We start from the raw sequence: 60,948 nt of genomic DNA, 5'->3' as shown, positions 1-60,948 counted from the left end.
TGGGCTGGGCATCACGTGTAATAAACATAGGAGAAATGTCGGCGCAATCAGCACAAACGATTGGGTATGCTATAGGCCTAGGTTTGGACATTGATGGAGGGGCTGGGTGATGAGCTAGGCTACAATTGCTGGACAAGGCCGCTGGACAATTTACATAGTAGCCTACCCTACAAACGTTTATTTAAATGGCACAAATCAGCGGCTATTTTGAGGAGATTTGGACACTGATGATGGGCTGAATGACGTCACACATGTAACAAAGCGTGTTAACTTAAAAAACATAGCTGCACAAATGTTATTTTTAACGACACAAATCAGCACAAACATAGCACAAACGATTGAGACCATTTTGGTGAGTTTTGGACATTGATGGGGCTGGTGACCTCACGCGAGTAATAAATAAACCATAATAACTTAGAAAACATAGCACAAATGTTTATTTTAACGGCACAAATCAGCACAAACGATTGAGACCATTTTGGAAAGATTTCGACATTGATGGGGGGCTGAATGACGTCACACGTGTAACAAATAACGTGGAATATCTTAAAAAACATAGTAGCACAAATGTTACTTTTAACGGCACAAATGAGCACAAACGTAGCACAAACGATTGAGACTATTTTGGGGAAATTTGGACAAGTATGGGGGGCTGAGTGACGTCACTGGCCAGAAAAATGTAAAGTTTAATTACTTAAAACCCTTAACAGCACAAACGATCATTTTTACGGCACAAACCGGCACAAACGAATAGCAGTGTTTTTAATCATTTTTGAGTAACATGGGGGGCCAGCTTCACGGAGGTGTGTTCCAACCAACCCCGACTATGTGCCAACCAACCCCGTGCATGGGGCAGGTTGGCACACGTGCACAACACCACTTTAATCATATATAACTCAAAACAAGGGATAATTTGTTGACATTGAATGTATACATTTTGTAGCTGAGATCCCAAGCTTTCAGTTAATCACAATTTGACAATTTCAACGCATTGTAAGACGGAGAAATATAGCCTATAGCCGAGAGTGAAAAGTGTTCCAACCAGCCCCGGTCTCCCCTATACACACTCGCTAACACCTCTCTTGTAACACGTAGGCCTATTCATCTTTACCAGGGGTGTAGGGGTAAAATAAGAGGTGGGTAAACTATAAATTCTGTGATCATGGTAAGGTGGACTGCGCCATGCGGTAGGCTATCAGATTTTTAAAAACTTAAGGCATTCAGAACATGTTTGATGATGGTGGAGGAAATCGTCCAATGTTTGAAATACCAGTGCTATTAAATGGTTCCTAGAGATGAGTGTAGGCTACATAGGCCTATTGTATTTGTGAATGTGGATAATAGGCTACAGTGTTATTTGTAAAAGTTGCATTTGGTGAATAGGTGCGTGAAGCTGACCTCAAGCTCTTCAGTCAGTCATCAACAATCGTGTACCTAAACTTTTTTGAGAGGTGGGTAAACTCTATTTCTGAAATTTCAGAGATGGATTAATAGGCTAGCCTACTTAGCTTCCACTACAGCCCTGATCTTTTCCATAGGCTACAGCAGGAACTCAAGAAGCCGCGTGCAATTAACGAGGCAAAGATCATTAGGAACTTCTCTAATTTGAAAAAAGAAAATCTAAAAATTTCATTTTCAGTTCTGCTCCGCAGTGAAATCTTTGGCCTGTGGTGACTTCGAACCTTTTGCCTTAGTTTGTCACATTCCATTTAAATACCGGAAAACTAACAGGGACGATTTCACGCCCGTTACATGCCGCATGCAGAATGCAGATCTGACCGAACGTGATGCATGGACCAGTGCTGGCTGGCATGTTGCAAAAAGTGCAACATGCCCATGCATCACGTTCAGCCAGATCTGCGCAGCGCTGCACGAAGTCGAATGAGCTTATTTTCTTTCGTGTCCACCTACAAATCCCGCCTCTTTCCGATATAGGCTAGTAGGCATGTCCTTCAGCTATGCACTCTTACTATTGGTGAAGTGGCCCAAACTGGAATTCACCAGGGGTTGTTCTGCACAACATACCGTTAGCGGGGTTTTGGCGAACATCTTAGTCTATGCTTTCTTCAAGTACTCAGTCCTCCGAGATTTCACCAACAAACTGGCTTGTTAGAAAAATTGAACCTTACGACATGGAGATGGAAGAGAAAAATGGCGATTCCAAATATGGTTAGTTATCATATCCCTCTTTCTTTACAAATGTTATCAGAATGACAACAAATTGGAAACAATGACTAGTGCAAGCTAATAATAAAATGGGTGTGGACAGCATGTAGGCTATCATATAGGTAGGCTAATAGTCTTTTGCTTTTCAGCATTCAGACTCACCATAATAACACATATTTTCTAAATGTAGGCTAGGCATTGGTTGACTGTGCTTGCGACGTTTGTTGAAGAACAGCCTTCGAATCGAACGGACTGGGTGTAGCCCAGTTTCGATTTGAACGAAAAATTGCAAAATAAGGAGACCGTTTCCTGATGCTGAAAATCAACACGGGTAGATTCCCTAGCAGCATTGGTCAAAAGGCATTCGTCGGTCTGACTAAGACAGTAGTAAAAGTAGTCAGCGCCGTTTTGTTATCCTGGTTTCTTAAATGTGACATCATCGAGCAATTCACTCTTCATTTGGTGATTTAATGAATTTATTAGGCTTATGATAATAATACAGATGGGATGTTGTTTTAAGAAACAAACTGGAAACTAAACTCTCTTTCTCTTTCTGTCTCTCTCTCTCTCTCTCTCTCTCTCTCTCTCTCTCTCTCTCTCACACACACACACACACACACACTCACTCACTCACTCTCACACACAGTCTGAGAGTCTGCCTGTCTCTCTTTAATCTCCCCCAACACTGGCTGGCAACTGACTGTATGTTTGCATGGGTGTGTGGGGGGTTGTTTTACTGTTTGATTAGACCATGCTGTACTGTTGTTTTACTGTTGATTAGACCATGCGTTGAAATGCTTAGTTTACTAGAAACATGACAAGTCTGCCTGTGTCATCTCTGTAATAAAAGCATAGCACACTAGCTCAGCCCTTAACATTTATGTTCAGTCAATAGATTCAACGTTTATTTCTTAAATCCTGAATTTCTATGTCCGGTTTCCATGTGAACTACCTATCTTGTGAGATCCTCAACAAACCATCCCTCTTTTCTCTGGAGGGTCATAAAATCCTACAGCCTTTTACTAACCCTCGCCTTTTGACTCCTGGACAGTTGTTAACTGTTAAAAGAACAGTCCAATGTTGCCTGCACCAGTCGTCCTGAGTTGTCTAAACTTCTTAGGAAGGTCTGGCTACTAGTAAACCCCCACCACCCACCCGACAGATCTGGCAAGGCTGTGAGCTGAGAGCCAGGCAGGCAACAGCCTGTCAACAGACCATTCCCCACTTTCAGAGATGTGGGCTGCCAGGGAGCAGAGCTAATGTCCAGTCTCATTGTCTGAGCTGGACACTCAGCTGGCCACAAATAACCTATTGTAATTCAGCCTTGGGCTATGCACTGGTAGGCGAGAAGTATCAGATCTGACCGATCACTCAAGTAAATGTGAGGTGCACACAGCCAGTGGAAGTGAAGCAGTTTAGTCTCTCTTTCTGAATTTGCAAATTCTGAAGGCAAATTCACTATGCTTTTCCTATGTTTTTTTTATACAGTAACCATGGTTTTACTATGGTAAATCATGGTGATGATAATTGCTATGCTCCATGGTTTATCCATAGCACTTCTTAGTAACTGTGGTACTACTATGGTTTAAACTTCTCTTATGAAAATTCACTATGGTTTGCTCTGTTTTTTTATACAGGAACCATGGTTTTATGATCACTAACCATAGTTTATCCATAGCACTTCATAGTAGTTGTGGTACTACTATTGTTTTAACATCCGTTATGAAAATTAAACATGGTTTTACAATGGTAAATAACCATGGTTAAGTGCCTTGCTGAATGGTGGAAGCCAGGAATGCACTCTATGCACAACTCCATTTTGGATTTGCGTGTACTGGCATATCAACTTCCTGTTTACAGTAATACATTGGCAGATATGGCTCTTTTCTATTGTCATTGTCTTCAACACCTCGTCTCACGGTAATGTAGGCCGACTTTGTAAAAATGTTGTGTGCCACTCCCTTATGGGAAAAGGGTTTAAACTGTTCTTAACCTTAATCAAGCAACTGATTAAGTTAACTTTAGATTTACTTAACTGTTTTTGAATAACTTAAGCTATGTTGTTCAACTAGCAATAGCCTACTACCGGTATATTAAAACTGACAGGCCAGTAATCTGTCATTTTTTGTTAACAAGAAGTTGACAGGCCAGTAGGAAGCGAATCCAAAATGGAGTCGTGCATGGAGCCCATTGAACCCACAACTTTTCAGGCTACTGCATGCTAGCCCAGCTCCTTAGCCACTACGTTACCGCTGCCTCACCACGCCTCACTACACCTCACTACTACTACACAGGTTGATGACCAAAGTGCCGTAGTGAAACCATGATAAAACCATAGGCATGAACCGTTATTCCCCTGGTTAACCATAAAAACCATGCTTAAAGTAGCACTGAGGGTCCTCCTACAGTTGCAACAAACATAACTCCACCCACAGCAGTCTGTAGAAAAAGAGATCTGAATTCCTGTAGCATAGCAGCTCTTTTCCATTTCGATTTTGGAGGCCGGGGGGGTGCAGGCAATGTTCCTACCCGAACAGCATCTTCCTATGGCTTCCTAAAGGGTGACAGAAGATAATTCCTATATCTTCCTATAGGGTGAACGGCACTTAGAGCAGAAGTGCCGTTCACCCTATTGAGAGTTTATGTGCCATCAAAATGATTTTGGTAAAAAAAAAACTCTTTAGGGGGCCTTTAAAGAACCATGGTTAATTTTCGGGCAAAAACCCCCCATGTTTTTTCTCAGGTTTATCACCAACTGTAACTGTAGTGAACCATGATAGTCATACCATACCATATAATCACCAGTCATACCATAACCATATAGTTTCCATGGTTGTAAAACAAACATGGTTAACCATAACAACCGAATATATCCATGCTTACTGTATTTACCATAGTAAAACCATGGTTAATTTTTGGAAGCGTGTGAAGTGAAGTTTTGGCATGTGGAATATGAAGAATACATTTTGGATTTTATTATTTTGTTTCAGTGTAACACTATATAATGAATTGAAAAGTGAAAACAGTAGGCCATAAGGTAATGGTTTACAGCCAAGTTACCTGTTACATTTCTGTCCCCAGCTGAATATGATGAGTTCCACATGGAGGTGGTACTCTATAATATAGGCAGTGCTTTGTTAAATTGTGTAGTGTGCCTTAGTCTTAGATATTAGCTGCTTTCAGACCTACGTGTAAGTCTGCATGTTCTGCGGATGTCAAGCGGTTGGGTCTTATATCTATAACAACATAACTGGCCATTTGGAATTCCGAACTTAGCCGGCTGATACACTACTCCTAGTATTTCCAACGGACATTATGTAAATGAGCTCATAATAGTGTCTGATATAGCGAAGGACATGCAGAGGTTCTGTTCATGTGCGTGTTCAACCTGTTTAGTCACACGGAGGTTCTGTTCATGTGCGTGTTCAACCTGTTTAGTCACATGGAGGATGTTATGACCAGGGGGAGTGAAAGTGAAAGTAACGCAGAAACTCCACACAAGATCAACAACCTGTGAGGGGACCATTAGGGACGTCTGCAGAGGGATGCTGGTGGAGGTGTTGTTTTGTCTCACTTTGGCTGGTCTCAGGTGGACTGTCCCCCAGAGAACACTCTGTGACGCTCAGTGAAGTCTGAGATGAACGAGGGCAGAGAGGGGATGACGGGTTAGAGTAGGCAAATGTGTTCGTGAAGAGACAAAGGCAGGAAATAGGGCAGATAGAAGCAGTGTCGGTATTCAAGGAGGACAAAACATGGCAAAAGACGCGCCCTATGGAGAGAAAGGTAGGATTCTTCTTCAAAATGCAAAATGAGTTTTGTTCTCATGAGTTATGATATTCAAATCAAGTCGGGCCACGTCTGACTACAGTGACAGTGTCAGACTTAAGCTAACATACAATTCCATACCATTTAAGGTTAAGAGGAAAATGTACTATGGTAAAAAAATATCTTATTTCTCACTTGTGCTGTTATTTATGGCCTTGTGACGTATAAAAGAAGATCTAAAAGTGCCTCCTTCCTGTGTGAATAGACACGGTAGAAAGGTTTGGAGATGTTGACACAGGAAATGAGATGACGAAGTCCATTTCCGCTCTAAAATGTATCACTCAGTTCAGTATTCTATAAAGAACAAACTACAGAATCAATTAAAAATTAACTGTTACTTTTAAATATAAACTTGGCTTTTTTAATCATCACTGGTCTGCTAAGCAAATGGTGTCTGACCTTGTAACTGCATAGAGCTGGATGAACGTCCAATAAGCTTAGGCAGCGATACTGATTGTTAGGCTGCAATATGGTGGGTTGCTAGGCATGTCTGTCTTGGCAGGAGAAAATGAATGGTATGCCAAAAGCTCTCACGATGTGAAAGCATAAACACCCGTGCTCATATTCTCACAAACAAACACACCCACATACACAGGACAAGACCATGTAAACAATGTTCATCATTTTGTTTCCATAGGGGATCCACGGAAGTTTGACCCCACTTTTAAAGGCCCTATTCATAACAGGTACTGAAGAGACTTTTCTGTATTGCGTGTGTTACTCATATTACTGTATACCATGTGTAGCCTATCCAACCATTTTGCTGTCTTCTGCATTCTTCTGTATATTTTTAACAAACAATGAACTTTTCCTCCTTGACAGGGGTTGCACAGACATCTTGTGCTGCATCCTTTTCATCTTGGCCATTGTGGGCTACTTTGGCGTGGGAATTCTGGGTAAGGTTTCACTCTGATGTCTACATGTAAATGAGACATTTAATCAGTGGCCAAGATGGACAAAAGGCCATGACGAATTATACTGTATGTGTGAGTGCTTTTCTTACACTGTCCTGTAGAGGGCCAGATTACAAGCACACTGCACATACTTACGTCTCTCTCTCTCTCCTTGTAGCTTGGTCGAGGGGTGACCCTCGTAAAGTCATATACCCCACCGACAGCACAGGGCAGTTCTGTGGGCAGGCAGGGACTGACCTGGAGTAAGTTCACTCTTCATGCCCTCCATGTATGCAGTATATGTCATATTGCCTTTGATTCTTTTTTTTTTATATATATATATATTCAAGCTCTCACATATTTCTCTCACAAAGAAACTCTTACTCTTTTGCTTCTGGACTGTTGCAGTGTGTAATGCGTGTGCCTGAAGAGACTTCTGCGCTGTTGCAGTGCGTAATGTGTGTGCTTGAATAGACTGGTGAGGACCCTCTTCTGACATGTCTCTCTGTGTTGCTCCTGCAGGAAGAAGCCTTTTCTTTTCTACTTTAACATCCTGAAGTGTGCCAGCCCACTGACGCTCCTGGAGTTCCAGTGCCCTACCCCACAGGTCAGCTCCCACCACACACTGACCACTAACTCCCACTCTGCCATGCATTTCCCCCAATGCACAAAGAGGGTTCCACAGGGAATAAAAACACTTTTGTGTGCCAATCTAAATGAAAGTAGTCCTATTAAAGTCAGTTTGAATTGAGTTAGTGTTTAGAGAAAAAGAGCACTGTTATGTTTGTTTGCCATTGCTAAACTAATGTTTGTTGTCAACAAACAATTTAGTCATTCTAAAATATCCTTTTCTTAACTGGCTTTAGTGTGTATACAGTGTGACACTATGTATTTGTACCCTGAAATAAAAATGAAGTTCTTTGTATTTGGACAGATTTGTGTGGAATCATGTCCGAATAAGTTCCTGACGCTGGCGAATGCACGTCTTAAACCTGGCGACATGGCCTATTACACAAAGTTCTGCAAGAATACAGAGTTGTCCATGCTGGTTTGTATTTTGAAATGATATTCCCTTCTCACTGAGCTGTACTATCCTTTTAATGTTACAGTTTTTCTCGATTGTTTACACACATTTTCTGAAAAAATGCCTCATACTCTCAGAACTTTACACACAAATCAAAAAACACACACACAATGGGCAAAACCCCTCAATTCTCCTGCAAAATGAAACTGTACATTCAAAACAATGTTATTTCTTCTCAAATGACACACACAAACCATCAAATGAATAGACATAGAAACCAGTTGAACTCTGACGTGCTCAATGTAAAACACTATGATGAATGGAAAACAGTGTGGCAGTGTGTTCCTTGTGAAAACAAGATATTTGATATTTTCTTCATGAAAATTGTGCCAAATGTAGAGAATTGTGTGTAGTGTTGTGAAAAAAGTGTGTTTTAGAAGTGCAATTTGAGTGTAAAGCAGGAAGCGGCTTGTAGTTTAGCAGAATTGGTTCAGGGGGTTGGTGCATGAGCTACATGTTGTGGTCATTGTGTCTCAAGTACCAGTTTTTTATGTGTAAACAATCGAAAAAATTAATAATATATTATTGTAATATTCAAGGACAGAATCTCAACGTAACTCACTAGATGTTATCCTTCTTGTTTTCAGAGTGTCACAGAGATTCTGAGGGATCGCCTCTGTCCTGGGATGATCTTTCCAAGTAAAAACTGTACGTTTACGTGTGCATTTTCTTGAGCACTTAACAAGTGTGACATGTTCATTCAAACAATGTGCCTTTAGTGTCTTCTGCATTTATATAGCAAGCATGGTAGATTATGTGTGTAACATATTTGTGGAGATTGAAATACTTTGGATGACAAATTGATCGCCCTGCTTCAGTCTCTCGCCGCTGCCTGCCAGACCTGGGGACGAAGACGGGAGGAGTCGTCGTCATCGGTGAGAATACAACCAGCTACATGGATGAGAACGATGTGACCCACAATGCTAATGATCTCTTGGATGCTACAAAGTAAGTGTTGCTCCCAAGTCCCAGTATTACCTTAGGATTGTCTACCAAGCCAGTTTGTGCCAGTCAGTCTCCATCATGTCACAGAACCTGTCCAGCCCACTGCTGAGTTATGGTTCAGGCATTGAACTACCAAATTCACTTTATCCATATTACAGTAAAGCAAAATTGTGTTTTGCAGGAAGTCAAACATTGCTACGGAAGCACGACAGGTCTTCATGAGGGTCTTTGAAGACTACACTCAGTCCTGGCACTGGATCCTGATGTAAGCATTTTTTTTTATGCATACCCCAAACGAGAGAATAGAGTTCTGAAGCCATGACGTGGCGTTGCCAAGGTAGCAATTTCACAGGATCTAAACAAAGCAATTTAACCTTAGTGGTGACTTTCTTAAAAATCTGTTAAAACAATTTACGTTTCTATTGTATTTTTTACACTGTAGGAATCACATACTATTGCATACATACATTTAATCTTACTATGTGGCGTTGTATTGCTTATATTGCTGTAGATATTACTCATAATGTTGAGCCCTTTTCCTGGCAGCGGTCTCGTTATCGCGATGGTCGTCAGTCTGATCTTCATCGTGCTGCTGCGCTTTCTGGCAGGCATCATGGTCTGGGTCATGATGGCCATGGTCATCGTCGTCATTTTTTACGGTAAACTGAAGTCCACATCAAACATATCAGAAAGAGAGAGAGTATTGTAACTGTGTTCAAGTGCAAGACAATGTGGACAACGTAAACATCCAAGCATGGGCGGTGGTAGTGTGGTTAAGGTGAGCTGAGCTAGCATGCAGTAGCCTGAAAAAAAGTTGTGGGTTCAATTCCCGGTTTCCAGCGTTGTGCCCTTGACCAATGCAAATTGCTCTGGCGAAAATGTGGTCCCTTGTAATAGAATTGACCTATGTACTGTAAGTCACTTTGGATGACTGCTAAATGAATAAATGTGCATGTCAATGCATCACAAATGACCTTCCCATCCTTCTCCCAGGGATTATCCATTGCTACCTGGAATACGCTGCTCTAAAAGGAACTCCTGGTGCTGATGTCACCATCCGCGACCTCGGCCTGCAGACAGACTTCTCTGTGTATCTGCATCTCCGGCAGACCTGGCTAGCATTCAGTGAGCACTTTACTTTCTTATAGTATAATACTTATACTACTTAATATCTCCGGCAGACCTGGCTAGCATTCAGTGAGCACTTTACTTTCTTATAGTATAATACTTATACTACTTAATATCTCCGGCAGACCTGGCTAGCATTCAGTGAGCACTTTACTCTCGCTTGCTTACTTAAAGATAGTACATCCAATTTTGTCTGGTTCTTAACATTTCAACCAATATAATACTTGTTGGTTGCATTTTTCCATTCAACCCAATCTCATTTCCCTATGATAATAATAATAATAATAATTCTTTCTCTCTCTCTCCCTCTCTCCGTCTCCTTCCTCATGTCTCAGTGATCATCCTGGCCATCGTGGAGCTGGTCATCATCATCCTCCTCATCTTCCTCAGGAAGAGAATTCTCATCGCCATCGCTCTCATTAAGGAAGCAAGCAGGTGAGCACTGAATGCAAAACTACATGGAAACTGCCGTTCCATTCATTTCAGCGTGTCTCTCACAGATGGGTCACTCATTACCTCCTGCCCCCTTTCCTCCAGGGCCGTCGGTCATGTGATGTCCTCGCTGGTCTACCCTCTGTTGACCTTCTTCCTGCTGTCCCTGGTGATCGCGTACTGGGCGGTCACTGCTGTGTATCCTTTTCAGCCTGTCCTCCCATACTGTTGGGGTATGAGTCTAAGGGGGTTTTCCCACTGACTGCTCATTTGCACTTTATTCAGGAACAAGGAAATAAATAAGGGCTCTGAAGCGTTCTGTTCTGGTCGCGGTCACTTGTGGCAAAACTCCTTGACACACTCCTTCAGCTTCTTGTCCACCTCCAACGAGGCCGTGTATAAGGTGTTCAACACCAGTGAGTGTTCGCACTCTCTGGAGCGTTGTGACCCAAAGGTAAGCCCCCCCCCCAAACCCCACTCCCTTCAGCCGCTTGCATGGAGCATTTTTGAAGACCACGCCACTCAGCATTTTCTATTTTGACATTTTATTCAGAATAAAATAACACAGAGGCTGCATTGCCGTGCCACAATGTAATGCCACATGTAATGATACTGTGATTTGTGTATTTTTGAGTTAATAATTGATTTTATTCTGTCTGTGACATTTGTTTTGTTTTCTATTTGGAGTTAATTATTGGTTATGGAAATTGGTTGGCATTTTTTTGTTGCTACCTTTTTTTGCTTCTCTTCCTGGCTGGATAAAGTTGGGTAATTCAGTATCTTATCCAGTGCGGTTCTCCTGTTTTGCATCACTGCATATTCACAGATGGTAGATCAGCAGTTGTGATGTTATTTGTGATGACCCACAACCCCAACTATTGTATTGTTTTTACACAGTTGTATAAAGTGAGTAGAGTAAGCAAGTCCGTAGAGTAAGCAAGTCCGCACATCTGTATTGATCCTGAAAGTCTTAGTAGTAAACTCTAATTAGTGTAATTGCTTGTGTGGCTCAAGTCAGGTATTTAAGGTCTAGTCAACATTTGCTTGTCTTGTTTGGGTGAAGTCCTCTCTGTGTCTCCTTTCTGATTACTCCACCTGACCCTGAAAAAGCTCCGATTTCTGCCGGACTAACATGTTTACATGCATTTAAAAAGTTTGGATTTGGTCAGACTAACACAATAACTAAACACACATACTGAGTGTCTCCTTTCTGGTGTCTCCACCCGACCCTTTCCAGACCTTCAAGGACTCCAACATCACAGATGTGTGTCGAGATGCTGAGTGCCAGTTTGCCTTCTACGGCGGAGAGACCCTCTACCACAAGTACCTGATCGTGTTCCAGTTCTACAACCTCTTCCTCTTCTTCTGGTGTGCCAACTTTGTGACGGCGCTGGGGCAGGTGACCCTAGCAGGGGCGTTCGCTTCGTACTACTGGGCCTTTAAGAAGCCAGAGGACATCCCTGCCTTCCCCATATGCGCCTCACTGGGAAGGGCTCTCAGGTACCAACTCTCATACCGTACTGTGTGTGTGTGTGTTTGTGTGTGTGTTTGTGCGTGCATGTGTGTGTGATTGTGTGTATGTGTGTGTGTGTGTGTGTGCGTGTGTGATTGTGTCTGTTTGTGCCTGAGTGCATGTGTGTGTGTGTGTGTGTGCGTGTGTGTGCGTGTGTGTGCGTGTGTGTTTGTGCCTGAGTGCATGTGTGTGTGTGTGTGTGTGTGTGTGCGTGTATATGCATCACGGATGTGTTATGAGAGCAGAGCGTGTGTGTGTGTGTGTGTGTGTGTGTGTGTGCGTCGTTATGCATCGTATGCTGTACAGATGTGTTATGAGAGCAGAGCAACTTCAGAGAAGAGAGAAGGGAATGGTTTAGAGGAAATCATGAGCCCAACCCAAAACTGTGGCGGCTAGCTTTACAACAAGCATGGTGCTCCGGGAGTCAGGTTCACACAGCTCCGTGTCCAACTAGCTACCGTGTGGACGTGTCGCTGTTTGTTGGACTGTGAAGGCAATCTTTTTGTCTCAGTCATTGTAAGAGAAATGGGGTTTGGCCACTCAGAACAAAAGAGAAGAGTCATCAATGAAACATTAGCAGAGATCATATGGACATGAATAATTCACGCTATGGCCAGCACCACCAGCATCACAGCTGGTAAAGGGTGTGGTCAGAAAAAGAGCCAGGAAAACTGACCTGAGACCTGACACTCACGACAGTTACACTGTACGCCCCCCCCCCCCCCCGTGCAGGTACCACACAGGCTCTCTGGCGTTCGGCTCCCTCATTCTGGCCATCGTGCAGGTCATCAGGGTCATCCTGGAGTATCTGGACCAGAAACTGAAAGGTCAGGGGGCCATGGATGGGCCGAGAGGGTTTCTGTGACACATGCATGAAGTTCAGCTCAATATACTAATAAAATATACAGTATATATACCATTGTTAATTGCATTAGACAAAAATATTAGCCACAGTAACTGTGAATGTGAATCAGTATATCGAGTGACTAGGGGTTAATTTTTTATCATTATTTCTAAATACTCATCTTATTTCTATAACTCTCCCCAATAGGAGCTCAAAATAGGTTTGCCAAATTCCTGCTGAGCTGTATGAAGTGCTGCTTCTGGTGCCTGGAGAAGTTCATCAAGTTCCTGAACAGAAATGCCTACATCATGGTAAGTGGAACACCCTTGACTGTGCACATTTGGAGAACAGCTGAGTTCTTTGCTGAGTCCTTGCTGAGTTCTAGTTTTAGACAGGCGTCGCCTCCTCCCTCTATGTTCTGGTGCTTTACAAACGGAACTATTGTAGTGCTGTCCTCAGAGAACATGCCGTGCGTGCATGACATTTGGAAGGAATGGTCAGTGTTTCTCATCAGGCATTTGGTCCACATGGTTGCAGTTGTTGTTTTTTTCTCCACTAGGTGGCAATATATGGCAAGAACTTCTGCACAGCAGCAAAGGATGCTTTCTTCCTTCTAATGAGGAACATTGTCAGGTGAATTATGGTATTATTGAATTATAGTGAATTATGAATTATAAGTTCTCTCAATTTTTAGTTATCATGCAGGTTTATAGAGCTACTGCTGTAAAGAATGCACCCATAACTAAAAGATGAATCTGCCTTTTTCCCTTGCAGAGTGGCAGTGCTTGATAAGGTTACAGATTTCCTCCTCTTCTTGGGCAAGCTGCTCATTGTTGGAATTGTGGGTAAGTGGCACATGTATTGAATAAAATGAATAACAAATGACACATATAATCCAGGTGGATTAATCTGATTAATCTGCATATTGGACCATGTAAGGTGCTTGCTGTCATGTAACGCATTGCTCTGTTTCCTGTCCTTTGTATCCAGGCATCTGCTCATTCTTCTTTTTCTCTGGGAGAATTAAGGGCATCGAGGATGCAGCCCCCAACCTCAACTATTACTGGGTCCCAATCATGGTAAGGCTTTTAGAGTCGAGCTGGTTTGATGGCTAGATTGGCCTAAATGTTTCTTGAATTCCCATTGCAAGGAAAACCAGAAACCTTCATCACATTCATCAGATAGTTCATCCCAAAAGTCCAAAATGTATTTGGCTCTTACAAGCTGATGTGATTTTCCAACAGTGTTGTGTAATGATATTTTTATGTTGTTGTTGTGTTTGTTATTGTAGACCATAGTATTCGGCTCCTATCTGATTGCCCACGGCTTCTTCAGTGTGTATGCCATGTGTGTGGACACACTATTCCTGTGCTTCTGTAAGTAATGCACTCGCATTTGTCTGTCTGGGTGCTTGACCTGTTATTAGTCATATGAGACAGTATCATATGAAAAACATACACAGAATATCTTAGACAGCTAAAAGTAATAAAGAGAAGTGAAACATATTTAGCGTAGCAAGCTAGCAGTTGTTCTGGCATTGATGCGTTTCACTTGAGAGCCCAAAATGAGGGCACTGTGACTTTGTCCCACTGCAGTGCTTAGTCTGTCCCCTAACAGCCCGGTTGCTGTGTCTCTGACTCTGCTTTCTTTCTCTCCCTTTCTGTTTCCTTCACTCCTTACCTCCTTTGTTATAATTATCCCTCCATTGTCCTGTTCCCTCAATGTTTTTTCTACTAACCTGATCCCTAACTCATTCACACACCCCAATGCATGCGTGCACCCGCTTCCAATGGCGGCGATCGAAAACGCTTCATCAGGCGAGGACTTGGAGCGAAACGACGGCTCCACGGAACGGCCGTATTTCATGTCTCCCGAACTCCACGAGATTCTGTCTAAGACCAAACCGGACGAGCCGGACGAGGGCTCGGCGGCGGCGGCGCCGATGGAGGAGGAGGAGACCCCGCTGCAGCAGGTGGAGCAGGACGGGGAGGTGCAGGTGAAGCAGGAGGCCACCGTGAGGACGGCGCACGAGGAGGAGGAGCAGCAGCCGCTCACCCAGGAGGAGGCGCCGGCCGAGGAGACCACGCCGCCGCCACAGACGCTGTCGTCGGAGCCCGAGACGCAGACCGCCGTGCCGCAGGCCGCCCCTCTGCAGAACGGGATTCTGGACGCAGAGTCCGAGGAGAACAAGGAGCCGGAGACGGCGCCTCAAGCGGCGGTGGCGGCGGCGGCCGTGGAGGAGGAGGAGGAGGAGCAGGGTGAAGAAGAGAAGCCCAAGGAAAATGGCCCGCAAGAAATGGACACCCCACTTACGCCTCAGGAATGAATTCAGAATTGGTCGTGAGTCATTGACTTTAAAGGGATATGACACTATCAGGCGCGTTGGGAAAAGTCTGGATATATCTTATAGAAATGGCTTGCTGTCGTATGCTGTTTGTGTAGACTGGTATTTACTGTATCAGCCAAATGTGAAAAGATGTCCAGCTATCAACACTTCTTGTATGGGTAAGGTAAAAACGCCATAAGCTTGCCACTCTGAGTAGCTGTAGGACCAGAATAGCATTGTCTTCTAGTCTAGTCTGGTTTCTGGGAATTGCGGAATTGAGCTTGTTCCTATGTTAAGTACACTATTAGGTATATGACAGTATGCAGCCTTGTTACAATCTCGTGACTCTAAAACTGTGGCATTTGGGGAGGCATGATGACGAGCCTTTTTAAATAAAAGAACAGACCCGAAAACCACATGCTAAGTTATAGAACAGTTGGTACAAAACCAACTTGTATTGTTTGTTAACATTTTGTGTGTGTGTGTGTGCACTCGTACACATGTGAGAGTGTTTTATGTGAAGGATGTACATTTTTACTTCTGGTGCTGGATCTGTGCCTACTCTCTGTGAAAGGATGATTGATGTCTTAATTGTGTTCTAGAGTGCACTAATCTAATGACGCTACGTTTACAAAAGGTACAAAAAAAAAAGGCATAATCCAGTTCTCCTGTGTTTACACTGAAACCAGCTGACGCCAAATGGTGTAGTCCTTTTGTATGAAATTGTGGTATATACACTAACAAAGCCTGTTGGTTTGTATATATAAATGTATGGATTAAGTATTGTGCTTATTGTTGCTCCAATCAAGTAATGATCTGAAGAAAACACTACCTTTTTGCCTTGGGATCATAGATGGCGTTGACCACTTAAAATTGGACACTAGTCTGCCTTTATCTGTCTCTTTCTACCTCTGTCTTTTTTGCTCTTTATTGCATGTTAGTCACATGGTCTATTAGTGCTCTATTAAAACGCATCTTTCTTCTACTGTAACATACTCTCTCTGGCTTTCCTTTATACACATAACTCTCCTATGGCCTTCTCGTTCTGTTGTCTGTAGCTAATGTGTAAATGCAGATTGCGTTTTGAGATTAGATCTAGACTATGCTGTACCTTCGCCAAATGTAATATCAAAGGTAAGTTCTGCGGGAGCAGTGAGAATCAGTAGGTCTGTCTATATTTGTGTGTGTGTGTGTGTGAGTGAGTGAGATTCCGTATGAATACAGTACGCTGGGAAGAAGTTTGTGTCTTATTTGGTGTGTGTTATATTCCCAGTGGAGGACCTGGAGCGCAACGATGGCACTGCAGAGAGGCCTTACTTCATGTCGGAGAAACTGCTCGGGACTTTGCAGAAGAAGAATGAGAAGGCCAAATAGACATTAGCCATTGACTTCACTCAGGGATTGATCAATTACAATTCCTCCTTCATCCTTGCACTGATTTCACATTTCAGATCATTTGTTATATCTCTGACCACAGTGTGACCCTGACACACACTATACCACTCCTACCATGCAGAAAGCTATACTGTAGAAATGTATATTTCATAGCTTAACTGTTGGCATGCTTTCCAATTCTGCACATATGCATGCAATTCTGGGGCTATGTGAATATCGTTTCGTTCAATATTGCTTTTTGTCACTTTTTAATTTTTGAGGTAACATCTTTTTAAATTTCAACACAATTGATCTGTTTTTTTACGCTTGCTCATGCAGTATTGTCATAGTATTGTTTATTTGTATTAGACTATTCCGTTATATGTAAGCCATGTTCCAATTTACAACAAAGAGATTACATGTTCAGCGTATTGTATATATGATGCAAGTGTGTGTGTGAAAGTGTACATTGTTGGGAAATAGGTATATACATGCTAGTGCAATGTATCCACTGTTTTCATAAAGTGTTTGTTGAATTGTCAGGAAATGTTCTGTTCTTATCTGGGCCCAGTTGTCCATGAACCAGACCAAATAGTGATACCCCCCAAGGTGGTTGTTACACCAACAGAAGTAAAAAACAATGTCTGATCAAATGAGTAGCCATCTAATTTTTTTTTAGCAGAAAACCTGTTTTTTTTTTTATTCACATTTAAACAAATGGAATCTTCATGATTTCAACATTTTGTCATGCCTCCTTTGCTGCTCTCTCTCTTTCTCTCTCTGTGTGTATATATATATATATACTGTGTATATATATAATCACTCTTTTTCTTTTTCTGTCAGTTTTTCCTGTCTTGCGACATTCCAGTCCCACATTAAAACATTAAAAACATCACAAAATCAGCATTCTACCTGAGAAACATCTCAAAACTATGATCCTCGCTATCAGACTCAGTAACCGAAATCCTTATCCATCCTCAAGTTAAAGTCCAAGTTGGGGCATCTGGTCAAAACTGCACTGAAGATTGTAGGTCATCCAGACCAGGGCTACATGCAGGCACTCTATGACAAGTAAGTCCTCAGGGAGGCACTGAAAATTGTAGAAGACCCCACACACATCCTGTACGAGGAGTTTGCCCTCCTACCCTCAGGTAGTACTTTAGAGTACTAAACTGCAGATTAAATAAATACAAAAACTCCTTTATTCCAACTGACATAAAGATGCTCAATGATAGATGGCTACCTATATGTTATCTCAGCTCTGACTGAGTTGTCTTTTGTGGTGTGGGGCTGTATGTGTAACTGTTGTTTTTGTAATTGCCTTATGCATGAGGTGTGTATGTCTGTGATGCAGTTATCGTGAAGCCCAAGACAAATTTCCTCTTGGGGACAAAGTATACTTTACTTTACTCATTCACTGCTTCATCTCTACCTGTCTGGACTACTGCAATGCCATACTCACAGGTCTCACCTCCACTCCTCGTAGAGTTCAGCTGATACGGCCCTGTGCCATTAAGGGAAAACATTAAACAGCACAAACCTTTTCTTTTCCAAAGGTCTATAGCTTCTATGATAGAACATGAATTAAGACATGTCCCATTTTCCTACACACTTGGATGCATTGCTGCATGACCTGTAGCCTACAATATGACATGACTTAATAGGGTATGGATATAAAAGCTGAAGAAATACACTCCTCGATGTCAAATTACTTGTTTAATGACAAAGATGAAGAAGCCCTGCAGCAATACACAAAATAGCAACATAAGCTACAATCAGTAATTCCTACATGCACATGTCTAACATAAATATCAGTAGGAACTTAACCAACCTTGACAGCAACAAAACAGTAATAAAGAATGACAGTGGACTTACATGAATTATGTTCACAGCTTAATATTCAACCTCTGTAACAGGAACGTCTGTAATGCTGGCAACAACAATATGGCCGACTCTTAACTGAGCTGGTAAGGTAAGCTGTCTTAATGAGATACTACCCCCTAGTGGCCAGTGGTAAACTCTGCATCCCCCCCAGTCCGGAAAGCTATGAATGGGTATAGGTTAACGGACTCAGTCCTGTATCCAATGGCCCGACTCGGGTTCGTAGCGTTTGGGCGGCTTCCTTGTGCGGCTCGGCTGTGCAAGTCGGGGCAGCGACGGCAACGATGCATCCGTGGTGACGCCTGTAGGAACAGGGTGAGCTTGGTCCCTGAGATCAGTGGTTGACCCATCAGATGGCGCCGGCGGGGAGGCGTTCAAAGCCGTGTCATGGGGCCCATCTGCTGCTCGTGGGATGATTCCCTGGGGCATCACTGGCTCCAGGTGGACAGGCGGGGGCTGGTGTGCCAAGGTCGTGGGAGGTGGGGTATGGTCGTATGGGGTAGCCGGCGTGTAGCCGCGAAGGAATCGTCGGTTACGCAAAGTCAAGCGTCCCGACCCTTCAACCTTAATCCGATACTGATCATGACCTAGCGACTCCACTACCACCCCGGACCTCTCCCACTTGTGTGGACTTGGGCCCTGCTGATTCTGGAGGAATACCTTCTCACCAAGTGCCAATGGGCGGAGTGGTCTTGAGTGAGTCCTCAAAGACTCAGTGGTGCGGGATATCCGGGTCCGAAGGGCATCCTCCTTCGCCGCCCATGCTTGGCGCCAGAGCGGCCGGATGTGAGGGTTTGAGAATTTTTCTAGTCTGTTGACGAACAGAAACGAATCTCGAAGGGGACGGCCGAATATAATCTGTGCCGGTGAGAGGTTGCAGTCGGAGTCAGGTGTGTTGCGCAACTGTAACATGGCACGCAAAAAGCGGTCATGATCAAGACTGCCAGTTGGTCCAGTGTTGGACATCAGAAGGCGCTTAGCAGTCTTCACTGCAACTTCCGCTCTCCCATTCGATTGTGGGAAACCGACAGAGGACACGCGATGACTGACGTGCCATAGGCGGAGGAAGTCCACAGTATGGCTAGCTTTGAACTCTGGACCACCGTCGCTTGAAAGCTCCTCTGGCACGCCAAAGGTGGCGAAGAACGTGCGGAGGTGGCGAACCAAGCCAGCTGAGCCCCCTAGATCGGAGCCTGCTGTGGAGCTTAGGACCTCCACCCAGCCCGAGAGTCGATCCCCGATAACTAGGTAGTGGCGGCCTCCGTAATCAAAGAAGTCAGCAGACACCGCCTCGAATGGGGTGGACGGTGGTGAGGATGGTAGGGGGGTGTGGCTGCCTGTGATGGAGCATTGCGGTTACATTCTGAACATCCGTACCTGGTGGCTCGGATGTCCTTCGACATTCCTGGCCAGTACACTATGGCACGGGCCCGCTGCTCCATCGCAGAGGTTCCTTGGTGGGCGGCATGGAGGTGCCGAAGGATTCTGTCACGAAGGGACGGCGGAACTACGACACGATCACGATACAGGAGCACGCCATCTAGTCCATAGATGGACTCACAGACTGGAGACAGACTCGCCAGGACAGGGTCATTGACGTCCACCCTACCCTCGTGCTCGATCAGGTACAGAAGGTGGCCAAGGCATGTCGTGCGAGAAGGGACCATGATATGGCTCCAAGTTCTTGTGCATTGTTACGGATGGACGCCATAAGTGCTGATTCTACAGCGTCAGGTATGCTTGGCGATCCCAGTGAGAGGCCGTTTGCAGAGCCCGAGATGGAGGGGTGTCTTGAAGTAGCATCAGCGGCATGGTTGCTAACGCCAGGCAGGTACACAATGTCAAAGCGCCAGGGGAGGGTACGCTGCTTGAGTCTGAACAGGCGTGAGTTTGTAATCTCATCTAGCGTCCGGTCACCAAAGATCTTGACAAGGGGTTTATGGTCAGTGACCACGACGAGGTTGTCACATCCTTGTGTGAAATAGCGCGTTTGCTCCAGGCCCCAGGCCACTGCCAGGGCCTCTCCTTCGACGGCCGCGTAGCGTTGCTCCGCCGAGGATAGGAACCGTGAACCGGCGAGGGTGATCCTCCATCCTCCAGAGCAGCAGTCCGGTATGCCTGAAGTGCAGCTACAATGTTGCTGGAGCAGGAAGTAGCCAATACCACGCCTGGACCAGTCAGGGCGGAGGCAGGTGCGCTTCCGCATATCGTAGATCTCCACGCCCTCACGGATGGCTCTGATTATGGCTTGCTTGGACGTTTGGAAGGCTTCCTCCAGTTCAGAGGACCATGAAAATTTGCAGCGTGGGCTGAGGAATGGCTTGAATGGCGCCATAGTGTCACGCAACTGGGCATAGTTCGCCACCTGGTTGACAAGGCCGAACCAGCTTCTGATATCTGTCGTGGAGTCTGGGGTGGGGAAGTCTCGGATGGCGTCCAAGTACTTCGGGAGAGGTTCTATGGTAATGTCCGACACCCTGAACCCAGCAAAATCTACGCTCCTTTCCGCAAATTGAAACTTATCTGGGTTTAACACAAGCCTGACCGGCCGACATGTGTCAGGAAGTCGATGGTCCTCCACCAGTGTTGTGCCAGGTCGGTGTCATAGTGGATAGTGTCATCCACACAACGTTCTTTGCGCTCAAAGTCTGAGAGGACAGCGTCGAAACGGCGGTTGTAGCCGTCCCCGGATGATAGGAAGCCCTGTGGCGCACTGGTATAGCGCCAGCGGCCAAAGGGCGTGATAAAATGGTAAGATGACGATCCGAATCACGCAGGGGCACACTATGGTAGCCGTTCCAGGCGTCTGTGACGGTTTTCCAGGTGTCCTTCGGGATGCGACGTGCGAGGTGGAATGGGGACTCAGTGGCGAAGGTTTCACGTTGGCAGAACTTGTTGAGAGGAGATAGGTCAACGGTCCTGCGGGGGGAGCCGTCGTGCTTCCGAGTGACCACCATGCGATGGCACCATGTCACTGGTTCACCGTATGGCACACGTTCAATGACTCCAAGGGCCTCGTCCCGAAGGAGGTCATCGTGGACCCTTTGCTGCCAATGCAGAGGCACAACGGCCGCAGTGTGGCATGCTCTTGGCGTGGCAGCTGGGTCCACGTGCATTTCAATGGGTGGCCCCTCCATGCAAGGCAAAGCTCGATGAGGGCAAGTGTTGAATGTAGATGAGGCATATCTCTCGAGCAGCCAATCTTTCATCCGACCGTTGTTCTCCGGTGTGCAGGGGAACGGTAATGCCTGAGGCCGTGGTGGAGGGACTGTACGATGGGGGCATGAGCACTGAGTGTCATGGGGATTAGTTTGGTCTTTGCAGCCACCATTGGTGGACCTCATTGAATTCACAGACAAAGGCTTGTCCGGTGTGTCTCGGGTGCCAGGGCCATGCCCACTGGGCCCTCCTCCACTGTTACTTGATGGGAAGTCCTTAGGTAGGAGGCCGAGGTCAAGCAATGACTCATAGGAGAGGTACATCGCCCGAACTGAGCTGCTCACGTACACCATTGAGCGGCAGGACGCCACACCTATGTCGCTGGGTGCTGTCGAGAGCTTAGCGAAGAAAGCTCCCTCAATGGCTATGGGGGAACGATTGGCGGCCGACAGGCTGAGATTGACGGGACGCAGGTCGGCACGTGAGAATCCGCAGGCGAGGAACTCCTCCAGAGACCACAGGTCAGATTGTGCGCCAGTGTCTGCAACAGCGGATATGGTCACCTCATTGTCCGAGCCTTGGTTGCTGATGCTGTCCCTAGGCCCGACTGACCTGTCAACCGAGATGGTGATTAAGACTCGGGGGTGAAACACTGGGGATACCTGACATTCTGACAAAAGCAATAAACGATGTAATTGCAGTCGTTGAAAACAAGGAAATGGCCCGCAATGCTTTTCCTTCATCCACTCTGTCAGCTATGTCATCATTCCAGCGCCTAAAGAAAAACCCGCAGACGAGCCCCGCCCCGACCCCAGCCCCTGCCCCAGCGGACAGGGCTAAACAAGCCTCATGCCCGGACAGTAAAAGCACCTTTAAGGTCTTCACAGAGGGTTCTCGCGGATGGAATACCAAGCCTCACCAGATTTGCATCGATTGCTACAGGGCCCGCCGACAGAAGCACCACATTTTCTCCAGGGGTGAATGGAGGCGGGCCAAGCTAAAAGACCACCCCCCGCCCGCCTCCATTCACCCCTGGAGAAAATGTGGTGCTCAAGCCTGATGGGTGTGGGATTATTGACAGTGCTGTGTGTAATCTGAGCGTGGCGACGGCCCCCGCAGCGTCGGCCAAGGCGTGCTCTGAATTGAACCACTGAAATCTGGGAGATCGGCTCTGACTCCAGGGCAGCCTGCTGACTGTTGATTAATGGCTGTCGCCGCCGCTTCTGTCATATAAAATACACTCCTCGATGTCAAATTACTTGTTTAATGACAAAGATGAAGAAGCCCTGCAGCAATACACAAAATAGGAACATAAGCTACAATCAGTAATTCCTACATGCACATGTCTAACATAAATATCAGTAGGAACTTAACCAACCTTGACAGCAACAAAACAGTAATAAAGAATGACAGTGGACTTACATGAATTATGTTCACAGCTTAATATTCAACCTCTGTAACAGGAACGTCTGTAATGCTGGCAACAACAATATGGCCGACTCTTAACTGAGCTGGTAAGGTAAGCTGTCTTAATGAGATACTACCCCCTAGTGGCCAGTGGTAAACTCTGCAAAAGCCATGGTAAATACCACTTTGCAGAGGTTATCATATGATAATATGCCGGGATATTTTTGTCTGGGCCTATGGACTACAACCACTGAGCAGTTGGCCTACTGAAGCCTTACCAGAGAGTCATGTTCTAGGTTACTAGATTATGTGGTACTGACTGAACAAAAGAAATGCCAGGGCTGATGTTGAGGGGTGGGGTGGTGAGAGGTTCAGTGATCTCCCAGCCTGGCAAACATCATACTCTTTCAAGAGTATTCTGTCTGTCTGTGGTAAATGTTTTTATACATGGCTTTTGTATAAAATGTCTTTATACTCTGGCTTTTTCATTTAGGCTAAGTCTTGCCTAAGCATATGTTACAGCCAATTCAAAGTGGCAATTATAGTTAAGGTATTGAAGAGACACAATGAAAAAATTAAGCTAGGCCTAAGCATAACCTAAGTCAGGGGTCCCCAACCTTTTATCTACCATGGACCGGTTTGATTCCCATTTTTTTTTCACGGACCGGTGGGGGGGTTCCATGTTCCGTGTTGTGCATGAATTACTTAAAAAAAACTAGCTCCAGTTATGTATGAACAGTGAAGGTAACGAACTCTTAAAAATGTGAAAAACGTGAACTTGAAGAAGTGAAAATTGAAAATTGTGAACCCCGGACAGCAAAAGAGTGTCAAATCGATGTTAATTGTTGGTCAGATTGATCAGTTTCCGTCAGACGCCCAAAATTCAACATCGATGGCATGAGTGGTGGTTGGTCTCTCAAAGTAGAGCGTCGAAAGTGTTCTATCTTGGAAGGGTTAATTATTATGGTAAAGATGGGCTAAAAGACTGTAGACTGACGGAAATCTACAAAACATCAAGTCATATTCATGCACAAGCCAACTAATATGTAACTATACGATAGGCTACTGGAAGACATTAAAGATAATTAGTTAATGTAGCTATAATGTTCCAAAATGTACCAGCAATGTAGTATAGCCTACAGGAATAAAATATTTCCAGCAACAGCCCTATTTTTTTTTTATGTTGTTTCAGTTGTCCTACAGTGATTAACGTCTACTATAGGTAATTTCTTTACACATAGGCAAATTCAGTAACTGTTTGGTGCTGTCAGTTTTGTATAGTTTGTATTGTATAGTTTAAATGTAGCCTATTGAATAATTTGAAATACTTTGAATTCAAGCAGAAACTCTTCTTTAATAATTGCTTGTATAGCCTATACGCAGTGTTTCCCAAAGTCTGGGTCGCGACCCACGGGTGGGTCGCAGGATAATGTTTTTGGGTCGCCAGCCCACAATTTATGTTGTGTTATAGGTCTAACTGATACCATTTGTCATTTGATACCAGGAAAGTTAACAGTTTTCTATTAGGATGTAGTTTGTTAACTACCACAGTTACGGTTTTGTCATAAAAGCTCATGAAACTGGCGCATGAAACTGGGGACGCATCGCAGAGGGGGAGCCAGAGCATGGATATCTACCTCTCAAAATGAAACCGTTCTGTGGGGCGCCTGCCATGACCTGTACCTCGCAGTTGCAAACTGCAAGGGACATTAATCCGCCTATTTGCACGAACATTAACAGATACCAGTTTCTCAACTTTACCGATTAAAATCTAGTGACCGTGCTGTCAACTAAGCAGACATCCATAGACCGGATAAGGATATTCAATTTGCATGTAGATAGTTTCGATTGTAGATGCAATCTTTAAAGTTAATAGCAACCTCCTCACATTCTTATTTCTGATTTAAAATGCACAACAGTGCATTATATTAGGCTACAATTTAAATAGACATTTTAAACACTAGGCTATTTCTCTCGTTTTCTACCTCGCGAACTCCAAAGTAAAGGCGCATTCTTCCGGTTATTGCCCAAAAGCCTCTTGTTCTGATATAGCGACTATATAATATAATACAACAATACAATATAACGACTTGAGTTATTTGCTGTTTACATCGGAATTGACGTCCACAGTGTTATGGACCCATTTGTCTGCAACGCAACGTAGCCTACAACATTTTTTTTAGAAATACAGAAACAGCTTTACTATGCTGACGAATGCGAAACATGCGAGAATTTCCCCAAACTCTCGGATGCGCATTAAAACGTATCTTTTCAGTAGTCATTTCCAACTTTTCACGCTGATGGTGCTCAAAATGCAACACTACCGTGTTCAAAGCAGGATCTATCTATTTAGATCCTAGCAATGTATGGTTGGGGGAGGCATAGAAAAGTTGGAGAACCTGTGGCCTAAAACAATGTTGGTGGTTGCAGGGTAGATTTGAAGTGAAATGGGTCGCGATGGTCTGTCATTTTTAAAAAGTGGGTCGCCAGAAAAAAAGTTTGGGAAACACTGGCCTATAGGCTACTTGAATATGGAGATCATGTACTCCATGGCTACCTCTGATCAGACAGAGTGATATAGCCAATGAGGCCTATCACTTTCAGTGCTCCATGACAGTTGAAAATACATGCATATTTAAGGGTAATGCAAAGATTTTGTATTAGGTGTGCCCGACCGATTTGAGGGCCGCTTTGGCCAAATAGCCTATGCCAGGGCCGATTTTTGGTCCCAGTCCGCCCCTGCTTTTAGCGCAGCCACGTTCACCGATGTGGTTGCTTTACGTACTAGTTTTTTGTCCTTGCTCGCGTTTCTTACGCTCAAAGAACTCAAGGGGTTTAAGTGTAGGATGCTTGGACTCTAGATGTCGAATTAGCTTTGATCACTGCTTCGTTTGACAACTTATCGCCAAATACCACACATAAAGGACTTGGTGCATGCGAGTCACCGGTCTCTGCAAAATTTTAAATATGACTCGTCATATTTCGTATTGAATGACCCCTTCTTTTTCTTTGAGGTATCTGGCTCACCATCGTCAGTGGGTATTATTGCGAATGTGACATTATTGCGAATTAAATTGAGTTTATTCAGTTTGCATGCATTTTTTTTAAACTCTTGTCGTAGGCTACGGCCCGGTTAGGAATGTCCCGCCGGGTACCCGGTGGTTGGGGACCGCTGCTCTAAATGATCTCACATAGCTACTTCCACACTAAACAAGTAAGAACAAAAGAAATCTGATATAAAAATGTGTAGTAAAATGGTGTGCTCTACACATGTTTCGAATAAGTAAATACTGTGGAACTTGAGTTGCGCTCCCGGTGTAGCCCTAAATCCCCATGACGCGTCGCCTTCCACTGAACCAGCGAACCACACAGAGCATGCTCAGATATCTTTGCATCGGTTGCTAGGTAACACACAATTATTATGTGTGAACAGCAAACACTCCAGTAGACGTGCTACACAGACGTTAGCAATTTGCTAAATTAACATTAACTTTGTAAAGTCTTTCGTTTGGCTTATATCTACGTTGTGCTTTAAGATTTTTATCGAAAATGCCAGGTTCTTATGATGCTATTAAACTTCCAATCCACGACCAAATCGCTGAACTCCAGAGGAAAATTCAACTGCTTGGTAAGTTAGACTCTAGCTGCTAGTTCTATGTCATGTGCACCTGTCGTTCTATGTGCTGGCAAACATTAGCCAAGGCGTTTTACTAATTTCACAGAAATATTACATATTATGTTATAACTGTATGTTATCATTAGTTGAATGTTAGTTAGCTCTATCTGACTTTCAAGTTTTGCAAACATTTGCAGTTAAATTGCCTCTCCACGTTGAATAAGATGACGTTAACATTATCACAGGCCTGTGCTGTACTTTGGCTGATGTTTTCGTATTGCCAGCAGTCTAAATAGCTCAAATTAATGCAGTTATGTTAGGCCATATTTGGTCTTCTTAGCTATTGTTGAAAGAAGGTGACTTGCCTTTTAATTTGTAATTAATACAAGTAAATAAACTGATAGATAGAGGATTTGTCATACAGTAGGTTTATTTTTGGAACAGCTGGAAATTGTTTTGTCTCTTTCTTCCTGCAGAGGGAGACAGAAGTGCATACTATGAAAGTTCTCAGTCCTCCATCAGAAAGAACAAGGAAACCGTTCTCCAGTTAAGGCAGGACAACAAAAGGCTTCACAGGAAACTTGCAGAAGCCCTTGCAGTATGTTGGTCAATGGCACTCCTTCAGCACTCAATGTTCAACAAAAACACATAACTTAGGCCGAACGTTTTAAAAAGTGTGACCGTTCTGATTACGCACCTGGCTGTTTCCCCCAGGGAGATGAGCAAGTAATAAAAGAAGCTTTCCAAACCCGAGGAACGGAGAGAGCTGCCTACCGCAATATGTCTGGGAAGGTAATCTGTAGATTTTTGTTTTTTTAACAGTGAAATTGCTCTTAAAATGCTACTGTAGCGATTTTAAAAGAGAACCATGAATTCCGCAATGTTCCCCATAAATATACTGCATTTGATGGATATACTGTATATTTGTGTTGACTGACAGGAGGCACTCAAAGTTCTGGACCAGAAAGTGTGTGATAAGATGAAGAAGCTGAATGCGTTGAAACACACCACACAAACGCAGCTCAAGCGCCTGGAGGACCTGCGTCTGCAGTACCAGAGCCTGAAGCCAGAGAACAAGCGCTCGCAGAGTGGAGCGCAGAGCAAAAAAGAGGAAGAGGAGAAGGTAGCATGTGGTCTTGCTCACCTACTCCCAGGCTATGACCTCTCCCTCTCTCTCTCTCTCCTCTCTCTCTCTCTCTGTCTCCCTCACTGTCACACACATACACATGCCATGAAACGCAGAGAGAAAATCAGCTGCATAATACATGTGTATGCGCAAATCCCTTATCTTGCTGGTTGACGCAAACTTGTTTACTCTCATATTGTAAAATAGTTATTCTTCAGACCAGTGACTAACACCACACGTCGACTTCCATTATACACATTTACCTGAAGGGCTGTTTTATGTGTTATTTTTGTGCTAGAAACTGTCATTGACATGTAACCCTCGTCCAACAGAATGAAGGGGATTCCGTTGAGATACATCCCCAAAAGGTTATCTTTTATCTTTTCTGCAATGCTCACCACCTATCATTAGCTAGCTAGCCTCCTGTTGCATGTAGAAGTTTCATTAGATGATTGCATGATGTCCCTTGTGTGTGTGTGTGGATGGATTGGTGGGGGAGGTCATGAGAGTGTGGATGTGTGTATGCATTCATGCTCATTTGTGTTGTCCAGAACTTGCGGATGCTTGAGAACCGTCTGGAGAAAGCCCAGCTGAAGTGTCAGGAAGCTGAATATATCATGCGGGGCTACCTGAAACTCAAAACCCATCTGCAGGTAATTTGACATGGGCTGCTCAGGCAGATGAATGCACTGCAGGGCAAAACGAGACTAGAAGCTGAGCCTATTGGTGATGCTATCCCATCCTACATGGAGACAGTATAGACTGTAATTGTATTGGCTAAACATTTTGTGAAATGATTTGTTTCTTTATTGTAATGATTTAAGTCACAGAGTAAGTGCACTGTGAAATAAGTTGAAACACATATGAAATCTCCTTTTTATGGGCAAAGGGTAGGTTGCCATGAAATGTCTCTATTTTAGGTAACAGGTCATTGTTTATGTAAAAAAACAAGGACATTTTTTTACAACAGAATGCATGTTTTGTGTGATCTACTGGCATGCTTCATTAGTAATGAATATGTGCCCCCCATTCCTGGATCTCCCATTCTCTCTTCAGGAGGAGAGTCTGACCTTCCAGTCCCAGCTGGACGGTCTGGAGGCCGAGATCAGGAGACAGAAGCAGGAGCTGCAGGATCTGCAGGTCATGAACAACGATGCAGTCCTGTCCAAGGAGACCGCTAAGGTAGGTCACCTGCAGCATCTCATTTAATGTTGGCTTGAGCAAACATCCGTAGCAAACAGAGGAAATTGAGTCCGATCATTATCGAACAATGGACAAAAAGAAGAATGGTGACAAACTAAACTGGCTCACTTGATTGTGGAGCCAAGGTCTTAGGTTGACGTGTGGTCCCCGCCTAATGTGCACGTGTGTGTGTGTGCGTGTGTGTGTTCTCCAGGAGGAGCTGCAGCGTCAGGAGGAGCAGGTGTATCGGGAGCGCAGGGAGAGGGAGCGCATCCTGTCCTTCTTCAAGAAACAGGCGGAGGAGCGCAGGGCCCAGGCCGAGCGAGTGGAGAGGAGGGTGAGGCAGCACTCTGGACACCAACACCACTAACGCAGCGCTACTGAACATCACCCGCACTGCCTCAGTCACACCTTACTTTAGAGATGCCGAAGGCCAGTGTTTCTCAAAGTGTGGTCCAGGGACCACTGGTGGTCCGCAAGCTATCCCAAATGGTCCGCGAGCAGACGTGGTAAAATATAATAGATGAGTTGTTTACAATATTGAACCAACTTGTATATAAATCCAATTTTTAAGGTGGTTCAGTGAGTAGGCCTATTGTGTAATACTGAAGTAGGTCTACTGTTTTTTTTTTAGCTAGGTTGTCCATGATTTTTTAAAAATGATTATTGGTTAAGTGGTCCTTGGTCTGAAAAAGTTTGAGAAACACTGCCATAGGCTATTGGGAAACCGCCTCTGCTACAGATATGATATATGTTGATGCTGCCTCTGCCACTGATATGTTGCTGAAAATGTGACCTCACCTTTAACCTTTCACCTCTCAGGCCCAGCGCACAGCCATGCAGCCAGACGAGCTGAGCAGTGAGGCCCAGCGCAGCACTACGGGGATCGGGGAGGAGGAGCGCGCCATCTCCACGTTCGAGGAGGCTTTCCGCCGCATCAGAGAGGCCACCGGGGTCACCGACACTCGGGTGAGGACTCTCCTCAAGTGGACTAAGTTGATCATGTCACACGTCAGATGTCAGTGTGTGTGAGACAGTGTTGAAACTGTGTGTGTGTGTGTGTGTGTGTGTGTGTGTGTGTGTGTGTGTGTGTGTGTGTGTGTGCAGGAGGTGGTGGAAAGGTTCATCACCCAGGGAGACACCCAGAGGCACCTGCAGGATCTGAAGGAGGAGAATGAGAGTGTGCTGCTGCAGCTCAAGCAGCAGAGGGACCAGCTCCAGAAGCACTTCCAGGACACCAAGTACTCTGGAGAGGCCAAGCTGTCCAGGTCAGGGCTCACACTCAAACAACAACACAAAAGTGTTGGGTCCATATGTAACAGAGGTCGTAATTCGTCCGCCGCTCACGGCCCTCGAACCCGCCACCTCGACACACACCGGCATGGGAGTCGAACGCTCTAACCTCTGAGATAAAAGCCCAGGCTTCCAACTCAGCGGTTAGAAGCGTTCTTAAGGTTAGGGCTGTGAGGATTTACACGGGCAACTAGCACGCTAGCTCAGTTCGCCTCCGTTACACATAGAGGTCGTGTCCATAGACCGTATAAACAAGTGTCTGGAATCAAAGGTTTTTACAGGGTTCCAGCAGCCCTGATTGAGCTCCAGTTAGTTTCACTGGGTCAGGGCTTTCCACATTCAAAATACCTCCTCAAGCCACCAGTGTAGTCTGTAGCTTTAGGGTATCTGGAAAGACATGAAGACAGCACAGTGAGTCCAGATAGTGAGACATGAATGCTGAATAGAATGACATGTACAGACAGAGAGAAGATTTGCAGGGATTTTGTTGTTTATTTGTCACTGCTGTATAGGCTGATGAGAGCTGGCTGGTCCCTGCTGATGTGTTCTGTGTTCTATGTTCTCCCCCTGGCAGTGAGCAGCAGCTGCTGGAGGAGTGTCAGCGCCACCTAGAGGAAGAGGAGCAGCGGCGCGACGTGGCCAAAGAACACCTGGATTGGCTCAACCGCACCCTCAACACGGTGCACGCTGGTGTGGAGCACCTCAGTGACAAGCTGCAGCACATCCACCTGGTACCGCACACACCCCCCGTACCTCCTCTCTACACCCATTCCGACTAGCAGGCGTAGCGTACCAGTGAAAACAGTGATAGTCTATCACTGTCACAGTAATAATAAGCTGTTTTCACCTTAAACACACATTTTTGGATTGTTTAAATCTAAAACTGATAGAGTTGGTGACTCTCACCATCAGAGTTCAACATACGCTATCCATACCTATCTAAGTCTGCCTGCATGACTGGAAGATATGTTTTTTTAAGCATCCAGTTCAAACATACAACCCACAAAACATCCCCTGCTTATTGTGAAGGTCTATATGGTCGTTCTCTTACTCTAGCGTTTTTCAAATCATCCATCAGATGATTCAGTAGCTGATTTAGTAGCTTAGCTGATTCTTTAGCTGATTTAGTAGCGTAGCTGATTTAGTAGCTGATTTAGTAGCTGATTCAGTAGCATAGCTGATTCAGTAGCTGATTCAGTAGCTGATTTAGTAGCATAGCTGATTCAGTAGCTGATTCAGTAGCTGATTTAGTAGCATAGCTGATTCAGTAGCTGATTTAGTAGCTGATTCATTAGCTGATTCAGTAGCTGATTCAGTAGCTGGTTTAGTAGCTGATTCATTAGCTGATTCAGTAGCTGATTCAGTAGCTGATTCATTAGCTGATTCAGTAGCTGATTCAGTAGCTGATTCAGTAGCTGGCTTAGTAGCTGATTCAGTATCTGATTCAGTAGCTGATTCAGTAGCTGATTCATTATCTGATTCAGTAGCTGATTCAGTAGATGATTTAGTAGCATAGCTGATTCAGTAGCTGATTTAGTAGCTGGTTTAGTAGCTGATTCATTAGCTGATTCAGTAGCTGATTCAGTAGCTGATTCAGTAGCTGATTTAGTAGCTGGTTTAGTAGCTGATTCATTAGCTGATTCAGTAGCTGATTCATTAGCTGATTCAGTAGCTGATTCATTAGCTGATTCAGTAGCTGATTCAGTAGCTGATTCAGTGGTATCTAATAGCTCCCTGTGGCCACGTGTCCCTTGTGCTCATGCTCTGCGCTGCTGCTGTAGGCGGAGGGCGAGCGGCCGCTACTGGACTCCAGCTCAGAGGACTACGTGCTGGAGCTGCTGACCCAGGCAGAGCAGAAGCTGCAGCTGCTACAGGAGGAGCTGCAGGGCAAAGACCTGGCGACCCTCACCAAAGAGATGGAGGAGGAAGACGTACGTGTGTGTGTGTGTGCATGTACATGTGAATGTACATGTTTGTGTGTGTGTGTGTACATGCGTGTATGTGCATTTGTGTGTGTACTGTATGTGTGTGTGTGTGCCTGCATGCCTGCATGTGTACGTGCATGCGTGTGCGTGTGTGTACAATTTGCATTATCGGTACAGGTCTGGGCTATGTTTCAACTAAGCAGGATACAGATAGCTTTAGAACTTTCACTGGGCTTGTTTCTGCATGTGGGTCACACCATGAATGCCTCATTAGCGCCCTGTATCATAATGAGCTGCCTTTAGTGGCAGACTGCAGACTGACATGTGAATGTGCAGGTCTCATTGTTGAGGAACTGCTCAGCTTTCTCAGATCTTAAAAACGTCAGTGACCTTGGCAAGGATGTCTCAAACATCTCAGAGAACTGGAACCAGTTTAATCTAGTCTTGATCCTTTGTGTCTCTTCTGTAATCCAACGTTATACTGGTTTCTACAAGTTTTGAGTTGTACTGTATTGTACATCTTACCTGCAGTTTCAGTTTGTTTTAGTTTCAGTTTAATTTGTGTGCAAAGCAGGCTAATCAGGTATTATGTTCAGATTATCAGACCAACAAGGTGTGGGCATTTAGGTCTTTTATAGACATCAACAAAGGTTCCTGATGTGATAGCAAATGTTATTGTTTTCATTGTGAGCAGAAGGCTGTTCCACCTTGTGTATTTATTCCAAAATATCTTTGTCAGTATTTGTCAGTATCTTTGCCAATGTATTTTTCATTTGCATATGTGCTGTATGAAATCATAAGAGACTGTTGGCTAAAAATATCTTTACTAGATTAAATAGAGATTGGGAGTGTATTTTGTCCACTAGTTGTCCATTCTATTAGTGCAGTCCAGGCTCTGTAACTGGGAAACTACGTGGCTTGGACTAGACATATACTGTTCTAATCAACACATTGGACTAGCTATATGCTGTTCTAATCAACACATTGGACTAGCTATATGCTGTTCTAATCAACACATCGGACTAGCTATATGGTGTTCTAATCAACACTTTGCACAATTAAATTGAGCTCAAATCACAACAAACATTTGCCAGAATCATGATCTGTGCTTTGAAATGTAAGTTTGTGTCTAATCTGTTCAACCAATGTTTTGGTCCATTGCATCAAATGCGTTTTGCCTTTGCTCTTAATCTTTGCAGTTTTATGCGAGCATTGAAGGGAAGCTCCCCAACTACAACACCCGCATCCAGCTGCCTGAAACCCAGAGACAGGATCCTTATGACGGTCAGTGGCTCCCAGCACACCTTCTGCTCACTCACAAATGTGCACACACTCACTGGGGTCATTAGCCACATTCTGCTGTTCTCTGAAACACAGACAGACACGACTCCTCACTTGAAACGCCACACGTTTCATTCGGTTGTGAGTGCTGTGCTCACACTGCAAGACAACACATAGATAGATAGATAGATAGATAGATAGATAGATACTTTATTGATCCCCAGGGGAAATTCAAGCATTCTGTTGAAACATTTCCAACATGCCAGACATCCAACCTGATTGGTTGGAGGTGGAATGCCAGAAATCCAACCTGGGCCTGGTCAGAAGGTGGAATGTTAAATTCTTGCTCAAACTGCACAACAAATGCAGTTTTTCTGATTGTAAAATGTATGGGTGCGACTGAATCAGGGCTCTCAGTACTCAATGCAGCCTTATGCCTTGACCTTGTTCATCACACACACATACAACCCAGGTTCCCTCTTTGGCCTGAGTACACACTACCTGACAAATATCTGTATTCTCCAGTCATAGCAAACGAATAGTGGACAAATTCAAGCCCTCGACATGTTTCTTTCTAAAGTACAACTTTGCTTGTAAGGCATTGGTTTCTACTGAATCCCCTGAGACCATTTGCTGTAATTGACCGTGAAACAGACATCAAATTGAAGCCGCCTGTTTTGTTGTGCTATGCACATGTTGAGTGATTCAGTGTTGGTAGAGTGTTCCCAGCCCAGCGCAGGTGCTTATTAGGTACGGTGATTAATGTGGCTATAGGAGTGTCTCACGTGTCTCTCAGCCAGTCTGTCGCACATCAGGTGTGAACTATGTGAGTATGCAAACGACGAGGCTTTCGCTCGACAAAACACCAGATGCCAAGATGTCAGATGTTCTCAGAGGGCTGTTGCACATGGGTCTAAAAGCATTCATGTGCAATCACAAAGTCAAAAGTCAAAGTCAAAGTCAAAGTGAGTGTAGCGTGTTGACGGTGAGTGAGGGCTGGATGCCTTGTGGAATGTTGCCCGGTCACAGAATGCTGTTAATGTTAATCTCTACCTCCGCACACCATGTACAAGCTGTTCCAAGTGGAGTTTTGAACCCTCCACGTGCCTTTAGCATAGCTGCCATACTAACTGCTTCTCCTGAAAACCCTTCACGTGCCTTTAGCATAGCTGCCATTCTAACTGCTTCTACTGAAAACCCTCCATGTGCCTTTAGCATGCCGCCCATTCTAACTGCTTCTACTGAAAACCCTCAATGTGCCTTTAGCATGCCGCCCATTCTAACTGCTTCTACTGAAAACCCTCCATGTGCCTTTAGCATATCTGCCATTCTAACTGCTTCTACTGAAAACCCTCACTTGTTTGTTCTTTCTCTTTTATTGTCGCTACAAACAGAAGAGGAGGACAGCGGGAATGACGAGAGTGACATCATCACGCGGACAACCCTCAAGCGCCAGTCTCAGCTGATCGTTGACTCCAAGACCAAGAGGAAGCCACGTCCCAAGAAGAAGAAGGGCAAGCTCTGATCCCAGGTTTTTACGGCCTGATGGTTTGCATGATGGCTCGACCAACGCTCAGAGACAGATCTGATCTCACGTCCCTTCCTCCTCTACACAGAAGGCTCTTTATTTCAACTAGCTGTAGTAACTCCACCGAGTGTGATGCAATGAAGTATAACGTCATTTTGTTTCCTTAGAACAGATGTCTGTATGCTGGGTCTAGACCTAGACATGTAATATTTCCACTGCAGTGTCATGACACAGTCTTTTGTACGCACCGATTGCTTGTATCTCCATAAACCACTGTATGCTACCTCCTCATTATCACCTGCACATGACACAGCTGAATAAATGACAGTGAGAAAATGACAACACTCAGGTGAGATCATTCTGTTCTGACTGGAGGAGTTCTGAGTATGATCACCGAGTCTTTTGAGTCTAAACATGGTCGATGTGGGATGGGGGCAGGCAGGAGAGAGAGAGAGAGAGAGAGAGAGGTAGTAGATGGCGTACATGTATTCAACTTGTATTTCACTGTGGCATCACACACACATAATAAAAACTGAGATGGGTCTTGTGCCCTGTTCAGAACGCTGTGTGTTACCACAGTGTGGCTCCATGTCATTCTGACTGGCTTGAGAGTTGCATGCTTTCGCAGCAGTCCACTGACTGTTGTCGCCTGAGGCCGTCCAACATTATGCAGGGAGCAGCTGAGAAGGAGAAAGAGACTCCCTCAGCACCTCACTATACTTGGAACCTGCTAAACATTCTGCTCTGTTCCACTTCACTTCAACTCCTCTGTAGGCCGCGTCACTCAAGTCCAATGCACTCCAGAGTACTGACTGTATTTTGACAACAGAAGGTCTCCAGCTATAGTGGCACAACACAAATGTTCTGTTCATGTGTTTTGATTTTAGTCTGTCTTATGATTAATCATTAACAAAAGCATTGATTGGTATTCATCTATGTATATATATATATATATATATATATGTGTGTGTGTGTGTGTATGTGTGTGTGTATTAAATAATATGATTATGCATATTAGGGTAAATAAGGATCTTTCTTGAATTGATCTTTCTTGAAGAACTTTGCAATTTAATGGCCTTTATATGGTAATTGGTTTGGTAATTGTTTCTAGAAGTTCATGCAATCCATATGCACATGTTGAAGATGTAAAACATAACAGTTGCATTGGTTTATTGTGTCCTCATCTACTGAACAGAACCTGGTTTTCCTCTTTGAGCCCAATGACTGGTGTTCTCGCATGCACAGGATGGTAGCTGGTGACTCTGACTGACACAGTTACATAAGCTGCCTGATCAGAGACAAAGGGGTTTTCTGTCAGCTCTGAGTCACTGGGATAAGATGTTCTGTGTTTCATGAGTATGGGTGTGTGAGTCTGTGAGTGAGTATGTGTGGGTGTGTGTATGTTTGAAGGAGTGTGTGCTGTTTATGCCATTGAGTAGTTGGGAGTGCAGACCATGGGCTCAAGTGTCAGGAGTGTCAGGGTGTTGGTGCCATAGCAACCTAACAGCATTTTAACTTATGCCCTGACAACCAAAGTGTTTATTTAGTGTGAAGGGAAAGGTATCCACAGATTGTCTCTAAGACTTAAATAAGTATGAGAAACTGCAACGAATGTACAAAGACTATTGTGATGACCCATAGGCCAAACTCAAACTTGAGTTTCCATTGTGAGTCTCATGTAGTCTTTTATAACCACATGTTTAATAACCATGCACATTTCTGGAGTGAACCGTCTGTGTTGTCTAGGAAGAGGTGAACGAGAGCAGTTTGTCGGGTGTTTACTTTTGATAAGCAGGTGGAAGGGGGGTATTTTTGGCTCAAACACAAAAGACGTTACACAACCAGCTGAAGGTCAAGATCAAGAAGAGCATTCCTCTGATGCAGGAAGTACACATTTTGTGTGTGTGTGTGTGTTTATATAACTTGCACTATTAACTTGTTTTACTTTGTCTCAAGGTTGAGCCCATTTCTGACCCTTTAACACACTACACAGGTGACGTCCAGAAAAAATTTGAGCTAGGCCCTGTCCTCAATAGGGCCTCATTTGCCTTTAACCTTCCCAGTAGAGGGATAAATGGAGGGGGTAAAAAAGTGAGCAGGTGAAACAAAGGCAAGTAGCCTATAACTGTACAGTCCAGGGGGTCGTTTCTAGAAAGCGTCGTTTGCTAACTTGCGTCGCAACCTTGGTAGTACGCTCCATCGTTCTTGGATTTGGTGTTTCTAGAAAGGGTAGTTCGAACTCTCAATCGCAAACAAGGACGCAAAGTTTGGTCGTTTGAACTACTGCCCCTAGGCAGTCGCACTTGTGTCGTTCCTTGGTAGTTCCTGTTGGTGTCCTAACCAAAAATCATAACCGCCTAAACAAAAATTGCGAAGTGGATGTTTATCTCGTGACTCAATGATTGATATATCCTGTTGCTTAATTTTGATTAAGACACTGACTCCCCTACTTAGCTCATTCTTGCTATTTATGTTAATTCGAGTATTGCCTTGCCTTTAGTATTATAATCTTCATAGACTTTTACAACAGCAGTGATAAATGGTGTAGTGGCTAGAGCAGAAGACTTGTTATCCCAACGTTGTAGGTTCAATTTTCTTATGATGTGAGATTGTCCTCTTGCTTCTCGCTACCTGCAGGTGAACTGTGTGACACATAGATTAAATTGTTTTTGACTGATGTCTTGTACCTATGGTCTCTCGATGTAGAGTGACTATATACATAAATATGTATGGTCAAATCCTATTGTTGTGTCTCGTAGGCCTACTCTTACTCAGAGATGAAAAGAAAAGAAGAGATAGGATGCGAACTCCGGCCGAGCGCGCAGTGCCGTTAAGCCACGAGACAGTTGATAACCTATGGGATACCCAGATATTTGTCCAGGCTATATATTTTTTCCAACACATAGATATTTAACACAACTAATCACTCATATTGGTCTGTTTAAGTTAACTGTTTTATATGCTTGCAATAGGTTTAGGTTTTGGCTGATGGCAATGACAATACCAGCATTAATCACTCGGTTTAGATTAGAAACATGTCGACATAGGCGGTGACAGAACATTTCTAGGGGGTGGGGTATTACACGTTGCCACTGTTTCCACCAATGATATGTATCGCTGCATCATCAACAACGTTGTTGGAACTATGGTGTTCGAACGTCGGAGGTAGCGAATTGCGACACAGGTACGATGCTTTCTGGAAACAGGTGTAACAGTGTCGTTGTTTGGTCGCAAGTTGCGTCGTACCATGGTGGTTGAGCAACGCCGTTGCTAACTTTTCTAGAAACGACCCCCAGGGCCGTAGTCACCATAGACATTGAGGGGGACGTGTCCCCCCCAATATTCAAATATGACCAAAATGTCCCCCCCAATATACGGACATAGAAAAAGAAAGAACGAATAAAGTGCTACACTAGGCCTACAGGAAACCAACACGCATCAGAAATATAATCAAACGTAACTAACACACAAATTAGTGACCTATGGTTCCAGAGTAGCCTACACCCCTGAGTGGTTTGTCCTGGTGATTTTCCGTTTTTCGTTAGTGGCGTGCGCTATCAAAAGCTTCCATTTACTGCACCTTGCCCTACGTGAGGTAGGGCTGTCAACAATATCGCAAAAGCTACCGGTACAATTTTCACAAAACTTATTGGAAAGGTGTAGCACAGGCTAAGGAAATCCCATACATTTTTGGAGCCGATCAGACTGAAAGGGAACATTTTCCATATTGTAGCCTATTCTCTTTTTATTTTATTTTATTTTATTTTATTTTAAATGATGAATTTGTGCAAGCCTGTGTCATTTCTTTAACGTCTTTCAACATAAATAATGCATTCATATGCTAGTAGTAATGCCAGAAATTAGCGTTTATAGGCCTCTTAGAAATGATTGTTGCATCTTACATATTATTTAGATGCGCACTCAATCGTGCATCCATGCAGGCAAAATGTGGCGACAGCACACAAGTTGGAAAAAACTTTTACAATGTGATGATAGCCTACAGTTAATGTGAATCGCGGACAATAACCAAATAAAGGAATTTGCACCACCATTCACCAATTAAAGGCTGTAGTAGGCCTAGTGTTTCTACATGTTGGCACAAAACGTCATTTCTGTCAGAAGCCAGTCTATAATGCATACAGGGGTAACACGAGGTGAGTCAGACAGAAGAGGGGCCTGTCTTAGTAGCCTATTCCTGAATCCTGTCCCTTTCAAACTATGTTAAAATTGTGTGATTAGCCGCCAGCATAATAAAATCTAAATTAAAGATAAAAGACAAAATCTTATTAGGCCAAACCTATGAGTCTAAGCCTTAGTTTAATCTTCAGGTGTAAGTAATAAGTCAAAGAACCACATTCTGTGTAATATAGAGGTTATCATATGATACTCTAGTTTGTAATTTCTTTTAAAGTATACATTTTGAAAACAAATTCACTGGTCCAGGGATGGATTACTGAATGGGCTTACTGGGCCCAAGAGCTCAGGGGGCCCTGAAGCCCAAGCCTCTGTGTGAAGTTGCTTCTTTTCCACCCTTCTCTTTTCACAAAACTCACCAGAAGTCATCTGGTGGGTCATTTTTTAAAAAATCTTCCGTGGGAGAATGCCTCAGGACCCCTCTATCTGAAGGGGGGGGGGGCATCTGTGCCCAGGGGTTCATAATCCATCCATGCCCTGCCTATGTCCGTCAAAAGTTTGGAATACCCTAATTGACTGACCTAACTAACGACTTGTTTGTGATTTTTAATAATATTTTTGCATGGTAGGAAATTTATTGAAATTCTGTTTGGGGGTCCCTCAGACCCCACCACAGATTTGGTCCCCCCCAATGTTGAGATCATGACCAGGGTTGGGTCAGATTACTTTGAAATGTAATCCATTACTGACTACAAATTACATGGCAATTTTTGTAATCAGTAACGTAATCAGTTGGATCACCAAAAACATGTAACGTAATCTGATTACTTTAGGATTACTTCAATAAATATGCCCATTACTGTAAGTAAAAGACACCACCACAGAATTGATGAAAGAATTCTCATTCTATTTTTCTCCACTCTTCTCCAAACATGCACAACTCAGCTTAACCTTTATAAGGGCACACCTGGACAAAGAATTTAGCTTTCACTGGATTTTTGTGACCCAGGGACATGGCCTGAGATTGGCATAAAAAAGGGAAGCATTAAACCCAAATGACACCATGTCCATTTCAATTGTGGGGGTGAGAAATGTATTATTTTGGGATGTTTTTCAACCAGGGGGACCTGGTAACTTTCTCAAAGTAAACGGTAACACTAAAACAAGAGGCTACATTAAGATTAGGAGGAAAAGATCAGGCAGTGTGCCGAGAGACCTGCCCCAATAGTATGTAAGTTAGTAAGTTAGTATATCTTTTTATCCCGTGAGGGACATTTGGTCTCTGCATTTATCCCAATCCGTGAATTAGTGAAGTCGAACCAGCAAGCCCAAAAGCCGAAGCCCTAACCAGTAGGCCATGGCTGCCCCAAAAGGCAGCATTTGAACATTAAACCACACAATGATCCAAAACATACAGCCAAACAAGGCAAGACATGGTTAACAGAGAACAATATCAACATTTTAGAGCGGACCTCAATCTGTCAAAAAAGTGAGCACAAGGCCAAAGTGATGGCAAATAATCGTTCCTGCCTCAAACTCCAGATTGCTGCTAAAAAGGTGCAGTCTACAATCATTGTGGAGACATGAAGAGGCTTGGTGGGTATTATATGAACCATTTTGAGAGTTGTGGTGGTAAATAAAGATGTTTCCAGTGATTGTTTAAAAAGGGTATGAATAATTTTGAAAACACAATTTTTCATAAAAATGTTAAAAAAGATGATAACACTTTTTTATTCCATGTTTTTACCACATTGTCTTGCAACCTTTTGGCATGTGCAAGTGTCATTTTAAGTAAGAAAAAACATATTGGTAAGGAGAAAATCAATATTTGCCAGGGGTATGAATAATTTTGTTCTTAACTATATCTTAAAAAAGTCTAAAAAATGTGAACATCAAAATTAACGGCTTGTCAAATTAAAAGATAGCTAGGCTATCATAAAAAAGTTTCATTGTTTGCATGATAAAATGTAATCAGGTAATCCCCAACAATGTAACTGTAATCTGATTACACAATTTTTTTTATTGTAATCTGGGCTGATTATAGTTACTTGATTTTTGTAATCTGATTACGTAATCCAGATTACATGTAATCCGTTACTACCCAACCCTGATCATGACTACGGCCTTGGTACAGTCAAATATACAAAGTGGGCTCGGTCATTTGGTTGCACTGTAGGTCCAAGGATACATATAAATTGCCTATTTAAATATAGGGCGATGAGTGATATGATACGATGAGTGAGTGATATGATGAGTGAGTCATCATATAAAAACATCATCATATTCACTCAATCTGAACCAAATAGTGGAATCATTGAGGAGATTTAATTTCAGTAGGCCATGGTCTTAAATATAATACAATTCCTGTAACCTAGCAACGCTGTTCACTTCCCAAAATTGTGTGGACACAAAATATTTCCATTAGTCTAATTAACATAGGCCTACTTCATTGGGCGGGCCTTAATTGGGTAATCCTGACATGACCTCTTTAGCTCTCCTGTGCGTCTGCAACACACGTCATACCGCACGGTGCACTGACGTGAGTTTGACACAAATAGCTTACCTGTCCGACTAGTCAGATTGCTATTGTATTGATTTCCCTGGATCAACACAATAGTCTGCACCAAGTTTGGCTGTGAGGAATCTGAGGATAGCCTCTTTGACACCAGACCGTGTCTCAATTTTGAGAGTGGGTCTGGAAAGTCTTCATTGACTCACAACTTCCTGGAGTCTAAGGGTGCATTCAAGGCACTTTGGAATGACAAGGACCGCCCCCGTGGCTACTTTGTTTTTCCCACAGCAAGTGTTCATGTGCTTTGCCGTCGGAATGTGTGACAAACACGGATGCCACAACAAAGGTTAAAACATACATTCACTAATCCTAAATAAACAACTGTATTTGCTTAAAATATAGTGTAAGACGCTTATGAAAGAAAGATATGCAGCTTTCAAGTGACAAAAACGGCAAATTCCCAAGTTCACATTAAAACTGTTAGACATGAAAGGCCACATTGTATCAAGTTCTCTATCCAGATATGGATATTGTTGGCCATTGAAGTGACTACAATGCGTAGCCTATTTGTAGCTTCATTGTGCGCAGCCGTCTATTGCCATGTAACACTGAATCATGGCGGGTCAGTTGTTTAGCTACACTAGCTGCCTTAGTCCATGAGCCACAGGGGGTCGTCACTACCACTTGGGGGGGCAAATTCTCACTATATTTTTCTGAAAGCTTCATATCTCTGGAGTATAAAATGGTATGATAGCAAGTTGGATCTTGTAGCTTTGTGGCTGTACAGGCCTTCAAAGTTGACCTCTGATTTGAAAAAAAAGGAAATTCCGCCTATTGGCTTTTTTTGTTAAAACACTCATAAGAACCCAGAAAATAATCCAAATCTTATTATTACTGATGCATAAGTGGTGTTTGATGTTGGCATACATATTTTGACTCATTATGTGACTTTGCTCTTCATTTTGGTTGATAAAATTCAAGATTTATGTGCAAAAAAAAGCTAATTTGAGTTTTCAGAGCAACATGTTATGGCAATACCTGAATGCAGACCTTATTGATCATTACTATTCTACCTTCCTTACTTTCAATTGTTAAATGATGACATACATACAGTAGGTCTGCAGTACAAATGTTTTTTAAATTGTAGCTGAAACGAGTACAAAGGATCTTTAATTTATTCATTGAATTCATCATCGTCAGAACAGGAGCACAGAGGATGCCATCTCTATGGCACTTCACTCTGCCCTGTCCCACCTTGACAATAGCAACACCTATGTAAGAATGCTGTTCATTGACTTCAGTTCAGCTTTCAACACCATCATCCCCTCCAAACTGATCACCAAACTCAGTGAACTGGGCATCAATACCTCCCTCTGTAACTGGATTCTGGACCTCTTGTATTGCATTCATTGTGTCTACACTTGAGATAAATAAGTTTGGTTTTTCTTTTAGCACATACACATATATTGGTATATGTTTTTTCTTTACCTTGACATGTTTCGACGTATACTTCCATCTTCATCAGAAGGTCAAACGGTGGAGTAGTGTGACGTGTTTTTATCAGCTGATGTTGTTACGGAGGTGTGATCCACCAGTCAGTTTTTTGACAGGTGGACCACACCTCCTGCTGTCAGTCAGCCGCCCCCCAGGACGGCACTCCAGGTATGGGAGAGCATATATGCTCCCTCATCTCTGTTCATCGTCTTTGGGCTCCGCTTTCTTATTTCAATCGCCTCCTTTATCCAGCGGTGGTATCGGTTGTTCTCCTGCTTAATGACTCTGGCATGCAGGAGGTGTGGTCCACCTGTCAAAAAACTGACAGGTGGATCAAACCTCCGTAACAACATCAGCTGATAAAAACGCGTCACACTACTCCACCGTGTGACCTTCTGATGAAGACGGAAGTATACGTCGAAACATGTCAAGGTAAAGAAAAAACATATACCAATGTGTATGTGATAAAAGAAAAACCAAACTCATGGATTCTGGACTTCCTAACCAACAGACCTCAGTCTGTTAGGTTAGATAATCGCACCTCCTCAACCATCGAACACCAGTGTACCACAGGGATGTGTGCTGAGCCCTCTCCTCTACTCCCTCTTCACCTACGACTGCACACCTGTACATGGCTCTAACACCATTGTCAAGTTTGCAGATGACACTAGGGTGATTGGGCTCATCAGCAATAACGATGAGACGGCCTACAGGGAGGAGGTCCAGCACCTAACATCGTGGTGCACTGATAACAACCTGGATCTCAACACCAAGAAGACCAAAGAGCTCATTGTCAGGAAGTCTAAAGCTAGCACACACACACCCATTCTCATCAACAGGACTGAGGTGGAGCATGTCACCAGCTTCAAGTTTCTGGGTGTCCACATCTCTGAGGACCTCTCTTGGACCCTCAATACCTCTACCCTGATCAAAAAGGCTCACCAGCGTCTCTTCTTTCTGAGGTCTATCTGTCTCCTCAGATCCTGGTGAACGTCTACCGCTGCAACATCGAGAGCATCCTCACCAACTGTGTCACAGTTTGGTATGGCAACTGCTCTGCCCACGACCGGAAAGCACTGCAGAGGGTGGTTAAAACTGCCCAACACATCACCGGTTCCTCACTCCCCTCCATCGAGGCCATCCAGGGCAAGCGATGCTTGCGTAAGGCGCGCATCATCAAAGACTGTTCTCACCCCAACCACAGACTGTTCACCCCACTCCCCTCCGGGAGGCGTTACAGGTCTCTCCGCATCCGAACCAGCAGGTTCAGAGGAAGCTTCTTTCCTGCGGCTGTCACCCTACTGAACTCTAGCTCTGCATCCCGGTGACATCCAACAAACTAAGCCCCCATCACCCCCTGCCCTGCCCCCGCCTGATGCCTCCTTGCCTGTGCCTGTTGAGGTGTCCACGACCATGGCAACCTTGACAGGGACAACAAGGAGGCGGACATCCCCTAGCCCCCCCCCCCCCCCCCACAACTGCACTACCCTATCTCACCCATCTATCCCATCCATCTATTTATTTACAAATGTACATACTGTAATTACACTTATACTGTACATAGCCATATTCTACTGCTTTTCATCCTGCACATACACTTATTATTAATACTATTGTAATGTTACTGTTTCTGCACTACAATGGTACTGTTACCACACTGCACATAGTTGTACATACTGTACATATCTGTCTATATGGTTCATACTAAATATCCATATTTATTCAGTTTTTCTGTAATATATTCTGTTAATACACTGCATATATCTATATTGTTCTTACTACTACTATAATGGTACCGCCACTACATTGCACATACCTGTACATGTTGTTCATACATTGTTCATATTACAATACATAGCCATATTTATTCTGCTCTTATAAGGTAACTGCTAATACACTGCACATATTTATATTTAATTTATGGTACTCTAAACCACCTTCTGCAAAACAACTGTATACTACTGTCTACACTGCACTATATTTCTTGTCCTGTCTATGCACCACCTGCCTATACTGTGTATATCACATTGCACTTTTCTGCTTTTTTGCACTTCTGGTTAGACGCAAACTGCATTTCGTTGTCTCTGTACTTGTTCTCTGCACAATGACAATAAAGTTAAATCTAATCTAATTTAATCAAAAAAATTATCTGCCTCTGTTTTGCCTCTTTACGGATCATGCTATGAATAGCAGCAGCAATGTCTGCATAAGTTGAGACATTGTTATTGACCTTCTGGACCAGAGACATTCCATCAATGATTGTTGCTGTATTATATTCATCTGGAAGATTATCTGATAGTGATGCAAGTTTCTGCAAATGCTTTGCAAGTGCTGCTTTAGAGGTTTTCCTTGGGGTCCCCTCAGGTGTCGCCAATGACCATGGTTAAGGTCCAAGAGGGTGACAAAAGACTTCTCTCATGTCCAGTCTTTAACATGATGGTCTTGCCATGTGCCTGTGTTTTCTTTTTTGACTCATGCTCGTAAATGTCTTTAATTTTTGCTTTGTCAATGTATCATGGAATTTGTGCTTAGGTGTATCTGACTCCACCCTCTATGTCATGATCTTTGCCTCTAGTATAAGCCTGAATCAGATCATCCCTAACCTCGTGTTGCTTTGCCTGCTGTAGATATGCAAATTAACTCATGTTCCTCTGAAAATTTATTGATCCAATTTCAGTTTCTGTCTCATCAGATCTAACTGTGTAGATGAAAGACAATTTTAAGTATGATAATAATAATAATAATAATTATGATATGATATGAAAAATAATATGATAGTAATAATAATAATAATAATAATAATAATAATTGTACATAATGATAACAATGTATTAATATTTTCACCAACCAGTTCATCTACATCTCATTCCCACATTCTTACTAGTCAAAAGTACAACTGAAATGTATAATGTAGATCATTTTAGCATCTGTGATGCAATTACCATAATTTCCCAACTATTAGCCGCAGCTTATACATTGATTTTGAAAAAATTCTTCAGCTATGAGGTTAATACACGGGGGCAGTTAATATGGTATATGGTTTTGTTTCTTTTAACTTGCATAAAACACTGTCCTGTGGCTTATAAACAATACGGCTAATACACAGGAAATTACTGTATGTATTTCATGAGCCCTGGACATTATAAAATTATAATATTTATGTTAAGCTGGGTACATGTGGTGATGTGAACAATTTTCATATGGTATTCCTTGAATGTAAAGGTAATATGTGATTGGTAATCATGATGTTTTGATCTCTTGGAATATCTCTTATGGGTAGTTTCAATAAAATACTAATTTACTGAATTTTGGGGTGTTTCCGAATAGTACATTTACAAATAGTAAATAGCATAGCAATGCAGACCTATGTAATCATTTGTATTTCAAGTCTCTGCTGGGGGGTAGGAAGGTATAAATACATTGATTAATGAGGTAGTGGGCATTTCAATTAGTGCTGCAACACGTTGTGTCTCTGAAAACGTAGATTTGCACATTATTACACATAAATCTTGAATTTTATCAACCAAAATGAAGGGCAAAATCACATAATGATTCAAAATATGTATGCCAACATCAAACACCACATATGCATCAGTAATAATGAGGTTTGGATTATTTTCTGGGCTCTTATGAGTGGTTTAACAAAAAAAAGCCAATAGGCGGAATTTACTTTTTTCAAATCAGAGGTCAACTTTGAAGGCCTGTACAGCCACAAAGCTACAAGATCCAACTTGCTATCATACCATTTTATACTCCAGAGATATGTAGCTTTCAGAAAAATATAGTGAGAATTTGCCCCCCCAAGTGGTAGTGACACACCCCTTTTTGGGCCTGTGGCTCATGGACTATCAGCTACCAGAGTGAGAGGTAGCCTGTACGATGAGTGATTAGGATGACATATCTGAAGAATGCCAGCGCAAACCAGTAAACAGAGTTAAGGGTAATAAGAAGTCATATGCATTCCAAGTCTACCATTCCTGCGTTACTGCAATCCAGTTCCTCACTACAGACAGAACTAGGCCTAATTGAGGCCTAGCCTTCACACAAACAGCCCGTTTGGAAGTAACTACAAAAAATGAACAATCTATTACTATTGTTGAAATAGAGTTAAAACCAAAATACTTTTATGACAGTATTGAAAGTAATGAATTGTTTTAGTCTAAGCGCATGTTTATCACACTGCTTTGTTAACATTGTAGTGTATCAAAGGGGAAAACAGGATAGATGGGTGTAGGGACAGAGGGGCGGGGGTTATTCGAGGTTAATGAATTCTCAGTGCAAGGCGGAATAATGTTTTGTGACAGCCATTACATTTGTGGAGATAATTTACTAATTTCTGCCATTACACAACAGAGGGGCTGCATAGAGAGGCAGGGGTTCCACAGGACTGAACCCCCATAACACAACAGGACAAGAAACAGTCAATGCCACTGTTTCCCAAGGTCCAAGCATCACAGTGTCACTTTGTTATGCTCTGGATTGTGCCTCCTCAGATGCCTTGCTGTCTTGCTCAAGGAATGAACCGAAACGATATGGAAAGCGGTGGACTAGACGTTACTGCAGAGGGGCACTGACTTTTTTCATGAGAAAACCAAATCCATCACTGTAAGTAGACTACATGTCTTATTCATGACTTTTTGTTGCTTGTTGTGTTCTGCATTAAAAAAACACCAATGTTTTTTTGTGTTACAGAATATGAGGACAAAGTATATTTTTTCAACCATAATAATTAAGAACATAAATAATGTCTGAAAATCTGTGATTGACTTAGTGTAAAACCATTGGAATTAATTTCTTTTTTTAATTCAATATTTATCATAATCAACAAACATGACGCCCTTATGCAATTATCATGCAAGCATATCTTATCTGGGCAAGACTAATACATGTGATTGAGTCAGAACTAAATGTTTATTCTGCTTGGGTAAACTTTTGTGTCGGTGCTTGGAAAACTCTTTTCATGCTGATGGCCCCTCCCCAGTCAACTCATTTCACTTGAGGTCTACCTGCAAATCATTGTGGTGACCATTTACTCTGTCTCTTAAGTCAGCAATGTACCATTAGTTTGCTGTAAACACCTTCAGCAGGTTGTGTACTGTAGAGATGGTGTTGTTTTGATGGGAGAGTCACACACTGTTATCATATTGGGTGTTTCTGAGGAAGACGTGCTAGCCGTGTGCCGTAAACACATAAAGACATAAAAACACAAAAAGAATAGATAATTGATCACATATCAGAAGGAAAAATAGGAGTGGAGAAATGCATTAAGAATTAATGAAAGATGAATGAAGTGAATGCATGGATACATTTTGTTCTACATACTCAGTACTGTATGCTATATAAATATATAGATATATAGCTCAGTACAACTCGAGATGGTATACAGTGTCTGTTAGATCATCATGCCCGTGTGCTCTGGCTCTAGGTGTTGGTGGTGGTGAAGCATGAGGTCCGTCCTGGTCGTGTCTGGTGGGGAGAAGGCTCGGCGGTCTCGCGTGGGCCAGATGAGAAGGCTGCTGTGTCTGGGTGGGCCCCACATGGAGGAGCCAGTGGATGTCAACTCTGGGGTGTGGCTCCAGAGCTTCCAGCTGCTGGACACCGAACAAAATGACCAGGTGTGTCCTTCCTGACAAGTGTCCTCCTGTCTGGGTTAGTAGACTTGCAACATTTCTGCCATAATGACTCATATTGATGACCGTGTTTTCTTGCATCTTTCACCTGTTGCTGTTGTGTTGTTGTTTGAGTTGGATCACTTCTTATTTTCACAATCAGTATTCAAAGCATCTCCTCAGAAATTATATAATTTATCTTAAACAAGCTACTATGTCATGCTTTCTCTTGAAATCAATAGACATATTTATTTATTTCTCATGTGATGGTTATATAGGCTATTGAAAGTATGTCACTGGAAAGTAATTGACAATTTATGGGAAATGGTTTTACCTTTGAACTTAGTTCACCCAGACTGTACACTCAGTGATGCCTGACAGGCTAAAATAGACTGGAGAAAGCTATACACTGTCACTAAGGAAGTAATGTTCCAGGAAGGAGAAATTTACCCAAGACAGAAATTTACCCAAGACCTGCATCTTGTGGTTTTGCTGTGTTTTCTATTGTGTCGGGGAAATTATTACTGAAAAAAGAAGAATGTGACCTAAAATAAGATAGGCTACTCAGATCAAGCATGTGGTAAACCATCAATCAACCAAAAGATACTGCTTCTGTGTAAAGAGAGCCTACAGGTGGTGAATAAAAAAAACAGTGCTAATGCATAACATTATTAGCACTATTAATACATTATTTATTAATCCTATAAATTCATCCAGTAACCTTACATTTGTCTGAAGCGTGAATGAACTGTTTTCATTTTTCCTGCTAACAATAGACCCATGATGAGCACATATCTTCATGATGACATCAGTGGGGTGATCCTTAAAACAACACGCCCCTGTCAGCTGTCAGCTGCACAATCACTATAGGCAAATGTAGGTTGACACCTGTGTCCATCAGAGGACATCATAGAGCTCTCCTCTCCTGACATCACTCTTATCTGAGTTTCATGGTAGTCTTACATACGTGATAAATACATTTAAACTCAGGTTTTTTGTCGCATAGCCGACAAGGGCAGGTCACTGCACATTCTTTTGTGCAATCCTATCTTTAACATGTTTTCCTAAGCAGATGCACACAGATGTCTTGGTGTTTAAGGAACTTAAATTCCCTGACAACGGGAGCGTCGATAGTTTGGTCTATTTGGAGTATTGGTGCATTCAGAGCACCTCGGAATGACAAGGACCGCCCCCATGGCTACTTTGTTTTTCCGACAGCAAGTGTTCATGTGCTTTGCCATCGGAATGTGTGACAAACACCGATGCCACAACAAAGGTTAAAACATACACTCACTAATCCTAAACAAGCAACTGTATTTGCTTAAAATATAGTGTAAGATGCTCGTGAAAGAAAGATATGCAGCTTTCAAGTGACAAAAACAGCAAATTCCCAAGTTCACATTAAAACTGTTGGACATGAAAGGCCACATGGACTACAAACGAACTAGCTACAACGTGACGACAAAAGTCATGACGAGCCCCTAACTGGGCAACTCTGTTAGCAAAATCTAGCCCCAGTTTCCGACCTCTGACTCACACATTAAGTGACGTGAATGACGCGGAATGATGATGTTTTCACTCGGAGAAAGTTTTTTCCGAAACCCATGAACGCTAGGTATTTACCCTGGATGAAACTTCAGTTGAATTGGCTACCACGCCTTATCCACCCATTCTATTGAATCGTCGTTTAACGTCGACTTCGCCGGGTTTCCAGTCCCTCCCACCTGGCGTCTCAGTCATTGAGCAGGTGAACAAGTGTGAAACTGTTAAGTGTGTCTCAGCATAGGGCAAGAGTGTTGTGTATAAGGACTGCCAAAGAAACAGGACCACGTTAACTTTAGGAGAATTACACTGAGCGCTTTTCTGGTCAAAATGCAATGGAACGCTGCTAATTTTCGGAACGGGATTTCGGTTTCGCCGTGCGTCAGTTGACATCAGCGAACAACTTGTAATTCAAGATTTCATTAACGTGGATTAAACTGAACTGCAAAAGAACTTCATTTTGGATACACTACATTGCAAACATGAATCCGTAAACAACTGACCTGTATTCAAAGGCATTTCCAGGTGCCCGAAGAAATTATGGGGAAATGTCAACTTACGATGGTGAATATTTACGTAGCCATAGCCTAATTAGTTTATCAACTAATATAGGCTAGTTGATGTAATGTTGTGGGCACCTTTACATTTTATAAAAGTGACTGTAGAGGCCTGCATGAAGTGATCCTACAAGATTCAGGGAAATATGCGCTCCCCTATACCATTTTGTCATTTGGGTATTTTCAGCAAAGCTTTAGATGCGTGCATGATTTAATTTTAGATTAATCTAAAATTACAGTATTATGTAGGCATAGTACAGCTTAAGTGCACAATCAATATACTGTTGTCTATGTAACTTTAACATCTATTTGCAGCAGAGTATTATATTCTAACAAAGCTCATTGGCTCACTTTACATTAGGTAATTAGGCTACTTTGTGCATCCAAGTAGACCTTGTATTATTGTCTCCAGACAGTATTGTTAAAATCAAACATATTGTAGAACAAATTGTAGGACTTTCCTGCAAAATATTATGTATATTATATTATATATATTAATATTACCAATATCACAGTTGGCCATAAGTAGTGTACTGTATGTGTGCAGTAGCCATTGGGGAAATGGAGTCAGTAGCTTTTCAGCTGACTGAAACTGTAAAACCTGATCCGCTCGCCTGAGGCGCAGTTCTCAACTGGCCTTAATGAAAGTGGTGATGTTTTGAACTGGGAATGGCATTGGACTTTTTGGGATGATGTTTAGCTGGATATAATTCAAATAATGCACCTTCCAGAGAGTGTGCAGTCTTGTGAAGATCTTCTCTGTGTATTTTAATGAAGGGGGATTTTCCTCCCTGCTGATTCCATGGAAGACAATGTCTCAAAAGAAGAAGCATTCTTTTATCTGGCTTGGAAATTCCATTGCCCTGTCCTCTTGCTCAACAGAGTTTCCTTTCCTGGTTCGCTTTAACTTGTACATTGATTGATGGACTGATAGATATCAGTGTTTGTTCATGGAAAGTATAAGGTTGTTTTTTTAATTATTTTTCATAATTTTGGAGAATTTTTGTTCATGTATTTGAAAGCCCCAGTGCTAGACTTCTGGAAATAGGGTCTGGCAATCTGATATTTGAAGTGTGATCATGTATCAGGTACCTGCTGAAAGCCAGGCATAAGTCTTACCTCTCCATAGCTGTAATCCAAATACTTTGCTCTGAGTGTCTTCATAGACAATATGAAATAATAAGAAGGAAATGGACTCCATACAGGAATCTGTTTCATCCAGCACTATTGCGGAAAGGCTTTGGTTTTTACCAGAACTGTAAAATATGTTTATATACCACACCCCTATCAAATAGCATCAGGTGTTTTTCTTCTGTTTTTATTGGAATATGAAAAAAACATACATTGGACCTCAGTGAGTCACTTTAAGCGATTCTCTAGGTCTTGGTTATGCTATAAAATTAAAAGCTCTCAGTCACTCCATTCATATGGACAAATTGTGGACCCTGTCAGTGTAGCACGAAAAGGTATCAATAGGAGGGCTAAAGGTCTTGAACCATAAATATGACGATGGGTGCTGTTATGATAACACACCTACAGTCTATCAACCATATTAAAATGATTATGTGTGAAATCAGTTAATGATCATATGACCATATAGGTCAAAGGTGCAGCCTAGAAGATGTCCTGGACCAGGTATCGTGGGAGTGTGGGATGAGTTTAATGTTTATCCTTCCTTCCTTGTCTTCATCCTCAGGATCCTGTGCAGGAGTGGGCTGATGAGGTGGAAGGCAACGTTGTGTATGGGGTCACTCTGCGGCGTGAGCCTGTCCAGTCACCCACGGAACCAGCAGAGGACCAGCCCGTGTTCAGCTGTGTTCAGTACCGCACCCATAAGGTCCGCAGGGTCAAGGCGGCCACCTTAGACCGCCTGGTGGACCAACTACTATATCCAGAATGCCAGGACCCCGACTACAGCCGCATCTTCCTGTCCACTTACCGAGCCTTCACCGAGCCCAGCACCCTCATCCAGGTGCTTTTCCAGAGGTGAGAACATAAGCAAGAGGTAACATTTATGATCTGGACACAATCCAGTGCTGATTTATCAACATAATATTACTTTAATGGAAAACTATTAAGGGTGCACTTGAGACCTTAATACATACCGGTAGGTGCTTTTCAGTATAATGTTGTACTTGTGACTGTCTAGCAAAAAAAAAAGAAGTTACCCTACTTTGAAGTAGAACGAAAAACCTTCAAAATAGAAGCCAAAACCTGATAATATCACAGAAATAATGAAGACTTTATCTTTAATGATGTGTGGGAACATCCATATTATTGCGAAAGATATTTATCTGAAGGAGGAGGAAATTAGTCACCCCACTAATATTTGGAATTCCGTGGAAGGGAAGACAAAGGTGCTCAACAGGTTTTTAATCACATGACAGGCTTTTCAGAAGTATTCTGATCGCACAGAACAACCACAAGAGCACTTGCCAGGTCTCCTCTGTTACAGATGGCTGGCTGGTATGTCAGCGGTCACATTGCTAGAAACCAGTCAAGCAGCCTTAAGCATCCTCATACCAGTCAGCTCTCATAGAATCACAAAACCACATCTGCAAAAGTCAACCGAAACCTCTCTATGTGTGTCTCTGCAGGGATGATATGCTTGTTAATCTGGACAACACCGTCTGCCTCCGGAGGTGAGTGGAAGCCATGTTGGCCAACTGTCTGAAAATAAGAACAGCGACTCTGTCGTGTAATGCAGATCAAGTTGACCCTAATCAGTATCTGTCTTGAGACGTTTGGTCACTGGTCTGCTTCCTGCCCAACAGTCCCCTGCTGCCCCTGATCCACATGTGGCTGGAGGAGCTCCACGAGGACCTGCGGGAGCCTCCGCAGCACCCCACCCTCAGGCTGTTGGTCAGCCACCTCCGCCACCGCCTCTGCTTCCGCCGCCTCGCCTGCCAGGCCAAGGCCCTCCTCAAGAAGTTCCTAGAGGAAGGTATGTGGCCTGAAACTGATCTGGTGTCAGTAGGTTCCTCTTATATAGGGAGTGATTATTCCTACGTCTATAGAGATGAGCCTTTTACTGCTGAGTTTCTGACCTGCATGTGCAGGATTAAGTGGGTTGTTTTAACACGGGGTTGGACTGTGATTGATTTTAGCTTGTGATTGTTGTTAACAGATCGCCAGACCGGCACTGCTGCCACTGCAGCTGAACCCAGCGCAGCCACACCGGACGAGGGATCGGGGGTTCTGAGCAGCGAGGTCAGAGCCACTGATCTACCACTTAACCTTATGGACTTCACAGCACAGGACATCGCAGAGCAGCTAACACAACTGGACGCCGTGAGTGGTTTTGCCTTCAAGCTAATCAGTCTTATTCTTCCTTTTCTCATTGGGCTGGACCTCCGTTTCTCCTTGTTTTTTGCTGACCTCTGCCCCATTCTCTTCCTCCGCTAGAAGCTCTTTGTCAAAGTGGTGCCATTCCACTGTGTGGGGTGCGTGTGGTCCCAGCGAGACAAGAAGGAGAACCGCCACATCGCCCCAACGGTGCGTGCCACCATTGCCCAGTTCAACGCCGTCACTAACCGGGTGATCACCTCGCTGCTGTGCCACCCCCCTGCGCCGCCCGGCGCCTCTCCCCGCTGCTCGTCCAGCAGCCCCACACAGAGGGCCAGGGTCATCGAGAAGTGGATCTCTGTGGCGCAGGTCAGTACCGTCCGCCAGTGCTGTCTGGTTTTACCCCGGAAAAAAGAAAAGGCAATGTTTGATAGCTTGAGAAGATCCCAGGGTGGAAATGAGTTATGGTTCCATAGAGGTTGTAGCTTTTGGACATCACCATTACTAGTTGCTATGTTACATACTGTGTGATTGATCTTTTGGACATCACCATGACTAGTTGCTATGTTACATACTGTGTGATTGATCTTTTGGACATCACCATGACTAGTTGCTATGTTCCATACTGTGTGATTGATCTTTTGGACATCACCATGACTAGTTGCTATGTTCCATACTGTGTGATGGATCTTTTGGACATCACCATGACTGGTTGCTATGTTACATACTGTGTGATTGATCTTTTGGACATCACCATGACTAGTTGCTATGTTCCATACTGTGTGATTGATCTTTTGGAAATCACCATGACTGGTTGCTATGTTACATACTGTGTGATTGATCTTTTGGACATCACCATGACTAGTTGCTATGTTACATACTGTGTGACTGATCTGAAAGATCCATCTGAGTGGTGCAGATGTGTGAGCTGCCTGTGTGACCAGTGGCTGATGTGTGTCTGTGTTTCTCTGGAACTTCAGGAGTGCAGGCAGCTGAGGAACTTCTCCTCCTTGCGAGCGATCCTATCTGCACTGCAGTCTAATGCAGTCTACAGGCTCAAGAGGACCTGGGCAGCGGTCAGCAGGTAGGTCACCTCGGTGTGGCAAAGGCAATGAGCTTTTGGGGAAATTAGCGTATTAGCTGTCTAGCCCAGAGTACATGCCATCCTCTTACCTAACTCTGGGATAGACGGCTAATATGCTTATTTCCCAAAAAGGCTCTTTTAAAGTTCCTTTCAATTATATAAAGATAATTTGATTGATGGCAGAACTTAAAAAAAGTTTCAAAGTTGTAATGAGTGCTGTGTCCACTTGTCATTGCAGGGAGAGCCTTGAAGCCTTTGATCAGCTGTGTGAGACGTTCCCTGATGAGAACTGTGTGCTGACCAGCAGGGAGATCTTGGTCGAGGTCAGTATGCCCCACATGTTCATCTTAATGTGTGCACAAAGCAGAGCTCGAGAGGAACCACAACTCTCTGGCCGAGAACTTTCCACTTTACCGCATCGGCGTAGCGCTAACGTCATCGGCCGGAGCTAATGGCCAAGCGTTGCTTTTTTCCGACGCCGCAGGACCCGGTATCAGTGTTTGAACAACGATAAGCTTGTTCTCACATGCAGCCCGGTCCATACTTTATCCCACCATAAAAGCCTCATTGTATATCAGAAGCAATCAAACATCAATGTCTCATGCAGTGTGTGTGGGAGACACCAAGGGAGTAAATTACAGTCACGCACACCTGTGAAGGAGGGCCTGTTTCAATAGGCACCTGCAGCTGAATGGGTGCAGCTTCAGATTGATTTTTATTTACAGTGCAACTTTCACATGGGACCAACCTCAGGCCGTACCACCTGCTGCCCGAGCCCTGAGTAAACATGAGGTCCTCTTTAAGTACTTAAGCATAGCGCACTACATAAAAAGGAGTGTAATGAGCTTGAGTTTATTGTGCAGAGGGAGTTTATTCTTTGTGTCCAGACCACAGGTTCCTCTCACACCCAACACAATTACTTGACTACATGTCAGATTATAACACTACTTGACAGGTCATTTCCGACGTGTGGATACGTAGTCCTGAGACTGTCATGCTGCCAAGGTCAGAGGTCAGAGTTGTTTGGACATGAAAATAAATAACCAATCACTTTCCTTCCCTCAGGAGGACAGCCATGCAGCGGAGGGCAGCCAGTCTCCAGAGGAGAACCCTGCTGCTCCCAAGTCCCCCAAACTCTGTCCTCTGTCCAGGCAGCTTGTGAGTACTTATTTTCATATGCGTTCATGTGAAACGTTTATCATCTATATTACTGTCTAATATTAAGCACAAGTATAGACTTTAGACCCATAATAAAACCAGCCCACAGAGTTCCTTATTGGACTGAAGCCAGAGCACCCAAAGGGAAATGAGAAAAAGTGATGATGCCAGTTAAGCAGAATCCGCAGGTTTATGGAGGCTCTTCTGGGAGAAGAAAGAGGAACTCTGAAAATAAGTGATTTATTTCAGTCCTGGACAGTTTCGGCTTCTCTAAAAGTCACATGCAGACATTCCCAAAGACCAGTGTCCTCTAATGACACCATGACCGCAAATAATCATCAGTTTTTACTACCCTCACATTCACGTTATGAGGGTCTTAGGAAGTTGTATTAGTTCAGGCCATACTAAATGAATTGTATCGAGAGGGTATGTGTAGTGGTGAATAACCCATCTGTGGTGTTGCGTATCAATAGTGTCTGGTGATCGTGCTAATGTGTTATTGTTTGACCCTATGGAACAGGGCACCAGCAGCGGAATCATCCCCTACCTGGGCACTTACCTAACCGTCCTCACCATGCTGGACACGGCGCTGACGGACACAGTCGAGGTGAGCGCACCATGACGTCTTTGTTGTCAGTGCCCACATGTACAGCAGCCTTCCTCATGATCTCTGCTGTCACCTATCCGATCTGTCACACTTACATCACCCCATGATGTGTTGAGTCATGGTCATGGACAAAGTGACAGAGAGGCCAAATGGAATATATATATATATATATATATATATATATATATATATTAAAAATGAATAGATATTTACTTATTTGTGTATTTAATCTCATCTCTGGGTGTCTGTTATTGACAGAGCGGACTCATCAACTTTGAAAAGCGGAGAAGGGTAAGTGCTGTTCTGTGTGTTTCACCTTTATGGCTGTAGAACAGAAAAGACCCAGTGCATCACGCAGCCCTAACAAATCATACAGCAGTCAGTCACTATGGCATTTACAAGAGCAGTTAGCAAGTTATTAGTTCTAGGCCCACATGCTGTCAGCCATGTTTATATCGGTCTCCGCTGGTGTGTGTGTGTGTGTGTCCACAGGAGTTTGAGATCCTCGCCCAGATCAGGCAGCTGCAGGCCTCCTGCTCGAACTACAGGTTGAAGCCGCACCCCCACATCTGGTCCTGGCTGACCGAGGGTAGTCTACTCACTGACCAGCAGAGGTACGGCTACTGGCAGGCAGGGATGAGGGACACCACTGCTATGATGACCTACTCTACCCGTGTGTCATGTCAGAGTGTTGTGTCCCATTATATACTGTTGTTAGTCATACAACTTCTCTCCATGAAACACTGCTGTAAATCAAGGCAGCATTTCTAATACCCAACACATAGCTCCATACAGATAACTTGTCTTTGTTGTATTGTTTTATTTGTTTGTTATTGTGTTTCCTTGCCTTCCTACTATGTAAAGCGACCTTGGGTTTGAGAAAGGCGCTATATAAAATAAACGTATTATTTATTATTAATACACCTCTGTATGTTCTCATTCTGCTCCATAATCTGGCGCTGCTTAACAGCTTGATAGTTTAATGATGGCGCTCTCCTCTGTTGTTGGTAGCTATGAGCTGTCTCGAGGCCTGGAGCCCCCAGTGGACCCCTGTCCTGGTTCTCCCAGATGGAGTCACCGCCTCCTCACCAAGAAGATCTCCTCGTAAGTGTCCCAAGCAGATGCTTGCGCTGCCACCTCACCTGCATTGGAGGATGCAGCTGATAAAACAAATAAGACATCCCCTCACTCTCTTTCAGTGTACTGTAGCTGTGTGTGTGTGTGTGTGTGTGTGTGTGTGCGCTCTGTGAGTAACTGTAGGGTTTGTGTTGCTGTTCCAGGTTCCTGAGCCACAGTGAGAGCTCGGGCAGGAAGACTCATGCCGACCAGATCAGCGTGTCCTCGTCCGGCTCCAGCGGCTCGGAGATGGAGGACCTGTCCAGCCCTAGCTCCACGCCGCTCCAACTCAAACTCCAGGCATGTGTCTAGAACAGCTTTTTCACAACTGATGTGAAGCTCCCAGAGTAGACTTCTGTTTCGTAAAGTTTCATGAACTGGGTCTTGACCTGCTCCTGAGTGGCGCCAGTAGAATCTTGATGTCCTTGGCGTGTTTCTGAGAGAGTGTTTGCTGTTCTGCTGAGACTCTGGCCTGATAGGACTGCTCTGTGCCGTGTGCAGCAGCAAACAGCTGATGTACTGTAGGGCAAAGGGTAGTACAACCAGATGTACTGTAGGGCAAAGGGTAGTACAACCAGATGTTTATGCGAATGTGATGTTTTTGTTTATGTCTGTCAGCTAATGAAATTCATGCTTAGAGTAGGGCAAAGGGTAGTACAACCAGATGTACTGTAGGGCAAAGGGTAGTACAACCAGATGGCACATTAGCTAATACAGGGAGTTAAACCCATTTAAAACAGTGTTTGTATCATGTATGAGTAACTAGATGTTCTGGAACATGACACATCAGGTTCAGGTAGCACCAGGTGCTCATGCTGCGTGTGTCCCTTTGTCCAGTCTCTGTCCAGCTCCTGTCAGAACGTGGCTGAGGACTTCACCCCGTGCTCATCTGCGTCCCCCACTCCGTCCACCTCCTCCTGCAGCTCCTCCCAGGCCGAGCTGACCCCCCTCAGCCCCAACAGCTCCTCCTCCTCCTCCATCTCCTCCATCTCCACCTCCTCCTCTGCCTCCCCACCGCCATGCGCCTCCACCCATCCGGTCTACAACAAGCAGGTGGCCGACTCCTGCATCGTCAGGGTCAGCGTGGAGTTTAGCACCAATTGCAACGTCTACAAGAGCATCCTGGTGAGTCCAGTGTGGAATGTCGTGTTTACATTCTCTGTAGGAATGGTGAGCTGTTTGTAAATAAACATACATTATATTTATAAAGCCTCCTGAGGTCAGAATGGTTCTACAATACATTGTTTCTACTCTCAGAACAATGGTGTCCTCAATAGGCTTCATAAATATCTGTGGATTGACGTTGATTTGAATTTTAGCGTTGACCTTCCTGCTGTCCCCGTAGTGAGGTAGTTTTCCTGGACTAAATCTATGGCTATGTTTTTGTCCCCAGCTGACCAGTCAGGATAAGACGGCACAGGTCGTCCAGAGGGCTCTGGAGAAGCACAACCTGGAGGGGATGAGTTGCCATGACTTCAGCCTTAGTCAGGTGCTGTCCCAGGACAAAGGTGAGCACACTCGGCCAGAGAACAACAGCTCTGTGTCCCAGCAGCCCTTTGTGATGCTTGATAGAGGAAGTGAGTGCAAACCAATCCAGTGGAACTGGTTCTCTTGGCCAACTAGAAGTCAGCATGCGTTGAGAAGAAAAGGAAATCATTAATATGTAATCAGAAACTCTCTGTTCACCCAGAGACATTCTGATAGCTCTGATTAACAGCTCAGCTCTGTGCTCCTGTGTTTTTCTTTTCTCCAGAGTTGCTGATCCCAGACAAAGCCAACGTGTTCTACGCCATGTGCACGTCGGCCAACTACGACTTTGTGCTCAGGCAGCGCTGGCGGAGCCACAGCAGAACTCTGGGGTCCTCCTCTAGCCCCGGCGCTGTGGGCCGATGGCGGCACGGCAAGTGAACGCCACTGCTTGTCAGGGCGGCCGTTAGTGGTCACTATAGCTCAGGAGCACCCCCTGCTGCTCGTTTGTGCAACTACATGTGGTGAAGGAGTGCACGCATCTGTCTACCTGAGCAGCTGTGTGCACACTGCGCATAGTTAGAAACGTTTAGTGTAAAACATCAGGTAAGGGATCAGATCATGCTTAGATCTCACACTCACAAAGAAGGAAAGGAAAGGAAAGGACATGGGAAACGTGCAATGATAAGAATAGAAAAAGAAGAAGGCACAAGTCTCTTGGGAGCTAACTTTGGAATTCGACAGAAAAGGAGACAAGTCGGAATGGTTCTTATTAAAAAGGACAAGGCTCTGTTCAGCAATGATCCCCATAAACATCTCAGCACTTTAGTACACTGCTGGCAGACCACTGCACTAGCTGCTCTCATTCTGCAGTTTGCTCAGTGGATGGTGTGAAGGAGTGGCTCGTGATCTGAAGTGAAAAGAGCATTCTGGTGAAGCGAGGTCTAGTTTATAGAGAACTGTTTTACTCTGCAGTGATTCCCACAGTGTGGTCCAAGCAGCAGGCACATTGCCACTTTGTAATAGGCAACGCGACGGACCTTAGCGATGGGACACAGACAAAGACCTCAACGGACAAAGAAATGAGCAGTGAACTCTGGTGCAACTGGGCAAATGTTGGAGTGAGTTTGGCCACACAACCGTCGGCCGGAGAGAGTGCAAACAAGCAGACCAGCAAAGGAATCATGGGAACTGCTTGTGAGACCAGACTGATGGTCCAGTGAGGGACTAAAATGGTTTGATCCTTTCTCTAACACAAACCTGCAATATGCTACTGCTTTTAGGCTAATAATTATTACTGAGAATTATAAATATACGGTTAATTGAAGAGAAATTTATAAGTATCGAAAAATGTTTTTGACTAGATTTTTTTTCAGTCTTAATTCATTTTAATGGCATTACATTTCAGTGTTAATTTTTCAGAAGTATGTTTGCGAAATGTGAATCCGATAATTT

At 43.7% G+C, this 60,948-nt stretch overlaps 3 protein-coding genes across 6 annotated transcripts in view; all 3 read left to right on the top strand.

The window, feature by feature from the left end:
• The first annotated feature begins 2,011 nt into the window (after positions 1 to 2,011).
• On the top strand, positions 2,012 to 17,441 carry slc44a2 (solute carrier family 44 member 2 (CTL2 blood group)). Of its 4 annotated transcripts, none has more exons than XM_076294689.1 (22): positions 2,012 to 2,169; positions 6,629 to 6,677; positions 6,814 to 6,887; positions 7,063 to 7,147; positions 7,407 to 7,491; positions 7,819 to 7,932; positions 8,556 to 8,616; positions 8,787 to 8,916; positions 9,095 to 9,178; positions 9,460 to 9,572; positions 9,907 to 10,038; positions 10,377 to 10,476; positions 10,579 to 10,671; positions 10,843 to 10,927; positions 11,711 to 11,973; positions 12,719 to 12,813; positions 13,038 to 13,141; positions 13,390 to 13,463; positions 13,605 to 13,675; positions 13,821 to 13,909; positions 14,122 to 14,206; positions 14,648 to 16,147. In XM_076294689.1, exons 1-22 carry the CDS (start codon positions 2,058 to 2,060, stop codon positions 15,154 to 15,156), a joined length of 2,607 nt encoding a protein of 868 aa, XP_076150804.1. In that variant the 5' UTR covers positions 2,012 to 2,057; the 3' UTR covers positions 15,157 to 16,147. The 4 variants fall into 4 exon arrangements, with proteins under 4 accessions (XP_076150804.1, XP_076150821.1, XP_076150813.1 ...); XM_076294706.1 differs by lacking the exon at positions 14,648 to 16,147 and adding an exon at positions 16,430 to 17,441 and having other exon boundaries at positions 2,014 to 2,169; XM_076294698.1 differs by lacking the exon at positions 2,012 to 2,169 and adding an exon at positions 5,646 to 5,949.
• A 9,893-nt stretch (positions 17,442 to 27,334) lies between these two features.
• On the top strand, positions 27,335 to 35,226 carry odad3 (outer dynein arm docking complex subunit 3). The gene is made up of 12 exons (XM_076276886.1): positions 27,335 to 27,385; positions 27,534 to 27,716; positions 28,052 to 28,087; positions 28,271 to 28,372; positions 28,776 to 28,901; positions 29,116 to 29,238; positions 29,724 to 29,870; positions 30,009 to 30,169; positions 30,769 to 30,925; positions 31,976 to 32,125; positions 33,319 to 33,403; positions 34,795 to 35,226. Exons 1-12 carry the CDS (start codon positions 27,374 to 27,376, stop codon positions 34,923 to 34,925), a joined length of 1,413 nt encoding a protein of 470 aa, XP_076133001.1. The 5' UTR covers positions 27,335 to 27,373; the 3' UTR covers positions 34,926 to 35,226.
• A 15,155-nt stretch (positions 35,227 to 50,381) lies between these two features.
• The window catches only part of rgl3a (ral guanine nucleotide dissociation stimulator-like 3a), an 11,439-nt gene continuing 872 nt past the window's right edge, over positions 50,382 to 60,948 (top strand). Inside the window, exons 1-17 of the mRNA XM_076294675.1 lie at positions 50,382 to 50,783; positions 52,473 to 52,762; positions 53,374 to 53,418; positions 53,551 to 53,720; positions 53,904 to 54,067; positions 54,182 to 54,430; positions 55,042 to 55,145; positions 55,384 to 55,468; positions 56,211 to 56,303; positions 56,824 to 56,910; positions 57,169 to 57,201; positions 57,403 to 57,524; positions 57,922 to 58,014; positions 58,191 to 58,326; positions 58,864 to 59,151; positions 59,420 to 59,534; positions 59,780 to 60,948. The exon at positions 59,780 to 60,948 is cut by the window's right edge and continues 872 nt beyond it. Coding sequence (XP_076150790.1) covers positions 50,760 to 50,783; positions 52,473 to 52,762; positions 53,374 to 53,418; positions 53,551 to 53,720; positions 53,904 to 54,067; positions 54,182 to 54,430; positions 55,042 to 55,145; positions 55,384 to 55,468; positions 56,211 to 56,303; positions 56,824 to 56,910; positions 57,169 to 57,201; positions 57,403 to 57,524; positions 57,922 to 58,014; positions 58,191 to 58,326; positions 58,864 to 59,151; positions 59,420 to 59,534; positions 59,780 to 59,934 — 2,253 coding nt within the window. The 5' untranslated portion in view covers positions 50,382 to 50,759 and the 3' untranslated portion in view covers positions 59,935 to 60,948. The remainder of the gene's footprint in view (positions 50,784 to 52,472; positions 52,763 to 53,373; positions 53,419 to 53,550; positions 53,721 to 53,903; positions 54,068 to 54,181; positions 54,431 to 55,041; positions 55,146 to 55,383; positions 55,469 to 56,210; positions 56,304 to 56,823; positions 56,911 to 57,168; positions 57,202 to 57,402; positions 57,525 to 57,921; positions 58,015 to 58,190; positions 58,327 to 58,863; positions 59,152 to 59,419; positions 59,535 to 59,779) is intronic.

Source organism: Alosa pseudoharengus, unplaced genomic scaffold (assembly GCF_046254945.1).
Source record: "Alosa pseudoharengus isolate Yale_2024_CS ecotype anadromous, Long Island Sound unplaced genomic scaffold, YU_APseudo_1.1 YU_APseudo_1.1_scf_1, whole genome shotgun sequence".
NCBI lineage: Eukaryota > Metazoa > Chordata > Actinopteri > Clupeiformes > Clupeidae > Alosa > Alosa pseudoharengus.
This window is presented reverse-complemented; position numbering and strand designations above follow the sequence as displayed.

Coding starts and splice junctions, on each gene's coding strand:
- slc44a2 (XM_076294689.1), top strand. CDS start 2,058: ATGCTTTCTTCAAGTACTCAGTCCTCCGAGATTTCACCAACAAACTGG. Junction 10,928..11,710: donor TGGAGCGTTGTGACCCAAAG/GTAAGCCCCCCC, acceptor GACCCTTTCCAG/ACCTTCAAGGACTCCAACAT. Junction 12,814..13,037: donor TCTGGACCAGAAACTGAAAG/GTCAGGGGGCCA, acceptor TCTCCCCAATAG/GAGCTCAAAATAGGTTTGCC.
- odad3 (XM_076276886.1), top strand. Junction 28,373..28,775: donor AACTCAAAACCCATCTGCAG/GTAATTTGACAT, acceptor TTCTCTCTTCAG/GAGGAGAGTCTGACCTTCCA. Junction 29,239..29,723: donor CCGAGCGAGTGGAGAGGAGG/GTGAGGCAGCAC, acceptor TTCACCTCTCAG/GCCCAGCGCACAGCCATGCA.